Genomic DNA, 72,089 nt, shown 5'->3' with positions numbered 1-72,089 from the left:
CTCTCGTAATTAATTAAGGTCATTTTTTTTCTTATTCAAGAGTGAGTCCTCGTGCAATAATGTGTTTATTTTCATTCTAAACCTCATTATTTTATTTTATTGCAATAGTTTCTTTTTTTTTTTTGTTACTTTTTGTGCTGAATTTACAATTGAAGAGGAAATATTTTATTGATCAAGACATGATGGTAAGTTGTTGCCATTTATTTATTTTTTTATTTCTTTCATATCTTTACTTTTTGTTAATTGAATTATGCCTGGGTTAACATCCAATACAGTAATGTTTATTTTCAATATAAACCTTTATTTTATTTAAGTATTTCCATATTTTAGGTGGATTATCTAAAATAAATTAATGCAGTTAATTAAGATAATATTTTCTTGTTTAAGAGTGAATACTAATGTGTTCATTTTCCTCCTAACCCTGATTATTTTATTGTATTTTATGTTTATTTTATTGCAATTTTGTGTTGAATTCACATTTTAAGAGGGAACATTTTCTTGGTCGAGACAGATTACAGGGAGGTCCTAAAATTCAATTTGCTGCCTTCATTTTTGTTCTAATGTTTTATTTTTCTTCCCTAAAATATGTTTATGTTAACACCCAATGTTGTAATGTGTTTATTTTCATTTTAAACCTCTTTAGTTTGAATTTGATGCTGGTCTTCAAAAACAAAGCGCCATCTTATATACTCTGAGTTAATTTACTTTTGCAAGCAGATGGTGGCTTTGGTGGAACGTTCCTCAACGTCTAACTTTCATTTTCCTACCTTCCAAGACAGCTGGCCTGGCATCATAACAGAGAAAATTAAAGCTCTACCATCTTCCATCACCTCTCCAAGACGTCTTTTCTATCACCCTATCTTTATATCATCTAATCAACCCCTCTGTGGGGCAGGTGCACACAGATCTGACCCTGAGCAATCCCTCCTCACCTCATCAAACTCTCACACAACTCGGGAGCAACCGCCCCCTGGCCAGCGCAGGTGAACTGCTTAAATCAGCTTTAACACACTGATGACTAACCAGCTAAGATGAATGGTGTGGGAAAGTGAGTGAAGGTGACATTTATAGGTTCAAAGGGTCGAGTTCATGAGAAAGAACACAGCAGACGAGGGTGGACAGGAGGGGAACCCTGTGAAGAAACCCCCCACCCCATACACACACAAAGAAAACTGAGTGGACCGGTGGATGTGGGGCTGTAAAATGGGCAACTGTTGATAATCATGCTCTTGTGAGCATCTACTCTCTACTCTCCAAATTTATTGACAACCTTTTAGAATATTTACCCTTACACTTCCTCTTCCCAATGGGTGCCTGACCCATAAATCTTATTTAATAGATCATTTGTCAAACCCCAGAGCTCTTGTCTTCTTTTTCATTATGGCCCCTCCCCCCTTTCTTCTCCTCTCCTTTGAGACAGTTCTTGTGCAACGGGCTTCAGTGCTTTAATAACTACTTGACTCTTTATCCTTTCCTTTCTTAAAGTGATTGTTATAAAAGCATATGATATGATTTGGTGGGAAACAAACTGAAACCTAATGTATTATTTAGTGAAAATGTTCATTGACCGGTGATCTCCTGTGCACGTTCATTATAGGTCACGAGAGCAACAGTTCACGCAGCACCCTCGTGACATTAGGGGGTTCAGTGAAAACTCATTTGTTTATCTAAAAACAGGTCCAACACAGCGATAGCGACAACAGAACACAACATAGCTGCACACAAAACAGAGAACAGAACTTGCTAAACATGTCTGAAGAGTTTGTGGTTGAAGAATTGATGCATTTCCATGCCCAGCCTTATTTTTTAACGTTTTTGCACCGATGCCAGTTCACAGCGGACGGAGTTACCCTTGCAATGCCAAAAATAGAAAACAAGCGATCGATAGAATGTACCATCGCTCGTCACTGCTGGTTAGGACAAAAACTATGATTAACATAGGACTAAACGAATCTTCAAACTAAAAGACTTTAACCTTCTAGCAACCTCTAGTGGCCGCTAGGGAGAATGTCCCAAGTATTAGAGAGCCTGCATCTAAGGAGTGGCTCCTGACGTTCCATAACATATAAAACAAAACCATAAAAGTTCATAAGAAGCGGAGATTCAGGATGCGAAGCCGCAGGAGGTGGAGGCTCTGGAAATGGATCTACAGGAGGCAAAGGCTCAGGGGGCGGAGCCAAAGGATGTGGAGGCTCCAGAGATATTGCCACAGGAGGCAAATTTTCATGGGGCGGAGCCGCAGGAGGCAGAGGCTCCAGAGATGGAGCCAAAGGAGGCAAGGGTTTGGGTGGAGGAGCTGCAGGAGGCAGAAGCTCAGGGGTGAAGACTCAGAGGGCAGAGCTGTAGGAGGTGGAGACTCAGGGGGTGGGGCTGCAGGAGGCGGAGTCTCAGGGGGTAGAGCCACAGGAGGTGGAGTCGCTGGACAGAGATCAGCAGACTGGATGATGGACAGGGATCATACTGGAAGTGGGTGGCCACTGGACACTGAACAGACTTGTAGCTTGTGTCTGACAGGTGCTGATCACTGGAATGAGCAACAGGCTGGTCAACGGCTGCTGGGTACTTGACAGGATTGTCGACGGTCACAGTGGACGAACAGGCTCAAAAGTCACCGGGGCGGGACAGACTCTTTGACTGCCTCAGGCAACTGGACAGGCTCAATGAGTTCAGGGAACTGGATAGGCTTGTGGACAGCCTCAGAGAGCTGAACAGGCTCAGGGAACTGGACAGAATCAGGGAACCAGACAGGCTCTGGAAACTGGACAGACTTGGGGAACTGGCCAGGCTCAGGAAACTGGACAGACTCAGGGAACTGGGAAGACTCATTGAACTTGCCAGACTCGGGGGAATTGGACAGACTTTGGGAACTGGACAGACTCGGGGATCTAGACAGACTCGGGGAATGGGACAGGCCCGGGGAACTGGACAGACTCATAGAACTGGACAGGCTCAGGGAACTGGACAGACTCAGGGAACTGGACAAACTCGTCAACAGACTCAGGGAACTGGATAGGCTCAGGGAACCGGACAGATTTAGGGAACTCAACAGATTCGTCGACAGCTTCAGGGAACTAGACAGGCTCGTTGATAGCCACAGGGAACTGGACAGGCTCGTTGTCTGCCTTGGGGAACTGGACAGGCTCGTAGACAGCCTCAGGGAACTGGACAGGCTCGTAGACAGCCTCAGGGAACAGGACAGGCTCGTAGACAGCCTCAGGGAACAGGACAGGCTCGTAGACCACCTCAGGGATCTCGACAGGCTCGTCGACAGCCTCGGGGAACTGGAAAGGCTCGTCGAAAGCCTCTCAGAACTGGACAGGTTTGTCAACTGCCTTGGGGAACAGAACAGGCTCGTCGACTAATTTACAACAAATTTTATTATATATATATATATAAAATAAAAATCATAATATTCAGATAATTCAAATGCATTACATTATTGTCATAGAGGAGTTAAGCATTGATAAAACAATATAAAAAGTGGCTTTAGATCCAATATATTGTTTATTTGCATATTACTGAACATAAGCCAATAATTGGCCTACAGTTCACAAAAAGAAATTTTGCAATTGAATTTGTCAATCAGTCCAAGATTTATTATGAGGGCTTGTTTAAGGATGTGCCAATGTACACCTGCGTCAGACGGATGCTTTTGGATCATCTCAGTTGCATTGCGTCAGACACATAACATAGTTTAATAACTAGAAAAACATGTCTTGAGCTACTTATGTTCAGATTTGGACTCCATCAAGCTGTGTTTTGAATGCAATAATGCGTCTGCCTGAAAGGTAGGTTTGTTCTCTGTATAAACTGCTCATTTTCAATAAAGCTGAAGTTTCGCTTACTGCCCCCTGGAGAAAACAAGTGGCACTTCAAGCTGTAATTGCTCAGGAATATTCCTTATATATATGGGGACAAGATTACTTGCATTTTTTTTTTAATGCTATTTTTTTATATACTTAATCACACTGAATTAACGTGTTAAATTGACAGCCTTAGTAAGATTGATGTTTTAAAAACGCTGTAATTTTTTACCCACATATGTATTATAGAATTAAAGAAGAATTTACAGCTGATTAATCTGCAGTAAAAATAGGACCAAACATTTATGCAAACCTAAGAAGACTGTTGTTATGAGAAACATATGGAAAGAAAGACATAGATATAGATAGATAGATAGATAGATAGATAGATAGATAGATAGATAGATAGATAGATAGATAGATAGATAGATAGATAGATAGATAGATAGATAGATAGATTGATTGATTGATTGATTGATTGATTGATTGTATGTGTTCTTGGCTGAGCATTACACACAAATGAGTAATTGCAAGGGAATTCCCAGACCAGCACTTTTCCCAACGCCAATGTAAAATGGCATCTGTGTTCATCCATCTGGCATACTGGCAGGCTTACAAACGGCTTCCTAATATTGAGCCATTTTCCTCTTTGACGAAGAGTGCTGAATGTGGAAAAGTAAACTGCAGCTCATTGATATGCAGAGGCATGTGGTGCAGGCAGGGAGTGCTGTTATTATTGGGGTACAGCAAGAGGAGGGCTGGTGTGTTCTTCCACATCGCAGCGCCTCTGCGCATGTCTGTATCGCACACAAACACATAGACACAAACACACACACTCATCACAGCTGCAGGCATGTCTCTCAGCCCACTGGGTAACCCCTAGCTGGCCAAGGAGCTGTCAGAAGCCCTCACCTATACCATCAGCCTAACTCAAGCCGAAATGGCCCAAACAGCCATTGATGAGTTTGGCCGAGTTGGGGGTTGCACACCGATGCAGTTTCAGAGGTTTGGGGTTTCCTCGGAATTTCAGGCTTCAGGCATCCTTTATAAGGAATGTCAACTCTGCCAGTTTCTGATACTTTGCTGTGGTGGAAACATTCTTGAGTCCTTCAAGAAGACCAAATTATGACACGTGTCTTGATGAAAGAAAACTGGGGGAGAGTGCGCATTATCCATATGTATATTCATATTTCGTGGAATACTCAGTGGTGGGTGTTCCTCGGTGGTTAGAGATAATAAGTTGTCTGGAAAACCTTACAGACTGGACTACATTTCCCAGAATGCACCAGTACATAAAACTCTGGATTTGAGTGTTCTATTCCAGTGTTGGATGTGGCATATGGACTGTTACATTTCTGGTATTGGAACACATAATTAAACTATAGCAGGGTAAAGTTATATAGCGGTAAATGAGAGACCACAGCAAATATTATGTTTGTGTTCCCATTTGCTCCAACAGCAAAAGAAGAAAAATTACACTAGTCACTAGTCGACTAGTTTTTTAGGTAATTGATGTAACAGAGTATTGTTGTACATTTACATTACATCATTAAAAAATTTAAATATGAAAAAGTTTGCTAGATTTACACTGCTATAAGGCAACGCAAATCATCACAGTCTGTGAAAAGGGTCCATTACAACTTAATTTTGCTGCATTTAAACCATAAAGACGTCTTATTGCACGATACTTGGAAGAGGATGCTAGTTTTTTCCTTGGCAGGTTTTCGATTGTCAACCAGATGTTTCTGGGCAACCAAAATTATAGAGGATAAAGGCTTAGTCAAATAATAGTTGCAGTCACATTTTCCTTTGTATGGCAAAATTCCATGGGTGAAATACAGTCATCTCAATGGGAATCTAAGAGATCAAAAACTTTGCCTGCATGGTCGTCCAGAGGTTTTTTTACATGATGTTCAAGTTTGCGGATCTTTTAGGTGTCAAGGGCTTGCTGATCAAGTTTGCTGGACTTCGACATGCAAATTCGCAGAGTTGACCAATGGGAAATTGTCAAGTGGAATAGACAATAAATGGTTTGCACTTATATAGACCTTTTTTTTTTAACCTTAGAGGTTACCAAAGCGCTAGCCTCCCATTGGGAGCAACTTGGGGTTCAGTGTCTTGCCCAAGGACACTTTGGCATGTGGAGTCATGTGGGCTGGGAATCGAACCACCAACCCTGCAATTGGCAGCCAACCGCTCTACCACCTGAGCCACAGCCGCCCCTGTGGTATATATTCAGGCAACCATAGCATTCATTAACCAGCCAAATTAAAAGGACACTGCATGTACATTTTCACAGTCAATTCGGGATGGACTCAATCATTAATCTTACAATTGAATGATACGCTTTAGTTTTAAACATTGCCTACTAACATCTACTCATGTACTCAACATAACATGTACTCAAATAATACATGATTTGTATTACACATAGATAACTAATTTTGGCATTATATTCATGCTGTATAGCCAGAGGGGAACTCTGGGGATCCCCCAGCTGAGCCTGGATCTGCATAGGTTTTTATCTCCATTTACTAACATTTTTAAAGCATGATTTTAAATCACGTTTTTTATTTAAACTGCTCAATTATGACTTTAAGACATTACAGACATTACACACTGCATACAAAATATTTCCTTATTGAGGATTTTTGTCTTATTTTCCAGTGACAATATCTAAACATCCTAAAACAAGAAAAGATTACTTGAGAAGCAAAAATGACATACGATATTAAGTCTTGTTTTTGGGGAAATCTAACACAATTTGGTGGGGTTAATTGTTAATTGGGATCATTGTTTGTGATGATGTTGTTCAAGGTGACCAATGTTATGTTGGATGTTTTCTCTTGAGTTTTAATCTGTGCTCTCTTGTGTAGTTGGAGCTTGCTCGTGTGTCTGTTGGTGGCCTGTCTGTAGAGGTGGGGCTACCTTCTCGTTTGCTGCCGCCTTCGCCTGAACGGAAGCCCTTTTCCTTTGGAGCAGGATTCCTTGTTTCTGCCTGATTGTCGAGGAAATCCATTTGCCTGGGCATGACTCTGGAAAATAACATTTTCTATTGATTAATAAACTCTTTGAACTATTAACTCTGCTCTTGGGTTCTGTCTCTCACCCCCTCCTGATAAGACAAGCCCACCTTAATGCTATTGTATATTGAGTTGTCTGCAATTATGTGGTTCTGGATTTCTCGTAGTCTAATGGTATTTTTTGCCTCCACCATGTTCACAACAGTGGTCACCTGTTCTGGTGTGAATAGCCGGTGCCATCCACAATGGCCTGGACATCTCTCAGTTCTGCAGAAGATCCACTAATATGATATGATTGGTTACAGTAAGCTAAAGTAATCTATTTTGTTTCCATATGAATTGACATTACTGTAACACTGGCCAACAATCACTTAGTAACAGGCCTACTGATATGTCGGACTGCTGTATACTATAGTATACATACATAAAGGGCATAGTGTAGATGGTAGGTAACTTATTCTCATTTTTGAATGTACGGATGATCGATGCAACCATGTAGTGGCTTAGGTTGGGCTGAAATCTCTGCCCAGCTTCCCTCATACTCGATCCATGGTTGAGCACATGGTCAACCAATGTGGCCCTGATCTCATCTGAGACACCTTCCTCATCCTGCTCTGCAAGCAAGTGTTTACAGTTGAATAAGCACAGCGCACATTAATGAGACAGAAGTATGATTAGAAATAATGTTTCAAATCGACATCCTCTCGAGGGAACACTTTTACCTTCTAACAGACGTCCAACAGGCACGTTACTGGTACCCATGCTTTAAAACTGAGAATGTTGTAAAAAAAAAAGGGCCGGGGAGCAGTTTAACCAAAATCAGAGTTGATGTTCTTAAATGCAATTTCAATGTCATTTCACGGCTGAACTAAAGCGATCGTGACAACACGATCACACGAGACCCAGACCCACTGCATCCAAATAAGGTCAATTTCCTTCAGGGCGTGCGCTCACGAGAAACAAGACAAGGGTGAATCCAGCTTCTTAATCACCGGCTTTTACTATAAATCTCAACTTTCACTTTCTCTTTCATAATGTGAAAGTAATTGAAAGTAAAAGTGGAGTATTTAGAAAAAGGACTTAAATATTGGTCTGTTTCTCACCCGCACCTATCATATCGCTTCTGAAGACATGGATTTAACCACTGGAGTCTTATGGATTACTTATATGCTGCTTTTATGAGCTTTTTGGAGCTTGAACAGTCTGGTCACTATTCACTTGAATTGAATGGACTTACAGAGCTGAAATATTCCGCTCAAAAGTTTGTGTTCTGCAAACGAAAGAAAGTAATGAAAGATGGCATGAGGGGTGAGTAAATGATGAGAGAATTGTCATTTTTGGTTGAACTATCCCTTTAAACGGTTATCTTTTTAAAAGTTGTGTGTTATTTAATATAGATTTGCACAAATTTAACATTGTTCAGATTTTGGAAGCTGGTGGACAACTTGACTTCTGTCGAGGATCCAGAGAAAAGAAGAATTCGTCACGGGTTGTATTTCCCAACTTGGGAAATAAGGTTGAAGCAAAAGTGAGTTTTGAGTGAAAATCCAGAAGCAAAAGAAGAAAAATGATGGTGGAGTGACAATCGATGTGTCTTAACTAAAACACTGATATCTTCTTCCAGTCGTCCTAGAAGACAAATTTGTGTCTCTCCTCATCATTTTCCACATTGATTTATTGCTCTTTTCAAACAGCTCTGTCAATCTCCTTACACTTTAACACTACGGTCCATTAGTGTGACAGATACTCAATTCAAGACTGAATTGTCATTAAATTAAAAATCATATCTAAGTAGATTTTTGCAAACCTCAATGCTTGGGGTTGTGTGTGGTTGCCAGGGCATTGCTTTATGGTTGCTTAGGGGTTATTTTATTCTAATGACTTCCAATACCTCAACTGATAGAGCACATCTCTTGGGTTTGATCAACTGTAAACCTTAAATGCAATACAGCTTGGTGTCAAATGTTAAGTTTAAGTTTAGTGACCCCCTATAAAAATCCTCAAATACTTTATAATTTGCCATAATAACTGACAAACTGGCTCAGAAGTGAATGTGTCCAGGTGCATTCTGTAAAAACAAAGTGCAAAAGCCTCTCATTTTCAAAGTGATGTCCAATGCATATCCAATATTTTGATTGACTACTCCTTGAAACCCAATTAAGATATGTTTCCCTCCCTGAACGCACTATGAGGCTTATTATTTTAACCCCGAATGCGCTGTATGATGTCTATACCATATCTGCCTGCCAAAATTCGCTTGGTATGCTATGCTTCCTGCTGTAGCATGAAAAAAAGAAAAAAAAACTGCATTCCTTTGGGTTTCCAGAATCTGGCCTGCTTGAAGTAGCAGACGACTGGTCGAGTTGGGATGGGAACAGGCCAGTACAAACACAGAGATGCCTGGCCAATTAGACATGCTAAAAGAATTTGATTCACTGCCCTGTGAACTCTGATCCGTTCAATTAAAGCTCTCCTCATCTGCACGGCCCAGTTCAACTTGATTGCACCTTAGTTGCTTAACATTTCAGTCGCAATAATGGGACGAGTAGATTCTGTTACCATTCTGCAAGAAGTTGAAAACTTGACGTTAACATCTTACCTTTAAAGGGATAGCTCATCCAAAGATTTCATTATTTAGTCACCCTCATGTTGTTTTGGACCCTGTTTTAATTTTGGACCTACATTATATTAGGTGGCTTTAGTTACTATATACATTTGCTACAATGTACTTATTATGTAAATATGTGTTGTTGCATTGTGCTTACTTTTAAAGTACCTGCATTTAAATACATTTGTAGATACACTATTAACCTTAGCCCTAACCCGAACCCTAACCCGTACATTACCTAACCCTAATCCTACTCCACCCTAACCCTAACCTAACCCTACTCTAACCCTAACCCTTACCTTACCTTACCTAACCATAACCCTACTCTAACCCTAACCTAACCTAACCCTTACCTTACCTTACATAACCTAACCCTACTCTAACCCTAACCTAACCCTACTCTAACCCTAACCCTAACCTAACCCTACTCTAACCCTAACCCTTACCTTACCTTACATAACCTAACCCTACTCTAACCCTAACCCTAACCTAACCCTACTCTAACCCTAACCCTAACCTAACCCTACTCTAACCCTAACCCTTACCTTACCTTACCTAACCTAACCTAACCCTAACACTACTCTAACCCTAACCCTAACCTAACTCTTACCTTACCTAACCTAACCCTACTCTAACCCTAACCCTAACATAACCCTAACCCTACTCTAACCCTAACCCTTACCTTACCTTACCTTACCTAACCATAACCCTACTCTAACCCTAACCTAACCCTTACCTTACCTTACATAACCTAACCCTACTCTAACCCTAACCCTAACCTAACCCTACTCTAACCCTAACCCTAACCTAACCCTACTCTAACCCTAACCCTTACCTTACCTTACCTTACATAACCTAACCCTACTCTAACCCTAACCCTACTCTAACCCTAACCCTAACCTAACTCTTACCTTACCTAACCTAACCCTACTCTAACCCTAACCCTAACATAACCCTAACACTAATCTAACCCTTATCAAACCCTAACCTAACCCTAATCTAACCCTTACCTAACCCTAACCTAACCCTTACCTAACCCTAACCTAACCCTAACCCCACCCTAACCCTAACCCTACCTAACCCTAACCTAACCCTAATCCTACTCTAACCCTAACCCTAATATAACCCTTACCTAAACCTAAACTAACCCTAACCCTAATGTAACCCTAACATAACCCTACCCTAACCCTAACCTAGCCCTTACCTAACCTAACCTACCTAACCTAACCCTAATCTGACCCTACCATAACCCTACCCTAAACCTAACCTAACACTTACCTAACCTAACCTAACCCTAATCTAACCCTAATCTAACCCTAAAATAACCCTACCCTAACCCTAATCTAACCTAACCCTTACCTAACCAAACCCTAACCCTACTCTAACCCTAACCCTAACATAACCCTAATCTAACCCTACCATAACCCTACCCTAACCCTAACCTAACACTTACCTTACCTTACCTAACCTAACCCTAACCCTACCCTAACCCTAACCAAACCCTAATTCTTAATCTACCCGTACCCCAACCTCAGTAGCAGAAAGTTTGAGAATTTTGCAGAACAACATGTAGTTAAACAAAAAATACATTGTATTTTATGTATTTTAAAGGTGCTGTAAGTGATTTTAGCCATTCTGGAATTTCCACAAACTGAGTCATTGGATTAGCCACGCCCCCTCTTTCCGAAACACAACACTCCAAATACACCAAATGAGCTTTGTTTGAGACAACAGCAGCAAAACAGCGCCCTCATCTGACAACAATTATAAACAACATGGCATAAATATGCCATCAAGCCTCAATAATTCACTTCAACTGCAATACTATGAGAACACGCACAATGATTGACAGGCAGAAAACGTCATTGTCCGGCGGCCCACAGACACATTTTTGTTTGCTGTTTATAGAGTCTAGAGCTGTCAGAGAGACTGGTGAGATATCTCAGGACACTTATTTCATTCATATCTTTCAGGGAGTAGGAAAATATTTGGCATACCTTTCCATGAAAAAATCACTTGCATCTTTTTTAATGTTAGTACATAGTAGTTAAAGACATCTAATGGAAAGTGTGACTCTATTTACTTTCTTCTTTTGCATACAACAAAAGCTGATAATTAAGCACCATAAAAGTAGTCCAAACAACTCATGCTGTATTCCAAATCTGAAGTCTGGGCTTGAGGTTATTATTCACTGATAATCTTCCCCTCTGCCCTCGTGATTTCAGACTTGCCATGTCATGATTGTTGGAGAACCAATGGTGTGCGCTGCACGCAAGCGTGAATGGGATTTAAGGAAGATTATCAATGAATAATGGCTTAAATTTGGTTTGTTCGTCACATAAAGCTAGCGTATGACTTCAGAAGACTTGGAATACATCACCATCCACTTTCGTTGTATGTAAAAGAACTGCTGGACATTTTGCCGAACATCTCTTTTTGTGCTCCATGGAAGAATCAAATCGAAGAAGATGAGTACATTTTTGGTTGAACTACACTCTATAGTGCTATTACCAGGGGTGGACTGCGAAGAGAAATCGGCCCGGGATTTTACATAGAAACTGGCCCAAAAGTTGTTGAGCAGGGTGTTGCCCCCTTCGGCATATTGCGGCACATTTTGTGGCCCGTTCTGCATAACGTGGTGGCTTATTTCAGCTTATTCGCGGCACATTCGGCCCGTCGGCCCCAAAGTGCATCAGCCCACCGGGAGAATGCCCGGTATATCAGATTACCAATCCAGCCCTGCCTATTACTGAGTATTCTTGTCTTATTTTCTGATAGAAATATCTAAACATCCTTAAAACGAGAAAATAATACTTGAGAAGCAGAACAACTTGAATGGGTCTTGCATTCAGAGAAATCTAGCCAAAGAAATTGCCAATGGGATAAGAAAAATAAACTTGTTTTCCTTTTAAATCAAATACTTTTTTCTTGTAATAAGCATAAAGGTCACTAAATTTGGCTTAGATTTCTCTGCAAAGAAGACAAAATATCTGATGCCAGTTAATCTGTCTCGTTTAAACAATTGTGGAAAAAAAATTGCGTAACATCTTCAAGCTTTTCCACATGAGATGGAGATTGTTGCCGTCTGTGCCACAACTTTTATGGATGGAGACAACAGTTTTTAAGTCAATCACAATTTGAAAGGTTAATGTAGTGACAATTCAATTCAGATAAATGCTCTGCTTTTCCAAACGTGCTCAGAGGCGAATCTAAGAGAGTGAATCTGTTTATCAAAAGTAGAGAGAGCTCGAAAACAATTATGGATCCAATGATCTGCACTAGTGTGTTGAAAGACACTTTAAGTATTTCAAAGAGTGTGCTAACTGTTTAGAGCTCCCCTTGATCTAATGAAAATCCATATTGCAAAACATTTAGCCATGAGAGAGGCATACCTAATCCAATAAGAAACATAACGCAATTTCTGAATTACTGGCAGAGCAAATAGATCATGGAAATGAACTATATGTTTTTATGTGATGATGTCAAACAAAAATACAAATTTACTCGAGACTACAACCATCATTATTAAACCTTTTATTTAGATATACAACATATTAGCTATAACACCGACTGAACTGTTTTCATGGCGTTAGGCCAGGCAGTTCAATAAATGATATAGTCGCAGTGCTCCTTTACATACCGCTGCACAAACTAATGGTCACGCAGATGTGCACGTCAATGTTAAACCAATCAGCCATTCCTGAAGGCACAGGAAATAGACTTTATTAGCACTCACCTCCTCTCCTAAGACAACTTTTAGCGCTCACCTACAGAATTAGACTAAGTGGCCTGTCACTGACCATTTTGATTCATATTCATTGTCAACAGTGTCAGAATTACAATGAAATAGCTGAAAATCCAACAGCAGCATGAGACAAGCCTTACCGAAGACCAAAGTGACCTCTAAGAATCAGTGGAGACATGTTATGTATATGTTTTTTGCTAAAAAAACATATACATAACAACATAGTGTTTCCCGTGGTATCATGGACAAAAACATGGTAATGTCATGGTAACTTTTGAGTGTTGGCTTGCAGATTTTGTCCTTATTATACATGTATAACATAGGAATATATTAATGAGGTCAACATGTTTTATATACAGAATATATACAGCTCTGGAACAAATTAAGAGGCCACTCCAAATGTTTCTGAAATCAGCATCTGTGCATGTATGGCAGTCATTTTTATAAATGATTTAGGTAAGGATGTTCAAGCAAAAGTACACTTTTATGCTGATGACACTGTCATTTATACACATGCTCCTTCCATAGCACAGGCTGTGCAAGAGCTTCAGACTGCATTTCTGTCATTACAAACTGCTTTGCTTAATTTAAAATTGATTTTAAACCCTCAGAAAACAAATTTCATGGTCTTTTCAAAAGCTCGCCTACAGTTGCTTGATGATCTTAGCATTTTTACGTCTGATGGTAAATCCATTGAAAGGGTACCCACGTACAAGTACTTGGGTATATGGATAGACGACAAACTTTTATTTAATGTACATATTGCTAATCTAGTTAGGAAGCTCAAAGTGAAGATTGGCTTTTATTTTAGAAATAAATCTAGTTTTACTTTTAATGCCAAAAAAAAAACTTGTGGAAGCTACTTTTATGTCTGTGATTGATTATGGTGACATATTATATATGCATGCAGCCTCCTCCATCTTACGGAGCCTTGATTCAGTATATCATGTGTCTCTACGCTTTATTACAAATGCAAAGTCTCTCACTCACCATTGCATTCTTTATGATATGGTGGGTTGGACAGCACTGACTACCCGTAGAAAACAACACTGGTATATTTTTATATATAAAGCCATGCTAGGTAAACTTCCAGCTTACCTCTGTTCTCTCCTCTGTCTCAGTTCTGCTAGTTATCAGCTACGTTCGTCCAAGTGGTTACTTTTTAATGTTCCCAGGGTTTTGACAGATCTGGGAAAAACTGCATTTTCATACTATGCACCCATGGCATGGAATAATTTGCAAAAAGATCTTAAACTAGAAACGTGTATATCAATTGATAAATTTAAGAGCATCATAAAGATTGTGGTAAAGGAGACATGTGCTTGTTTTTCTTGAGAGGCCATTGTGTTTGAATGATTTCTTATTTTTTGTTTTACATGATTGTATGTATGTATGTATGTATGTATGTTTGTATGTATGTTTAACATTTTTTTTTTTTTTTTACTATGTTGTGTTTATGTATGGCTGCTACCTTGGCCAGGTCTCTCTTGTAAAAGAGATTTTCATCTCAATGAGACTTCCTGGTAAAATAAAGGTAAAATAAAAAAATTAAAAATTTCATTCCAGTGTCTGTTGAATTCCTGCTTGCATTTTTTGTGCCAGGAGTGGCATAAAGTCACCCAACATCAATGTGAAAGACTGGCAGAGAGCATCCCAAGATGCATGAATGCTGTGATTGAAAATCTCTGTCATTCCACCAAATATTGATTTCTGAACTCTTCCTAAGCTAAAACATTAGTATTGTGTTGTTTACAAATGAATATGAACTTGTTTTCTTTGCATTATTCGAGGTATGAAAACACGCCATCTTTTTTGTTATTTTGACCAGTTGTCATTTTCTGCAAATAAATGCTCTAAATGATAAATATTTTTATTTGGAATTTGGAAGAAATTTTGTAAATATATAAATCTAAATCTGAATATATGCTTGTAATTCTGAATATATAAATTTGAATCAGAATATATACTTGTAAATCCCGAATATATATGTGTAAATCTGAATATATAAATATAAATCAGAATAAATAGCTGTAATTATGAATATATATGAATCTGAATATATTTAAATATAAATCTTAATATATAGTTGTAATTCCAAATATATTAATATAAATCTGAATATATATTTGTAATTCAGAATATATAAAAATAAATATGAATATATAGTTGTAATACCAAATATATAAATATGAATCTGAATATTTTTGTAATTACGAATAAATAAATATAAATCTGAATATATATTTGTAAATCTGAATATATAAATATAAATCTGAATATATAGTTGTAATTCTGAATATATAAATATAAATCTGAATATATAAATATAAATCAGAATATATAGTTGTAATTCTGAATATATAAATGTAAATACTGAATATATAAATATAAATCAGAATATATAGTTGTAATATTGAATATATAAATATAAATCAGAATATATAGTTGTAATTCTGAATATATAAATCAGAATATATAAATGTAAATACTGAATATATAAATATAAATCAGAATATATAGTTGTAATTCTGAATATATAAATATAAAAATGAATATATAGTTGTAATATTGAATATATAAATATAAATCAGAATATATAGTTGTAATTCTGAATATATAAATATAAAGAATATGAATATATAGTTGTAATATTGAATATATAAATATAAATCAGAATATATAGTTGTAATTCTGAATATATAAATCAGAATATATAGTTGCAATACTGAATATATAAATCAGAATATATAAATGTAAATACTGAATATATAAATATAAATCAGAATATATAGTTGTAATTCTGAATATATAAATCAGAATATATAGTTGTAATTCTGAATATATAAATCAGAATATATAGTTGTAATACTGAATATATAAATCAGAATATATAGTTGTAATACTGAATATATAAATCAGAATATATAGTTGTAATTCTGAATATATAAATCAGAATATATAGTTGTAATTCTGAATATATAAATCAGAATATATAGTTGTAATACTGAATATATAAATCAGAATATATAGTTGTAATACTGAATATATAAATCAGAATATATAGTTGTAATACTGAATATATAAATCAGAATATATAGTTGTAATTCTGAATATATAAATCAGAATATATAGTTGTAATACTGAATATATAAATCAGAATATATAAATGTAAATACTGAATATATAAATATAAATCAGAATATATAGTTGTAATTCTGAATATATAAATCAGAATATATAGTTGTAATTCTGAATATATAAATCAGAATATATAGTTGTAATACTGAATATATAAATCAGAATATATAGTTGTAATACTGAATATATAAATCAGAATATATAGTTGTAATACTGAATATATAAATCAGAATATATAGTTGTAATTCTGAATAAATAAGTGTAAATACTGAATATTAAACTTTCATTATTCCTTTTTCTGGTTACTTTACGGATGGATAACTGACTTTTTCCTCTCCTTTTCTTCAATTTAGCTTTTTCTAAATTGTTACTTAAGAAATGTTTTTGAATATATGACTTGTCACCAATTTTCCATTCTTTTATTTTTGCGTCTTGCAAGTTGCGCTATTGCCACGGGTGGGGTATTTATATATTCAGAATTACAACTATATATTCAGATTTATATTGATATATTCAGAATTATAAGTATATATTCAGACTTATATTGATATATTCATAATTATATATTCTGATTTATATTGATATATTCAGAATTATAGGTATATATTCTGATTTATATTGATATATTCAGAATTATATATTCAGATTTATATTGATATATTCAGAATTATAAGTATATATTCTGATTTATATTGATATATTCATAATTATATATTCTGATTTATATTGATATATTCAGAATTATAGGTATATATTCTGATTTATATTGATATATTCAGAATTATATATTCAGATTTATATTGATATATTCAGAATTATATATTCAGATTTATATTGATATATTCAGAATTATAAGTATATATTCTGATTTATATTGATATATTCAGAATTATAAATATATATTCTGATTTATATTGACATATTCAGAATTATATATTCAGATTTATATTGATATATTCAGAATTATAAGTATATATTCAGATTTATATTGATATATTCAGAATTATAAGTATATATTCAGATTTATATTGATATATTCAGAATTATTAGTATATATTCAGGATTTACAACTATATACTTTGCAGTATTTTGAAATAAACATGTGATTTTTATATTAGTGAAAACTATGCATAAATGTGTACAAATAAAATAAAAAATGTACTTTAACATATTGATGGTAATACTATGGGTTTTACATGGCAAGTCAAAAAAATGTTTGCTAAACAACTGTAATATATGAAAATAAATAGCTTCCATTTAGAAATGTACATATTTATAACATTTTGAACTTTACTAAATTTCCATTGATGCACAAAATATTAGTTTTAAGGCTTAAAAATCTTTAAAATAAAGGTTTAAAATACTACCAAATCAAACAATCCATGTAATTTTCCCTTGTGCATGTGAATGGGCATTGCTGAAGTGCAGCTTTATGGGCAATTCTTTGGGGAATCAAGTTTTTCCATTAAGTAGAAACAATTATATAAATGTTCATTTGAAACATCTTGCTATTAGTTGTTAAATCATATTCATTTGACATAATGAATTAGTAAATAAACTTGAATGAATTGATCCATTTGTGTTATATCTAACAAAGGTTTTCTAGTTGTGCTGACATAGAATGACCATAAGTTCAATTAACTTAAAAAGGGTGATGCAAAAATGGTACATATATATTTTAAGTAAATCCAACACATTATTTTTGTCAGTGAAGGATACCATGGTTTTTACTATGGTATATGTATAGAAAACAAAACAAAACGTGGTATACGTTTTGATTTGATTTGATTTGATTTTTTATTACCATGTCACATGCCACAAAAACATGAATAACACCACATTAATTAAATAAATACATGATTCATTCGTTAAACATTTATATTTTAGCTCCACGTGAATTAAATTAAATATGTCCTAATTTTTCAGTTTCGTCATACTAAAACAGAGTATGTACTGCCCTATGCTGGTTTGTGCTTAAAACAACATGCAAGAAAATTAATGTCCTGAAAGCTCCACAGGTGGCGCTGTTTACAAAATGACGTCATAGTCACACAGCTGACGCTCTTTACTGAAACTCTTCGGTTGTTTACATCTGGAACAGGCTTTCACTGTTAGCGTCAGTCATATTTGTTTTTCTCAGCAATACAAGCGTTTAAATCTGATTTTCAATATGGGATGTGATGGCGGAACAATTCCTAAAAGACACGAATTAGTGAAAGGACCGAAAAAGGTGGAAAAGGTAATCAAACATTCAGTGAATACACGTTTATCTGTCGGTTGTGCTCCGGAAGTTAGCTCGTAGCTTGTTAGCACGAGATTAGCGCGAGGATTTTCATTGAACGTCTGTATTTGCAACATGATCACACGTAAAGTCGGCTGACATGCAGCATTCTTATCAGACATGTTTGCAGTGGTTTTAATGTATTTATATTTTCACCTGGCGTGATTGGCAGCGCGTTGCGTCGTCTGCGTGGGAGACTATGGTAAAGCCATACAGTAACCACATGTGAATAATCAATGACGAGCATGATTCAGAGGTTTCACTTTTCCCCTCAAACATTTGGGTTTGGCTGATATAATCTACACATATATAACTTTCTCTTCATTGTATAACGTCTTGAAAAGCTGAAAAGAACTTGCTTCACTATTAGCTTTTGCTGACCTCTACTGGACATAAATGTCCTACAACACTTACCGCTTTGGCCACTGGGGGCATTGTTTCGAAAATTCGGTCAACGTGTACCGATTTTGCCAAAAGAAATGTCGGAATAGACTACTATAGTTTTGCATTAGTGAATGGACAGTAATATTATGTTATTCTTTGGAGTACCTTAAGGTGCAATGTTACTACCATGATTATTTTTCAGTACAGTTCCATGGTAATGCCATAGTACATTTTGGTAAGGGTTTAGGCTACAAACAGGGCTGGACTGGTAATCTTTCATGCCGGGCATTTTCCCAGTGGGCTGACGCAATTTGGGCCGCGTTATGCATAATGGACAACAAAACGGCGCCACGATATGCAGAAAAGTCTTAATTTTTAGTCTTAATCCTTGTGTCAAATGTCCTTTATAGTTTTTATCATATTTAGTCAAGTTTTAGTTGACAAAGTCAGGGCTTTTTAATGTAATTTTAGTCAATGAAAACTGTTGACATTTTTAGCCATAAGAGTATTATTGATAAGCATTTGTCAATCTAGTCTATCCAAAACCAATATATATATATATATATATATATATATATATATATATATATATATATATATATTAGACACACACACACACATTTTTTTGTTGTTGTCATTTTAGTGTTATATTTCACATGATAGATCTTATCATGATGATCTCATGATGATGATGTTGTGAGCTGCAGACAGCAGGTGTGAGACGAGCGTGTCCATGTTAGAGTGCGCATCAGCCGGCGGAACTTTAAATCTCTCCCGGTCTCGACTCCCGCTCAGATTGTGTCTCTTCCGCGACTGGTTGAAGCGGCTCTAGCCGCACAGACAAATGCCAGTTTTGGGTTTGTGCTTATTTATACAGCCCGCTTCCTTATTATTTGAAGTTTAATAAAGCATGCATTAAATACAGTATATAGCGGCACAGTCTTTCCTTTTTAGACGCACTAACAGGCCAGTTTTGTTCAAGTGGAACACCAGGTACAGCTCTGCTTTATTTCATGACGACACTGCTTATGTATTTGCTTATTTTGCATTTTTGTATTATAATACTCTGCGATCTACATCACCTTAATCTGTTTGGAGTGCTTCTGGACTGTTATCTCATGTTGTGTTAAATGAAATCAGACGACTATTTGACAACAAAAAATGTTGTCTACAATTTTTTATTGTTGACGTTGTCGATGATGTCGACTAATCGCTTCAGCCCTACTACCAAATATTCATTCATTTTCAGGATTTTAACCCTTTAAGTGCCATTTTTTATGTCACTTTTGTTTTTTACACACACACACAGACACACACAAATTTGTCAATACACCCATACAAAACACACTCTGACTTCCATACCAACACACCCACACAATTGTGGCTGCATCATTTATTCAATTGGCCTGTAGTGCTCCATAATACAGCAAACAGAAAATAGGGGAAAACATGTATTTGCTCCATAGGCTAAACACAAGAGAAATGGCGCCATCTGGTGGAATATATACAAATTTAAATTTATAGCCAGGGTTCCGGAATGAAAGCACAATATCTTACAATTCGTGATTTTATGCTTTAATGGCACTGGGATCAGATAATGCAGTTTTAATGGGTTTCAATAGGGACATTTTTGTCCTGAAGTTTCCGAGTGTATCTATTTTGTGTACACAGTGTTTTATAGATGTATTTTAGTATTTTAGATGAAATATCAAAAATTCACCCCAAAATACACACCTTTGGCCAAATTCATGCCGTTAGCATTAACATAGCCAAAATGATCGAAAAAACAATAATGAAAAAAGACAAAAATGTCCCGAAGGTCGCACAAGGGTTAAATCCAAAATGATTCAGAAATGTGTAATATATAAGTGTAATGTTATTATAATTATGGAATGTTAGTTTTCTTTCCTAAAACTTTGGCCAGATTTGATTTGTGTTGATTTAATATTCTTCCATATTTTCCGTGTCACCCGATGTTAATGTAGAGAAATGCAATTTGCATTAATAACTGGTATAAGTTTATTTAATATAACTTTTGTTTTACAGGTTGATAAAAATGCAGAACTCGCTGCTAAATGGAAATATTGCGCTTTGAGTCAAGAGAAGTTAAAGCGTCCTGTTGTGGCCTGTGAGCTGGGCAGGTGAGTTATTAATGTTTCCGTTTGTTTAGTAAGAGTGATATGTGGCCGACTCAAACGGTTGCACACATTGTTTAAAGGAATATTCTGGGTTCAGTACAAGTTCAGCTCAATTGACTGCATTTATGGCACAGTATTGATTACCTCAATTAATTGTGGCTTGTCTGGGTTAAACAATCCGACGTGAACAATATGCGTGTCAAATCACTTAATAACCTTTTCTGTGTAACATTATATCCAGTTCGTAAATAGACAACATTGTTGTCATGACAACGTCATGCCGTAAACCTGTAATCTAATTTAAACCAATTTAAACAACTTTACAGTGCAAAGAGTAGATTTTGTAGCAGAAGAATTAATGTAAGTGTTTTTATACAATTATAAGCTTCACATTTCTGCCATTAAACCCTCCAAAAAACCCTCTCATTCACTTCCATTGTAAGTGCCTCACTGTAAGCTTGATCTTTGTTTTTTATTTAAAAAAAAAAGGAGCGAGTCAAAATGTAACTATTGAGGTAATCAGTATTATGCCTTAAATGCCGTTGATTGACCTTAACTTGTACTGAACCCAGAATATTCCTTTATAATTTTACCAGGATGCTGTTCAAAAGTTTACCTCCTATATATTTACTATAGTTTTTGTTTAGTAACCATAGTCTAATATGGATCAGTAGTAAGACCATAGTGACCACTAGACATCAACCGATAGTGGGTTTTGCAGATACGGGAAAACAGGCCGATTAATCGCCCGATAGTTTTTAAAATGTATATTGTTAATGAAAACCTGCCACTCAATGTAAAATAGTGCTAAACTAGAGTAAGTTACTTTCAAAACCTGCCACTCAATGTAAAATAGTGCTAAACTAGAGTAAGTTACTTTCAAAACCTGCCACTCAATGTAAAATAGTGCTAAACTAGAGTAAGTTACTTTCAAAACCTGCCACTCCATGTAAAATAGTGCTAAACTAGAGTAAGTTACTTTCAAAACCTGCCACTCAATGTAAAATAGTGCTAAACTAGAGTAAGTTACTTTCAAAACCAGCCACTCAATGTAAAATAGTGCTAAACTAGAGTAAGTTACTTTCAAAACCTGCCACTCAATGTAAAATAGTGCTAAACTAGAGTAAGTTACTTTCAAAACCTGCCACTCAATGTAAAATAGTGCTAAACTAGAGTAAGTTACTTTCAAAACCTGCCACTCAATGTAAAATAGTGCTAAACTAGAGTAAGTTACTTTCAAAACCTGCCACTCAATGTAAAATAGTGCTAAACTAGAGTAAGTTACTTTCAAAACCTGCCACTCAATGTAAAATAGTGCTAAACTAGAGTAAGTTACTTTCAAAACCTGCCACTCAATGTAAAATAGTGCTAAACTAGAGTAAGTTACTTTCAAAACCTGCCACTCAATGTAAAATAGTGCTAAACTAGAGTAAGTTACTTTCAAAACCTGCCACTCAATGTAAAATAGTGCTAAACTAGAGTAAGTTACTTTCAAAACCTGCCACTCAATGTAAAATAGTGCTAAACTAGAGTAAGTTACTTTCAAAACCTGCCACTCAATGTAAAAATAGTGCTAAACTAGAGTAAGTTACTTTCAAAACCTGCCACTCAATGTAAAATAGTGCTAAACTAGAGTAAGTTACTTTCAAAACCTGCCACTCAATGTAAAATAGTGCTAAACTAGAGTAAGTTACTTTCAAAACCTGCCACTCAATGTAAAATAGTGCTAAACTAGAGTAAGTTACTTTCAAACCTGCCACTCAATGTAAAATAGTGCTAAACTAGAGTAAGTTACTTTCAAACCTGCCACTCAATGTAAAATAGTGCTAAACTAGAGTAAGTTACTTTCAAAACCTGCCACTCAATGTAAAATAGTGCTAAACTAGAGTAAGTTACTTTCAAAACCTGCCACTCAATGTAAAATAGTGCTAAACTAGAGTAAGTTACTTTCAAAACCTGCCACTCAATGTAAAATAGTGCTAGAGTAAGTTACTTTCAAAACCTGCCACTCAATGTAAAATAGTGCTAAACTAGAGTAAGTTACTTTCAAAACCTGCCACTCAATGTAAAATAGTGCTAAACTAGAGTAAGTTACTTTCAAAACCTGCCACTCAATGTAAAATAGTGCTAAACTAGAGTAAGTTACTTTCAAAACCTGCCACTCAATGTAAAATAGTGCTAAACTAGAGTAAGTTATTTTCAAAACCTGCCACTCAATGTAAAATAGTGCTAAACTAGAGTAAGTTATTTTCAAAACCTGCCACTCAATGTAAAATAGTGCTAAACTAGAGTAAGTTACTTTCAAAACCTGCCACTCAATGTAAAATAGTGCTAAACTAGAGTAAGTTACTTTCAAAACCTGCCACTCAATGTAAAATAGTGCTAAACTAGAGTAAGTTACTTTCAAAACCTGCCACTCAATGTAAAATAGTGCTAAACTAGAGTAAGTTACTTTCAAAACCTGCCACTCAATGTAAAATAGTGCTAGAGTAAGTTACTTTCAAAACCTGCCACTCAATGTAAAATAGTGCTAAACTAGAGTAAGTTACTTTCAAAACCTGCCACTCAATGTAAAATAGTGCTAAACTAGAGTAAGTTACTTTCAATGGCAATATTTTATACATTTGTCCCAGCCTGGTACTTTCTTTAAAGCCTTTGAAATAAATGAGAATATGAATTAAAATATTACAGGTCAAATGTGTTTATTGGTCAGCAGTAACATAAAACAATGCCTTACAAAGCCAAATATCAACTGTATGCTTCATCACTACTGATGATATTCATAATTATTCTTAATAAAAGACTGAAGTTTATTTTTTCAGGACAGAGAAAAGTTTGGGAAACTTTCTTGGAACTTATCCTCTACACCTTGTCTGCAATGCAATTCTCTAGTGCAGCAATTATTTATAAACAAATGAATTATCAAACCACATTTGGTTGTCTTAAATGAATTGTACCGTGACAATAATAATAACGTGTCTTATATACATACCTTGGCTTTTCTGTCAATGTTTTTGAACTGTCCATCTCTCTGCACAGCCTTTGTTTTGACACAACAAACTCCACACTGAGTCAGTGATTGTTTTTTATTTAACCTCTAGAGGGCGCCTTTATATTGTTGAACCAAGGAATTCAACCTGTAGAACCCTCCAGCGGCAGCCACGGATGAATTCATTATAAAAAAAATAAAAAAAACATTAACTTTTGGAGACTTCAGTGTTGATTTTCCCCGATAGCCATTATTTAAAAATCGCTACTATCGGTTCCGATTAATCGGTAAATATCAATATATCGGTCGAGCTCTAGTGACCACAAGTAAAACCATGGATGGCTCTTTATTAGTTTCATTTTGAAAGATTTTTTAATAATCATCTAGAGTTTTGAATAGGTGCCAATAAGTGTGTTATATTCTGACCTCTGTTTGGGACATTTTGACTTGTATTAAATTCATTCCACCCATAATCAGTGCACAAAAGAGTGCACGTTGATGATTATGCTTGCATTAATGTAACTATGGTTTCAAAAACAAACTATGGTACGTCATTAGCCTAAATGACTACAATTGCCATAGTTGTATTACAACAGAAGTGGATTCCCCAAATAGATAATTTAGTAAAAATCTACCACACAACATTACTAGATTTCAGTTTTTTTCAGTCACCTGCATTAAAAGTACCTTTTCTTCTACCAGGCTGTATAATAAAGATGCGATCATTGAGTACCTGTTGGATAAATCAGCAGAGAGGCCAAACACTGAGGTTGTGGCTCACATCCGTGGAATCAAGGTCAGTACGTGTTCAACTGAAGAAAATCAGCCCTGAGAGCTTTAGGTCATGCGTAAAAGTGTGGCAAAAAAGGCCTGTTATTGGACAGTATATACCTGATACATTATGCCTGAACTGTGTTTGTGTGTCCATCTTTTTTGTAGGATTTGAAGGAGCTGATCCTCACTGATAACCCATCATGGCAGGGTGAGAGCAGAAACATTAAAGGAGACTGTTATGAAGACATGAACTGTGCCATGTTCATCTGTCCTGTCGTCGGTCTGGAGATGAATGGCAAACACAAGTAAGGCCGCATTCTCAGATCATGGTCAGATCATGGTCAGATCATGCATTGCTATTGATCACAGTTAAAATATGAATCCTTTCTGACTGGAGACACCCAAACGCTCATGTGAGACCATGGCGGTCCAGTCAAAGGTTTGGACAAATCTGCTCATACCCTATAATTACTGTTATTTTAGAACAAGTCTCTTGTTGCTCACTCCAACGCAGCCATTAAAAAATAAATACATCTTAAGTTAAAATGTTAGTTTTGTAAAGAAATGTATACGCAGACGTCGTCTAAAAGCATTTAGCATAACAAAGTTTTTAACATCATGAGAAACATAAATTCAATCAAATGTGTTCAAGCATGTGGCCAGAAGTGGATATAATGCCAGAACTATTTATTGTAAATATATTGCAAATGTATCTCAAAAACTCAATGAAATAATAATAATTATACCGATCAGCCACAACATTAAAACCACCTGCCTTGTAATGTGTACGTCCCATCGTGTGGCAGCGTTGCAGTGCATAACATCATGCAGATACTGGTCAGGAGTTTCAGCTAATGTTCATGTCAACCATCAGAATGGGGAAAATATGGTCTCAGTGATTTGGAGTGTGGAATGATTGTTGGTGCCAGATGGGCTGGTTTGAGTATTTCTGTATCTAGAAGTTACTCAGAATGGTGCCAAACCAAAAAAAACTCCAGTTAGCTCCAGTTCTGTAGATGGAAATGTCTTCTTGATGGGAGAGGTCAACAGAGAATGGCCAGACTGGTTTGAACTGACAAAGTCTACGGTAACTCAGATAACCACTCTGTACAATTGTGGTGAGAATATCATCTCTGAATGCTGTTTTGGTGGCACGAGGGGGACCTACACAATATTAGGCAGATGGTTTTAATGTTGTGGCTGATCGGGTGTATATGTTTGTATAGTCATGTTCCCTTCAGGTTATTATGATGGTTATTATAACTTCTTGCACTGTGTTTGTGTCAGGTTTTGTTACCTGCAGACGTGTGGATGTGTTTTCTCAGAGCGAGCGCTCAAAGAGGTCAAGACTGAGATCTGCCACAAGGTGAGTGGAAAGCTAAAAGCATGTTTTCTGTTTTGAATGTTTGTATTACCTCCACTGGGCCGGCTATCGCTCCATCTCTTTTTATGTATCAGCTGAATGATAATACTGTTCATTAAACCCAGATAAAAGGCCAGTGACGTAACCATAAAATGCTTCATTTGTTTACTTCATGCAAAATATGCAGATGTTTAATCTTCTTTAAATGTCTTGGTCATTGTTCATATAAGATCTGGATTTTCTAGACCAAAGTTTGCTTTTGAGGCAAGTGTAAATATTAAGTGTGAATAGTTTCCTTTGTGATGCAGTAGTGCCTAATTTGATGGTCAAAATAAGATGTTTTAATTAATTTAGATTTCACTTTGGAAGCAATAATGTACAGCTACAGTATGTTGAGAATACTGTCCTGGCTAAATGTCATTGTCAGGCATGGTAAGGTGCCATGACACAGGGGTGTAGATACCAGGGAGGGGGGTAACCCCCCAATAATCAATACAAGCAAGTACAACCCCCCATTAATAATACCATGATCAATGGAAACATGCAAATGCTTCATGCTGCAACCCCCCCAATGTTCAAGCCAAATCTACGCCCCTGGCCTGACATGTAAAAAGCCTTCGGGTTCTGTAAAATTTAATGCGATCTTTCCCTAAAAGAGCTATACGCTATGCGCAACAAATAGAACAGAACGTAGGTACAGTATGCCGAGATGTTTTTAAAAGTTTACGTTTTAATCCTCTTCAACTCTGCAGACCCGCATGCGGGTTCAAAAGTGGGCGTTGTCTTAAAAAAAGTCTACGTTAGAGATTTTCAATTCTCTGAATCGAATTGTTTGAAAGCTAAGAATCTGAACTTATCATATATATCTCTAATTTCTGCACTTATGTTACATAAAATAAAAAAATAAGGCCTGAAAACATTTGCATCACAAATCAGTGCCACCTAGAGGTCATGTAGCAGAAATATTAATTTTAATATTAAAGTCAAATAGCACTTAAATAGACAAATCATATATCAAATGAAAGCTATAATTCACAGGAATGCGACTGTACAGTTTGTTGTTTCCCTAATACCACAGTATGAAAGCATTTCTGTAAGACATCAAATACAAACGTCTCTTTTATGTGCCGATCACTGCTGCTGTAAGCCCCAAATAGCTAAAAACTGTATATCTTTAAACTTTTAACTTTAAGCCTGGACAATAGCTTATCATCAAATGATACAATAAGAGCTATAATCAGCCAGCGACTATAGTTGTGTACTTCTGTGTACTTATAAAAGGCAGTTTGGTAATGATCACCCTGCCCTAAATGTGTATATATTGTACTGTGTGTACTGAGCATGGCTGAGCTTGGATTGGGTGGGACCATGGCTAATGAGTGTTTAGTTTGCTCTCAGTAGTGACTGATTCATTCTGCAGTCCCCTGCCTCATTCTAATTCGTTTCAGGCTTGGAAAGCTAATGTTTATCCATCACATTTGTCATAATTAATCCAGGCATTATGGACGAAATGGGGAAATTGCATGCTCTCTTCTCCAAGCCAGTAAAAACTAGTTTACATGGTAAGCCAAGTTGTGCTTGGACCAAACGTAGGGCAAAATTTGAATATATTATGTAACCCCTAAAGGGATGGATATCTCTAAAGCAAATGTTTAACTATTAATGGTGCTGTTAATCATAACCTGTGGTTATGTATTGTGTTACACACCTTGAATGCCCATCTGCATCATGCCTGTTTTTTGACACGAGAAATAGACGACCTGGTCTTATGGGCAAATAAGAGGCTGGAACCTTTTCTTTTGTAGTATCAGTCGCACCAAGACCACATTTTTATATGTGCACTAGCACTTGTGCAAGGCTGCAAGCACAGGTTTATCAGATATAGGGCTGAAACGATTAGTTGAGGTTGTTGACAATTTTTCATTGTTGATTAGTCATTTGATCTAATTTCTCAGTTCACGCCTGACTGAGGAGAGGAAGAATTACACAGCTCACATTCCAGATGCACTTTAAATTTTCCAAACAGCTTCAGGTGATGCAGATCGCAAAGTATGAGGAAATTATATTGCAAGAATATAAAGTGAGTAAATACAGAAGCACTCTCATTGTGGAATAAGTGAAGCTGGAACAAAACTTGCATGTCTAGTGTCTTTTACACCGGCAGCCATATCACCCTGCAGCTCTTGCCTGGTTGCCCACTAAAGCTAAGCAGGGTTGAGCCTGGCCAGTACCTGGATGGGAGACCTCCTGGGGAAAACCAAGGTTGCTGCTGGAAGTGGTATTAGGGAGGCCAGCAGGGGCTGCTCACCCTACGGTCTGTGTGGGTCCTAATGCCACGGGGACACTATTCTGTAAAAAAGGCACCATCCTTCGGATGAGATGTTAAACTGAGGTCCTGACTCTCTGTGGTCATTAAAATCCCAGGACACTTCTCGTAAAGTGTAGGGGTATAACACCAGTGTCCTGGCCAAATTCCCCCCCCATTGGCCCCTATTTATCATGGCCTTGTATTAATCTCCATCCCTGAATTGGCTACATCACTCTACCATCTCCTCCCCACCAATAGCTGGTGTGTGGTGGCACTATAGCTGCCGTCACATCATCATCCCTATGCTATATAAAGCGCTTTGAGTGCCTAGAAAAGCGCTCTATAAATGTAAGGAATTATTATTATTATTTTAAGGAAACACCCGGCGTTACATCTTATTGCAGTTACATTTAATGCGTTATAGCTTTAAAGTTCAAATAATACAGAAACAGATCATGTAAATAACTACAAACTCCGAAACTTGCATTTCTCTGCGGTCAGCGCCTCTTCAATGAGTTGCACGAAGTGTCCCGATCTAAGCGGGAGAGATTGAAACTGCACCGGCTTATGTACACTCTGTCACAGGAACGCTCGTCCCTCGAGCGCGCACGCTTGCTGCAGCTAGATTATAACGTGATTGCTCGCTACTTATTGAATCATAATATACGTCACTGTGCATTTCTTATCGTGAAGAATATTGCCAATATATGCAGCTAATACAAGAGAGTTTGTTTTTGTGAGTTAAAGATGGATTGAAGTGAACAGAAGGTGAGAGAGGAAGTCTTCGCCCCGTTATACACGGCAACAAAATACGTTTTTGATTAGTTTTTGTTTTGGCTTGTTTTCCAATATATATATCTAAAACTCCTTTAAAACAACGTACATTTACTATACTGCAGAAGAAAATAATGTTATCTGAGAATATTGAATATAATATAAAAAATGCTACAATATCTAAGATATTTAGACTTGCTTTTAGAGAACAAATCATGATTATAAGTATGTTTTGTCTTTACTGCACTCGCAGGAGTATAACCATGTGAAAATATACACTTATAGACAAAATACACTTATATTTAAGATACAGTACTGTGCAAAAGTCTTAGGCACATAAGATGTTTCACAAAAGCATTTGTCTTATGATGGTTATTTATATCTTCAGCTTTAGTGTGTCAATAGGAAATATACATTTTAGACTTTCAAACATTACTTTGGCAAATGGAATAGGAGAACAGGGAGCCCTGCTACAGATGTTATGGCCCCCACAGAGACCCCCACTGATTATTGAGTCAGTCTGAGATTACATAAAGAGACAGAAGCAATTGAGACAGCCGAAATTGATAGAAGAACTGTGGAGAATTCTCCAAGACGCTTGGAACATCCTATCTGCCAACAACCAAGAATAACTGTGTCCAGGTGTAAGTAGAAGAATTGGTGCTGTTTTAAAGGCAAAGGTGGTCACATCGAATATTGATTTAGCTTTTTATGTTTACTGGACTTTGTGTGACATTTAAGTGATAAATTAAAACTATTTATGTCATTATTTTTGAAGACATCCTCACAATGCAACATTTTTTCACAAGTGCCTAAAACATTTGCACAGTACTGTACATTCTCATAAAGCAAGTCTAAATATCATATATGTTGCTTCTCAAGTAACGAATCTTGTTTTAAGGATTTTTAGACCATTTTAAATGGAAAACAAGTCAAAAACACTTTTTTGTTTTGCAGGGAATTGCTTTAATGAATTAAACTTAATAAAAAGTATTTTTTCCCAGTCGAATAATCGCTATATTAATCGATTATCAAAATAAACTTTAGTTACAGCCCTAATCAGATATATATGTTATTAGTGCTTGGCAAGTCCGCATCACGATGCTAGGGTGTCTTAAGTGTCTATAAGGTTAGATCTGGACTACTTTGTGGTAATTAAATTTGTTGTTCTATTAGTGCTTTCTGCTTTTATCAATTTGCTCCTTTCAAAGAGAAGCTTTTCTGTTACCAAAGAGAAACATTTGTTAAGACCACAATGCAAATGAAACAAGTGCTTGATGTAAAATGTGTATAATGGGGCTTTATTGAGTGAACATCTATTGACAGCAATGGACAGTGAAGTATAAAGACTCAACTGGACAAAATGAACTGGACTGAAATCAAAGTTTGACCATATTAACCTCTCCAGAACAGATATCCGTGTGCACATAGTTTTGCATGAAAATGTACCTTTTGAGAAAATTGGACACAGTGAATTTGGCTCCCTAGGAGAGGGCAATATAAGTGAAATTTTTCTATTATTATATTTTAATAATTTTGGTTAATAACGATCTATATATATCACAATATACACAATTTTAAAGAGAATTGAGGAATAAAAAGCCACTGAAAAATAAAGAAAGCTCCTTTTGACTTAACTTATTTAGCAAATGATACATAATCATTACAAATATTCGTTTTCTACTTTTGCATTCAAATGAGGCTTAGGAAGCAATTACACTGATATTGCACGTATGTAACATATATAATAAAAAAAATGAAAGTCTTGAAAAAGAACCATCAACATAAATAAATCTTAACTGGTTTCAACTACAGTTTATCCGCTTAAAGGGATAGTTCACACAAAAATGAAAATTCTCTTATTATTAATTTACCCTGATGCCATCCCATGCATTTACATTTACATTTACGCATTTGGCAGATGCTTTTATCCAAAGCGACTTACAGTGCACTTATTACAGGGACAATCCCCCCGGAGCAACCTGGAGTTAAGTGCCTTGCTCAAGGACACAATGGTGGTGGCTGTGGGGATCGAACCAGCAACCTTCTGATTACCAGTTATGTGCATTAGCCCACTACGCCACCACCACACCATTGTATGACTGTCTTTCTTCAGCAGAACACAAATGAAGATTTATAGAAGGAGATAGACCTCTGTCAGGTCCTTATAATGGATGTACATGGGTATCCAAAAATCACATTTAAGCAGCATAAAATAAATCCACACGACTCCAGTCGATCAATGAATCCTTCGAATGCAAATCGATATGTTTATGTAAAAAGCAAATCGATAATTAAAGCGTTATTCACTTTTAAAATGCACTTCCTGCCAGCAGCTGACGCGAAGCTTGACGTAAGCACATCGGCAAGTTCACGCAAGAATTTAAGAAGCGCCGCTTATTTACATCAGAAATAAAAAAACAAAAATACAAAAAAAAGCGAGAGTTAGTTCATTTCAAACTGCATCAGAGCCCTGGATGGAAGTGCTGATTTAAAGTTAAAAACGTTTTAATAATCGACTCATTGGTCGACTGGAGTTGCCTGGATTAATTTATGCTGCATAAATGTGATTTTTGGACTGGCAAAGTCCTGGCACCCGTGTACGTCCATTATAAGGACCTGACAGAGCTCTATCGTCTTCTAAAAAATCTTAATTTGTGTTCAGCAGAGGAAAGAGATACACATCTGAGATGGCATCAGGGTCAGTGAATAATGAGAGGAGTTTCATTTTTGGGTAATGAATGCTTTAGTAACTGCATTAAAACTATAGTTGTCAATAAATAGTCTAAATAATTATTAATACAACTATGAACAATACAAAACTTTAAATAAATTACTCAACACTCAAGTCAATTAATGTTCTCACAATGTTACAACGTCAAGAGCTGTATGTTTGTGTGTGCATTGTGGATGTTGTGGATGTCCTTGCAAATTTGCATTGTACCTTGCAAGAAATCTTCCACAGAGGACATTGTTATTTATTACATTTGTCACTACAGCATCCATGAAGTCTTGGTTTCGGCATGACGGGAACTGAGGCTAATGGAGATAATGGTCCATTTTGTGATGTCTGGTATCTCATTTAGCACTCCTGGAAACGGTTCTTGGCTGTGTGAATTTTGCCTTAGTTCCCTTTCTTTATGACTTTCAATACGGTGATATTTTTGACATTCAGCCGCCAGCTGTTGAAATGAGAGTGCTGTTGTCATTTTCCAATGTTGCGAGATGCCATGATGGCTGAATGGGAACCGTGGCTTGTTGGAGAAGTTTATTCCTGTGCCACAATTCCAGGCAATCCAGAGCTTCAGGAAAGCTTGCAGACTCGAATTTATTAGCAAACATGCTGCCTTTGCTGATGACCCACGGTAAATCCCCAATCCCGAAGATGCAGACATCCCTGACATATCGTCCTGCGAGTAGAAACACAGCATTCTTGATGTCATTAGATGCAAGGTTCAAATCTTGAAACTTTCTATTGTGAATACTCTAGATAGATTGTGCCATTGTATAATCTCATTTGAAATATTGAACAATTTGTTCAATGGGATATTACACAGTATTTGTTTGGAACGGTAATGTTATGATTGCACAAAGAAAAAATCATATCGTTTATGTCTTGTTTTAGGCTACTGAAAAAAATAGCGAAATATCTTTAAATCAAGAAAAAACATTTACTTAAGAGGCAAACATCGAACACAATTTTGAGGTTTATGCCTAAAACATAAACCTCACTCATTTATTTTTTCTCTCAAAACATTCATATGTAATTTTGAAGTCGACTAGTCAAAAAAGAAACCAACCTTCCAAAACAATATATGCGACCCATTTCAAATACTTAATCAATTCCACTGAAAAGAGGCATTTATATGCGACATGCTAGCCTTGCATTATGATCATTGTACATTAAAGGGGTCATGACATGGGTTTTTTTATTGTATTATTATGTTCCCTTAGGTGCAATTATAGTATTAATATATTTTTTTTTAAGAAAAACTTTTAAAATCTAGTGATTTATGACCTTTTCCCACCCTGTTTCTCATCCTCTGATTCAAACAGTCTGTTTTGGAGGCGTTTTCCATTTAAGACTTCAGTGTTAACGCCCACTGTTATGATTGGCTAACGTCAGTGCCTATGTATCAATTATTGACGCCCCAGCCAGAACAATATGCAAGTAAACTAAGTAAAAACACTGTGATTATTCATAATGAATGAAATTGCGCTTTAAAAAGTAGTTTAAAGTTTAAAATAGATTACTTACAGTTTGCGTCGTCGTTGTTCCCAGAATAGTCGGCACGGACTTATCTTTGAGCAACAGTTTTCTGGCAAAGCCAGCATCATATTGAGATTTGTTCTCAAAACAGTCATCCTTAAAATGTACAGAACAAGCGGCTTAAGTTAACACTGCCGTGACTGGGACGTCCGCAAAAAATAAACTGCATCCATTTTTCCCTGACGTCTGGATCTTTCGGCAGCTTATTCAGAGGTTTTGTTTGACCACAGCCAGGAACAGCACATCTGTGTGGCATCGTAATTTTCCTGTGCACAAGTAGTCTCTGTCAGAGCTCAGCTGTCCATCGACTGAACACTTGTGAGCGCGCGGCGATCTGAAATGAGCGTAGTTGTCTTTGCGCTTAAAGCGTAGTTATCTTGTGCTGGAGGCGGTCATATGCAAGCGCTGGTGCGTCACTTCTAACCGTCACGTCACTTCTAACCATGAATCCAGAACGAGCTGTATTTTGAGCTTGATTAAATAAATGATTCGTTTAGAATGGGGAGGACGTCTTAAAATATTAAACTTGCAGGACGTTTTAATGATACAAAGACCTCTTATATACCAAAAGATCAAGGCAAATTTGGTTTCTCATGTCATGACCCCTTTAAACATAGAACATGATGCATTCGCTGTTATCAACTTTAGCAAATATTTAAAAGGCATATTTATTGAAAACAGTTGAAAGAATAGTGCAGGACCAATAGAGCAACCCAGCGTGTTCTAATCAATTTAAAAGTTACTTAACCTATTAAAACAGTCAGGACATTGTTGAAAATAATAAACAGGTAGGCTAAGCTAAATCTACAAGAGACAAAAAAATTTGCTGAAAAGTTGCACGTATTTCACAACGTGCAGTTGTGCATTAACTATTGATCTAATATGACAGCTGTTCAGTAAAGATCATTAACCAATAAAAAGGATAGGAAGATAAGAAAAGAAAAACTAAGATAAGTAAAACAGGCCTGTGATGTATCTTACAATAAACCTAATGTATTCTAAACATGAAGTGCACACAGAATAAAAGATAGTTTAACCCGTTAAGCAGTTGGCACCTCGCTGAACATAAACAGCTAATTTCTAGGCTACATACTCATATGCATTAAATGTTTTGATGAGCAAAATGAACACATCAATATGGTCCAGTGCAAGCAGGACTTGAGGATGCTTAGATATTTTGGCAATACTTTAAGATTACGTTCTATTTTTCGATATTGTTCATGAACTGAATTTGCCTGAAATGAATGCAATATTTTAATCAAGATTTGGTAGCCATCTGATTTTGTACCTTTACAGCCTTTGTGTGTTGTTCCTTCTTGGTCCTTCCATTTGATTGCACGAATATTGCCTTCCCATCCACCATTGACGTGATTGTCGGGTGCTTCTAAGGAGACATGGAGGACCATGTGATTCTGAGCAGTTTCCTGTGAGCAACATTCATACTACAGCGTCTTACGTAATCTGAATTCACTGTCGGGAACTAACAGTGAGTCAAATAACAGCACATCAAAGAACCAATCATTCTTTTGATTATGCAACAGTTAGTTCTGTTTCTCGAATTTGATTGGCCAAGTGAACGTAATTGCAAGCAGTGCAGCAGGTCTGAGGTGAAAGGGGACGAGAATGATTGCTGTCCCGACAGCGAAACGACCGGGGTGGACCCCAACCACAAACATGATTTATAATTACATTTCAATTGTCACCATGAATGCGGCTACAAACTGAAAATTCATTTTAAAATACTATTTGAAATTCCTTAAGAAAATAGTCCTTAATAATCCTCCACAGTTGCTAGTGTGATATTGAGTAACTATCGATGTGCTTAGTTGGTGTGGTTGCAGCTTACCCTCTAAGTGATTTAGTGTAACCCAGTAATGTTCATCGGGGCTGAAGGTATCTTTAGACCACTTGAGCAAGTCTTGGGCAACTGGGCTGCTGAGGGCATATTCCACAAACTCTCTTGTCAAGGAGTAATAAGCAGTCCCAAAGTAGATAGTCAAGTTGTGTGGAGAAGGTCCCTTCTTTTCACCCTTGCCCTTTTGTGCAACATGGGAGTCTTTCACCTCCACATACTGAAACTCAGTCCTATGCTGCATAATTGGTGGCTGCTTGACTCCAGGCGTCATATTCCGGTCTTTCCATTCAGATACTTGCATGTACCGAACCAACTCCAGGTTGCTTTGGATGGGGAAGTCCTGGCCACACAAGTTTATAACTCTTCTCCATTTCTTTGGAGATCTTATCAGGTCCTTCATGCAGTTGATGTCAGCCTTAAGACGGGAGAAGCCAGCGTAGGTCACCCTTTCGCTGACTGATGCCAAGAAGACATTTGGGAAGCACCTCACCAGGTTCCGGACACTTGTCTTGTATTCTTCTGCTGCTTTTGCGTCTATGTGAATGCAATAGACGTTCTGAGGCGCATAGATTGCTCTCAGGAGCCTCACAAATGTTTCTAGCTCCTTGTGTATGGTGATGATGAAGGCCAAAGGGAAGTCTTTTTCCTCTTTGCTCAGTGGTGACATAATGAAGTGAAGTTCTGACCTCAATCGAGCGCAGCTGACTTTAGTTTTACTGACCTCGCTGATGTTTGTACATTTATTTCGCTGCCACTTAAGCCCGGGAGGTGATGATGGAAGAATTGGACAGTTGTCAGGCAGGGGTTGGCAGCTTAAGACATTTGGAGGGACAATAGCTTGAGGTGCATTGGATACTTTGGCTTTCAGGTAGATGGCTGAACAGATTAGGATGCAGACTCCAAGGCAAAGGAGAAAACTGCATTTGGTGTTCTCAAGCTGGACCATAATAGTCCAGCATTGGAAAAGCAACTAGAGATCTTCTGAAACAGAGCACAAAAACAAAATAATTAAATAAGCTTGATGCAGGTGCACTCAGCAATATTTACGTTTATGTTCACTGCCTCCTAGTGGTGAAGATTAAGCATCAACCAAAAACCAAAGTTCTCATTTAATTGGGGTTTTCGAGATAAAGCGAGTAATATTTAACTGGTTACACCATCTCAACTTGGTGGTGCTCATGAAGTATTTTCCTCCAATGTTTCCACATGCCGTTACGTCTCGCGCACATTCAAGTGCTGAGCCTTTCAAAGGAAACTCTTTGGCCGCAAACCCATATGGGCACGTTTGCATGTGCACACTACGACTGCTCTAAGATACTTTTCAATGCAGCTTCACACAGACAGAAAGTGCGTAATGTGCTAATGACGACATTTGCGTTATGTACAGTGTGCACAAGAGATAGTGGCACATGGAAAACCGAAGTATACTTCATTTTCGTCTTCATCTCAAGTGAGAATGCATCATGTTTAACATACTTCTCAAAACTATGTCTTTAAATTGTTTAACTTGGGTAAAACTTTTTGGGTAGCTTTCCACTAGCTTCTCACAATAAGTTGCTGCAAGCCTCGCCCTTTTTCCTCCAAACATAACGATGGTCATTATGGCTATTTTTGTTTCATCAGACCAGAAGACATTTCTCCAAAAATAAGATCTTTGTCCCCATGTGCACTTGCAAACTGTAGTCTGGCTTTTTTATGGTGGTTTTGGAGCAGTGGCTTTTTCCTTGCGGAGGCAGCCTTTCAGGTTATGTTGATATAGAACTCGTTTTACTGTGGATATAGATACTTGTCTACCTGATTCCTCCAGCATCTTCACCAGGTCCTTTGCTGTTGTTCTGGGACTGATTTTCACTTTTCGAACCAAACTACGTTCATCTCTAGAGACAGAATGCATCTCCTACCTGAGCGGTATGATGGCTGCGTGGTCCCATGGTGTATACACTTGTGTACTATTGTTTGTACAGATGAACGTGTTACCTTAAGGCATTTGGAAATTGCTCCAAAGGATGAACCAGACTTGTAGAATCTGAGAAATACCCCCTCAGGTACACCTCCAATTGACAGAAGATACATTAGGCTTGACGTAATTGTCTGGAATTTTCCTAGCTGTTAGTGTATGTAAAAATTGTGATATAGTCAATTAAATGTGAAACAATCTGTCTGTAAACAATTGTTGGAAAAATTACCTGTGTCATACACAAAGTAGATGTCCTAAACGACTTGACAAAACTATAGTTTGCTAATATGAAATCTGTGGAGTGGTTAAAAAGTTAGTTTTAATGAACCTAAGTGTATTTGAACTTCAGACTTCAACTGTAAATATTAAAACATTGAAATGACTGTCACAAATGCAATACATAGACAATACGTCAGGACAGGTCCTTGTAAGCTAATAATGATTTAAAAGCATTTAATTGTTTGTTTTTAAATGTTTATGTCAGTACTTCAGCCATGGATACATTATTTGACGTAAAGGTGTATCAAATCATGTCTGGGTGGTTCCCACTATCTCAGCTGCCTGTTTTGTGAGATCAAAGACAGAAATAATCCTATTACGAACTACATGGATAAACATCTGTTCTATTTTTAAATGGGGTGTCTGGATTACTCAAAAGCCTGTTACATCTCTCCTGTGGGCTGAGCCATCATAATGATGTGCCTCCATAGTCATAGCCTTTGGAAAGTGATGACACTTGCTTTCATAACCCTATTAGGTGACAAATGTCTTTTTCCCTCTAGTCACAACTTATGGTTCTTCATAATAGCACCCTAGAGAGCTCTGCGCACCATGGGGTCTGGTATAGGTCCCTGTCAATGGTCATGGGACACAAAGGAGCTTTGAATATCACTTTTGTCTTGGCAATAAAAGCTGTTTAATGAACTCTCAGGGGCTCGTATAGCACACTGGCATTGCCACCTTAAAGAAGGGAAAGCACACAGTTATATCAGCATCATGTATTGTGCACTGCGTGTGACTTTGTTGGTTAGACTTTAGATATTGCTTTTCAAACTGTACCTTGACCCTTTTTTAGGGCTTTTGGCTCAAGCCATCCAGGGCATGGTAATGAATGAAAGGGTTATTTTACACTATAATGAAAGTCATTATTTCCTCAACCTAATGTTATCACAAACCTGTTTGACTTTCTTTCCTCTGTGGAAAAGAAAAATCCTGGCTGCTCCATTCCATACAGTGAAGGTAAATGAGGACTAGGGCTGTCAAAATTAAGCATTTATCATAAAAGTAATCCATACGACTTGCGGTGTATTAAAAGTCTCTTTTAAGGCCATATGATAGCTTTATGAGCGAAACACACCAAAAAGTTGAAATTGCTCTCATTTGCGTTTTAATGAGAGAACTATGATGTTTGATTTGTAAACGGATCATTTCAGTGAATCGATTGATCCGGTTCACATGCTCAGTGATTTGTTCACATTGAGGATTCGTTCACATTAGTTCTCGAGTTCAACTCACTGACTCAATTATCAAGTCGGAGCAATTAACAGCTCACTGTAGGGCTGATTTTCAGTCAATAGTGAATTAAATTAGTTTGTGTTGTTCTTATGACTTTAGAAGACTGAATATTTTTTACATTTACATTTTTTTTTATGCATTTGGCAGACTTTTTTATCCAAAGCGACTTACAGTGCACTTATTACAGGGACAATACCCCCGCAGCAACCTGGAGTTAAGTGTCTTGCTCAAGGACACAATGGTGGTGGCTGTGGGGATCGAACCAGCAACCTTCTGCTTACATTACTGTGCTTTAGCCCACTACACCACCACCACTCCTATATATAGTGCATTCAGAAAGTATTCAGAGACAGACTTTTTTCAGTCTTTTCTTTTTAATAAATGTAATGCCACATTTACATAAGTATTCAGACCCTTTAATCGGCACCTTTACAGAAGCACCTTTGGCAGCGAATACAATTCACATGTACTGAACCTGTAATATTTCTTTAAGGATGAAGTGCAGATTGTATTGGAGGATTCCAGGATTGCTTATCTATTGATTGGTTTAGGAAGGGTTTAATCGTCTTCAATTTCAACACTTTAATGCACCTACAAACAAGCACTGAAACAGCTTCATTGTTTTTTATCTTGATTTGTATTTGTAGATGATCGTAAAGTAATTGTCATTATATGCACTTAGATAAGACATTATCTGCCAAGAGAATAGAAATCAACCTTCATTGTTGTTCTAGAGAAAGAGTTTTATTGGTAATACTCTCTCTCGCAGTGGAATATGATATGTACAATTTTCGACCTGACTTTCTTTCAGTTCATTAAAGCACCTCGTGACATAAAAATAAACATGGATGGATAACTCTGACCTGCTCATGTTATTGTGTATTTAAGTAGTTACTGAGAAGAAGTAATTAACTACATGTACTTTTTGTGTAATAATTTATTGAAGCTATTTGTACTTGGATATTGTTTTTACTTCTGTATTGTTAGTGTTAGTATTAATATAGTCATTATAAATAGTGCTTCCGTTTACAATTTAAGGGTTGTTTCACATATAGTTTTAAGTGAATTAAACCCAGTTCAAGTGAACAAAAAACGGAACCAGAGTGCTTTTGATGTTCATAATGGAAGTGACTTAAAAGAGGACCCAGTTTCTTTTTTGTACCTCTTTAATTAATGTTGTCTCAGAAACCTTGTGGTTCACACCTCCGCTTCTTAAGAAGCTAGGGCTGTCATGATTATGGCTGACAATCATTTTTCATAAATAATTGCGATTTATTATGTTAAGCAATTGTCATTCTTCTTAAGGTGTAGGTATGCTTATAACAACTTAAGTAGTAATTTATTGATATTTAACTTGAAATCATATTATAATATGGTGCTGTCTCCGATAAAACCTTCAAGCACTTCTGTCGCATGAAGGAAAACATTTGAAATTCTATGTGCATTTGAAAATATGCTTCTTTATCTATCATCCCGAGAGTAATGGAGTGGTGGTGGTGTAGTGGACTAAAGCACATAACTGGTAATCAGAAGGTTGCTGGTTCGATCCCCACAGCCACCACCATCGTGTCCTTGAGAAAGACACTTAACTCCAGGTTGCTCTGGGGGGATTGTCCCTGTAATAAGTGCACTGTAAGTCGCTTTGGATAAAAGCGTCTGCCAAATGCATAAATGTAATGTAATGGAGCAAGCAAGCATCCCCCCCTTCTGTGTTATTTACATTGTGCGTATGAGCCAAGTTCATTTGCCACTGCACAAATAATATTAAAGTGAAACTATAGAAATCCTCACTTGCATTTTAGTCGGAGTTTAGCGCGAACCTCCGTGTACGCCCATCAGAGCAATTTAAAGCGGTTTATCTTAACATGCAGCTTTGCTCTGAATGCGACCGGTCCGTACATTTTAGGTGGTCAAATAATACAAGAACGGAATATGAGGCACAAAAACATAAGTCAATCATGGTATATCTATATTTGCTGAAAATTCCCATATGTGGTCTGAGTTCGGTTCTCTTTAGGGTCCTTTTGAGACCACTTGGGTAGTTCACATGTGCTTGTTATACTACTCTGAGCGCGCTTGAAGTGCTCAAACGAAACAGTGTGAAAACGACCCATGTATAACTGTACAATGGCTATAGTGTTAAAACGTGATGTGAAAGACTCTTAAAGTATTTCAAATGGATTGCGTTTTAGATTTATACTTAAAATCGACTACCTGATGTTTTCTTTCAATGAAACCATTAAACCACTTAAACAAACTTTCTTACAACACTCCTTTCGATTTGGCCTACGCACAATTTCTCAAGTGCATTTAGATGCAACCCCATAAATCAAGGAGTTAAAATGTGCTTACCTTTTAGCTCAAGCCTTATCCACTCCTGCAAATAGGAAATGAGATTAAACATGCACAAACGTTCTCACGAATGCTCACTTCATCCTGACCGCACACAGTCTACTACACGCTGTCGAGAACTGAAAACTGCTGATGTGCATTAGAGTCAGTGAATATGTGCTACTGGGATAGAGACAGATCAATGGTGCTGGGTGTGTGCCGCTTGTTGCTGCTGTGATGTTGTGCGCGTGCTGTCCTCCCTAAGCTGTTGGGATCGGCTGCTCGGTTACGCTCCCCATGAGAGAGTGGGAGGAACCAGAGGAGGGGATGAAGGGGTTGGTCCAACCAGAACCATAATTTGCAGCTCTTTTCCTCTTTAACACTTCATGTTTCCTTTAGTCATGAGGGGCATATTGTAAGGAAGCATTGTCATTTGTTTTCCCCCATTATCGTCTTAAATCAAACATCTAACCTGTTATTTAACCAGTTTTTGGAGTAGAACTGGTTATATGGATATGTGTGGTCAGTTGTTAATTATTTCTTATTAACTTCTAATGAATGGTTCACTCGAGGAGAGAAGAAAACAAAACAATTTATTCTCCCTCAGGTTGTTTTCAAACTCTGTTGAATTTTCTGTCCCTGGGTTAATGACGTTACCCTGATTATTTTTGTGGCTAGGTCTATTAAGTTATTCAAAAATACATTAAAAATGCAATTCACATGAAACAATTACTCAAATGCACCTCTATTAAGATGAACATGTTTTCAGTTTCTTAGTTCAAGGTCATTTTGAGATTGTTTTGGCGAGCTTAATGTCAAAGTGGTGTAAATGTCCGGATATAGTAAAACATAGAAATAGTGAAAGTCTAATTTTTTATTGGCATAAGTAGTTTGGAATCAGAAATGACCCCTTTGAACTTTGCTTCTTTAAAAGCATGGGTTCCTTCATCTCAGTGGCATGAAGTTTGGTGACTTTTCTACATTTGCTATCTATACACAATAACAAAATTGGGCTATATTGTGTTGGTGTGACAAAAATACTCGCACTCACCTTGTTCGGGGTCAAATTTGACCCCGCATAGGAAATGAACGTATGAGACGATAAAACTGAGGATTTTGTTTTTTTTTAATTTGTCAAATTTAAATCAAAAAATCAGCCAGAATGCAGAACACATACATAAATGAAAGGGTGATACTATAACACATCCACAGTGCGGAACACAATCACACAATCACACATAGGAATGAAAAGGTGAGACTATAAAAGAGAGCATTTTTTATCAAATTTGTTAAATAAAATCAGCTACAATGCAAAACACACAGAAATGAAGGGGTGAGACAATAATTCTCAGCACAAACAAAGCATGCTCACACACATGCACGCACACCAACACGCGCGCACACACACGCACACACACACAAAGCATGCTCACACACATGCACGCACACCAACACGCACATACACGCACACACACACAAAGCATGCTCACACACATGCACGCACACCAACACGCACACACACACAAAGCATGCTCACACACATGCACGCACACCAACACGCACACACACACAAAGCATGCTCACACACATGCACGCACACCAACACGCACACACACAAAAAGCATGCTAACACACATGCACGCACACCAACACAAACTACAATAAATGCCAAACTTTGACAAAAACAGTATTTTTTTTAATGCCTTTGGTAATGTCTTAATATCTATCCAAATGCATAACTCTGCTGTAATCTACTGGTTAAAGTTGTCATTTCAGGTCATTTTAATAAAAAAAAAGAAATGAATTTAATAACGAAAGAAACATGCATTAGGGGCAGCAATTTGCCCCTATTGTATGACACATTTTTCATATTCTCTCCATAAATAGAACGGAGAAATGTAGATCTTCACTGAAGTGAAAATGAAAATGAATGGTGTAGTTTAGAAATGAATAACTAAATAAGGTAAGAAAAAAAAAACATTGCACAACTTTAGAGTTTTTAAATGACTGTAGTTAGTGTTATTCCATTTGTTTGAAAATAAAAAATTACATGATTATGGTACAAAATGCCACGTTTATTGTTTGGGGTCAAATCTTTTGGGCAAACCAAAAACGCAACCGATAATGCCCATGCCGACAAGACGTACCAATCGCATCCACCGACAGCACTAGAACTGCCACAAGACCCAAACAGTTCATAAAGTATATAAATTATAAGTGCTCATTTATAATGTTTTTGGAATTGGATTTTATAAGGGAGGGGAGAGGGAAGGAGGACAAATTGTTCTGTAATAATATAAATATCAATACTACCACCAATACCACCCCAATAACAATTATAAGCAAAATTGACATGTATAGAAAATAAATTAAAGTATTGCATATAGAACATTATAATATATATATATAAATAACATCAATCTATAAATAATTGTAGAACAGTATATTAAATAATTAAGCCCTTGTTAATTTCTGACCCTGGATGGAACTTGAGATGTAACCGTTGTTTAAGGATCTCTCTTTACCATGCAGCTGGTACTTAATTTCTTGCAAATATGCTGCATTATGAGGGAGCACCAAGATATGAAAGGCGTTCACCGTCATGTGCTTGCAATGATAACAGCTTGATTATGAACAGGAACTATATCGTTTTATTGCATCATTCAATTACGGACATGTGGTTTAACGCCATATGCATGTTGAATTAACAGGTTTAGAAAGGCTCTAGCTCTTGTTTCTTTCGCTATTATATCTACATAGCATGCATTAAGCTCCCCTGTGGAAGGCTTCCGCGTGTCAAGTGGTATACGACTAAGTATGTTAAAGCTTTGAAATGTTAATACACTTTTAAAGGTGCGCTCAGTTACTTTTGTCTTTGTGTCATCTTGGACTTACAGTGACACCTAGTGGCTTGGATGCAGCATCATTTAAAATCAATAGTTTTCAGTTTCAGATGTCATTGTAGAAATTTAGTATTCACAGTCAGACATGATTACTTTAATCAATGAGCGAAAGTGTCCAATAACAGGATGGTTAATGAGATTATACGAGTAGTATTCGGCTGGTCATGTGCGGACTCTCTCCGTGTAGTAGAAGTAAACCCTACTTACATTTATTTTTCTGTGTGTGTGTGTGTGTGTGTGTGGTCAAATCTCAGATATTTTTACATTTTAATAAATAAAAAAGACAAACGTTTTCATGTCACATGGATTAACCCTAGAAAAAATTCTTGATATTTGTATTTGAACTAAAAAATGGTATTTAGAAAAAAAAATTTTTTTATAAATTGTTAGGTTGTGGACACGTGTATTATAGGTGCAAGAAAGGTATTTTATTACCTTTTTAAGTTGATTGTTACGCCACTTGAAATTTTTGGGGCCCTAAGTCAGTGGGCATGGCCATAAAGTTTTGGTATTTTCGAGGAAACATGCTAAATTGCTGTGACTTGTAAATCACCAAAAATAAATGAAATAAATTAGATCATAAATACAATTTCAAATATAATCATAATGATAATAATTGAAAAATAAGCCGACTCATATTTTGTTTTTCTCAAAATGGCTATGACAGTGATTGTCAGCGACTTCTTCATTTAATGTTCCACTATATTTTAAGAGTTTGGACATGAATTTTTGCACCACCTGCAGGTGGAATCTCCAATCAGCAAATGCAGAATCTGAATTTGGACTTTGAACTGAGATAAGAGATGGTATCGAAACGTCTTGGCGCAACAAACAAATTCTCAAGAAACAGCCAATTTTATTTTCACCACTTAATTTACATAAAATACACCCACAATTGTGTGCCTACACCCGCAGTAGTGCAAACCTACCACCCATGCTCACTTGCACTTTGCGCTGGCATGAAAATTGAACTTAGAATTAGTGCTCAAGAAAATTTGATAAGACGTTGCGCACAGTTGTAGCACATAAAGCTGTGCTTTGCCTAATCGCGAAAAAGTGCCCTTAAAGTCTTTAAATCATGTTTTTCAAACATTTATAAAGCCAACATGTTCACAAATATTACATTTCTATAGACTTGACGCATGTTTTGAACTAAATTTGAGAAAAAGTGTGTGTGTATGTATGTATGTATATATATATATATATATATATATATATATATATATACACACATTTTTTATATATACACATATATATATATAAATAATGTTGCAAATTTCTAAATATCAAGTTATGTGTTAAAGAATGTTGCTTTTAAAATAAACGATTTGCAGTTTTGCATTACTGACAATGAAAGTATTTTTCCATACTTTTTATTGAATGTAACATTTAGTTACTTTTTAGTTTTCAGTGCCATCAGTTAGGGCTGGGTGATATAGCTAAAACAGATATATCTCTATATTTTTCAGCTTTTAGAAAAGGGTGATTTAAAAATAATAATAATTCAATCAGAGGAATGACTAAACAGTCACAATAACCAAGTAGATTAAAAAAACGTACGAATGAAAACACAGTAAAAATGTAGTGAAAAATAGTCTGCATGTTTTCCACCCTGTTGTTTATTAATTGAAGACGATGAAGAATGATAATTCATAATTTTAATATATATGCACCAATATAACGACAATATTTTTAAGGGATGCTCTGACGTATCGGCTGCTTATATTTATCGGGCAATTATTGGCATATCGGTAATATGCATGAAAACACTGAAATGAAAAACATCTGGTTTATTTATGATGAGTAACACACTTTGTAAAAACTCCACAATGTAACATTAAATTTGTTTTCTTTCTCACGTTAATGTGGATAAAACGCCATAAACAGACGTGAACGGTGTAAAAGCAGCACTTACATACAGACTACTTTATGAGAGAAACCAGCAGACTTTGACTTCTGAGATATCGGAGATTATATGTATTGGAATTTATTTATTGTTTGAACATTAAATAAGATTTTGTACCTCTTTATGAATTTTAAAGCATTCCTAATTAAAACAGTGATCTGATGAAACAATAAGGCTACTAATGAAATAATTTCAATAATGAAACGCACATGCAGAATAAATCAGATTTTTTGGATGCAGTCACTCAAATCCATTTAGGTTTTTGTAGTCAAAACAGGACAAAAACACATTAAATCTGATTTACAAGCCTCATCCAAACCATAAAATCAGATTTTTCTGAATGCATCTCAGTCTGAATGGTCGGATCGGATTTCATGTGTTTTTTTTTTCGTCAATTGCAGTGCACGGCAGTTGTTAAACGTCAGGTTTTGCGACAAGAAAACATCCTGCGCTCCAAACGGCATAATTAATGCCTTCACAGGGCACTTCGGATTTAATACAATAATGATGACCACACAGTAGGATTGTTACAAACTGATTTTTCAATAATAATTACTTTATAATTTAATAATTAGTTCAGCCTGTTTTATTATACATTTCTGTCCTACAGAACTCTCACAGTGGAAGGTATACAGGGCATAGAGCTCATCACTTCTGAATGAAACGTACCCATGTAATTTATATGTTACAGGGCACGCAAAGCATTTCAAACCTCTTATTACAATGCATACATTGGCTTAACTTACCCAAAGAGATGCGCTAAGGTGCAGTAACCCATACCAGTTGCGAGAAACCACAACGCGATAAAGTATTGAATGTCATGCTAATACGGGATGCTTGAGCATTTTGAGCGTTGCATCACAGGACGTGGGTTCATCGTCTCACCGTCCGACCGTTTTATGCTTTAATACGGGACACAAAGACTTCAATAAGGATGTTTCGCTCTCTGCTAAAATACAGGACGTCCCAGCTAAAATGGGTAGCAACAACACTAGCAGCAACTAGCATTGCATATGCCACCCCTCCCATTTTTAAGCCGTCTGTGAAGAATGTTCATATTTGGATTCTGCCCTCATGGAAAGCATAATCAATGGTAAAGCATCCATCACTAAACTCTCATGCATGGTGAATATATGCAAGTTTGCTGCGTTACCATGACAACTAATGTGGTGGACAAGAAGCAAAAGCGATTAGTCTGAACAGAAAAGATCTGATCTGGCCACATATAACTTGCAGAATCTAATTTTTCCTGCAGTGTGAACAAAGGCTAAGGTACGTGGCAAAATATCGGTATCGGCATATAGATATTTTTGTTAATATCGGTATCAGCAAAAACTATTCACATCGATGCATACCCACTATTAATATATATATTTAGCTGAAATATTTTAAGATATCAAAAAGCAATGCAAAGATTTCCATGTACTTTTCTGAGGGATGATGAACAAATCATTAAATCAGAGTTTCAAGGTGATTCACATAAATGTCTAATTTACTGCCGCTATTAAAACATAGCTGTCTAAACTTGCCATTTTTTCCCATCCTCCAATACGCATGCCTCGTCTAAACCACGGTAAAGATGTCGCTCCACTTGCTAGATATTATATTGTTGAATGTAAGAGTTGTGTCACGTGCACTACGTAGACCTACGTCAGTAATTTATGAAGAAAATTGTATTTCTCAATAAGTAGAAATGTTCTTATTTTAAAAAGTAGCTCTGGTAACATGTTACCGCCAACGCCGTATATCAGTTTTCCATTTGCCTACTCTCAAAATGCTTAATGTTCTCATCCGGCTCAAGTTCTTGACAGTCTTGTGGTTTTTATAGTGTGGTGATCCTTTCCAAGAAGATGACATTGTGGTGCTAAATGGATCTAAAGATGATGTGGAGAAGCTGCAGAAAACAATGGAGGAGCGCCGGCTGAAGGCAAAAACAGCAAAGGTAAAAAGCCGCCTTGCTGAAAAAGAATGGTTGAGATGGTTGAGATGTGATAAAAACCACAAGTGAAAGAAATCATTTGACCTTATTTCTGAGAAGGCAGGATGTTAATGTACAGACTGCTTGAATCACTTTCTGTTTCATATTATGTGAAGAAAAACTTTCAGCCCATTTAAATATCACAAATATATGTCATTTCTCCCCACAGAAGTCAAAGAAGAGCAAAGATTTAAAGGTCACCTCCAAGCCGCAGGATTCAGCAGGTACTTTACCTAGTGATCTGTTGTAATAAGATTTGTTTATGTTATTAATCAAAGTAAGTATAATCGTGATTTTCTATAAATGTGTGAACGCACGATGGAATAACATTCTGGGAGGAACATGTTGACTGATTAGCACCTGCTCAACCACTCTACAACCGCTGTGTGTGTTTCTCAGAAGCAAGGGGAACCCCCCGTACCGTTTTATATGTTTAATCTCCTGCTAAAATGGTTAACCTAGTTATTTTCTCTGATCTGAAACTTTGAGTAAAAGTTCTATCTCTTTTAATAGAAGGAAACATTGAGACCAAAAACATCTCTGAGACTCAATCTACATTGCTGAATGGAGAGAGCAGCGGTGCAAACGACAGTGAATCAGGTATTCCAGCATGCAGCAGATCTTGCAAACCTTTTTTTATATTGAACCACTGTGTACCGGTAAATGGTTGGCATTGGTTAACCCTGCAAAGCCCGGCATAAGTTAACCCTGCAAAGCCCGGCATATGTAAGAATAGTAAGAAAATTCAAATTTTTTGACTAACTCTATTAGTACCTGTAACGTAGTTCAATGGAAAGGAGGAGGCGAGAACCGGCTTGTCAGTATAAATAATATTTTATTGGCAAACTTAAAAGACAAAACACACACATGACGGACATGTCCGTAAACGATCTCTCTCTCCCGCACCATCCTCCGCAGTCGACCTGTATCCCTCTCGGAGACTTGATGAGCCTAATAAGGGACCGGGTAAGTAGACTCACGACCCGGCCCCGCCCTCCACCCTGCCACAGTACCATTAGACAAACTATAAAACTGTATCGGGGAAAAAAAAATTATTATAAAAAAAAATATATATATATATATATGTATCATATTTGCTACATTAGGCTTTAAAGGTCATTATCCTCTTGAGGCCCAGCAAATAATTTTTGTTTATAGGACATTTGTAATGTAAGTTTTTCTTAGCCCATACATGCTACAGTGGTAAATCTTGGGGTATTATCAGAGGACTCCCTGGGCTTTTCAGAGATACCAAATGTTTGAGAGTTTGGCCATGACAACTTCCTCTCCTTGCTCTATAAATATAAACTGAAATGTATCACAGTTCAATTCAGCACATCAAATACAATATGAATAAAAATAACTGTTTTTATCACATGTATTTTATGCACCAAACACTATATTTACTTTTCAAAAAGGGAAACTGTAAAACTTTTTTCACTGGGTCTCAGGAACTTCTTGTAAGATGACATCATAATATCATAATAGCTTTTAATGTCAAATAAAGAGATCTTTATAATGGCAGAGCAGGCTGCATGTATCAAAATACACATATTAGTAAACTTTAAATATATCTTATAAAATGTATATGTCAGAATTTTCCGAGCACTGATTTATTTATTTTATTTATTAATTTTTTTGTGGTGGGTATGAATTTAATGTAATTATGATTGAGGGATATTCCTCAAAAGCCTGTTGTATCATATTTAATAATGGATTTCAAAGGGGCTTTTTCAATAAAATGATATTCAAAATTTTAACCAAGCACAAGTTGCTTATATTCAGTAAATACACATTTTACAATATCAGTAACAATATAATCATTACTATCACTTTAACTTTATTAAAATAAGCTGTCATTTATCCCACTGTAAGACTCACATTTGTGCAAGTCCGTGGCCATTTTAAATAGATCGATATAAACATTGAAACCACTTTTTCCCACAAATAACCACTAGATGGCGCCATAAACACGTGGAACAGAGAGTGAAACAAGAACCATATTTGATACACTCGACCTTATAGGGTTAATGATGGCAGGTAGGGGTGGGTGGTAAGACCAAAGTCATATGTCATGGTATGAGTCATTTTATGGTAATATGGTAACTGTATACATTTTACATTTACATTTATGCATTTGGCAGACGCTTTTATCCAAAGTGACTTACAGTGCACTTATTACAGGGACAATCCCCCCGGAGCAACCTGGAGTTAAGTGCCTTACTAAAGGACACAATGGTGGTGGCTTTAAAGCTGCAAATGATGCCCGAGTGAAATTTGACTCTCAAATGCAAAATATGTAACTTTTTTTATTTTATGGTTATATTTTAAGCAATTTTTATTAAATAAATCTGAAAAAAAATATATATATATATATATATTATATTATATATATATATATATATATATATATATATATATATATATATATATATATATATATATATATATATATATATATATATATATATATATATATATATATATATATATATATATAAATATATAATGTGTATTTTGATAGTCTTGACAAAGTCACAAAGTTTGGTTGCTGTACTAAAAACTATGTGGTATTTAAAATGACCCGAACGCAATAGGAGGGTTAATAACCCTTTAAGCTCTGAATGTGTTTTTAAAGATTTCTAGTTTCAGTGTCATACCCAAAATGGCTTAGAAGAAACAAAAACTAAACTAAAAAAAAACTAAAGTGGGTCAAGTGTTTAAATTATTTAGGTCATTTTTGGGTTATATTATTATATTTTTAAACATGTAATAATTCGATTTTTATAATGGATTTTCATATTAAAAGTCTGTGTCTAGGACAAGTCTAAAACAGTAAAAATATATTCATAATAGGCATTTTGAAAAGGCCTTGTGAAAAGTCAGTTTTAATGTGACCTTCATATAACAAAAATAGTAATAATAATAATAATTGATTCTGACCAAAATAAATTTTTCTGATGTAATAAAAATGGTTTCCTTTATATGAGTGATACAAAACTTGGTGACTTTTCCTCCACTTGCCATCACGCACACAAAAAAATTTATGTGGTGGTGGTGTAGTGGGCTAAAGCACATAACTGGTAATCAGAAGGTCGCTGGTTCAATCCCCATGGCCACCACCATTTTGTCCTTTAGCAAGGCACTTAACTCCAGGTTGCTCCTGGGGGATTGTCCCTGTAATAAGTGCACTGTAAGTCGCTTTGGATAAAAGCGTCTGCCAAATGCATAAATGTAAATGTATATGTTTACTGTTCAGGGTCAAAGTTGACAGACTATAAGAAATGAATGGGAAAGGCTAAAAAATTTAACCAAACTAAAGAACTGCATCTTTCTGACTCTTAAAAAAAAAAAAAAGCCAAACTTTGACAAATAATACTTTGATAATGTCTAAATATATTTCCAAATGCATAACTTGTGATAACATTTAGAATGACTAAACAGTAGGTGGCTGCCGCCATCTACTGGCTATTATTGTCATTACATGATTTTCAAGTCATGTTATTTTTCTTTTTTCACCAGATGGCAGCAATCTACCTCAATACAAGATCAATTCTCAGATTTTCTTCATGTTTCAATTAGGTTTATACTGTAGTGAAGTTAATCAATTTGATAATTAATGTGCTTATTTGCATATGCAAATGAATGTTGAAATTGAGATATGTATATGTACATAAGATCTAAAAAAAAAAAAAAATCCCAAAAGAAGTGCATGATTTTATTTAGTATAGTTTTTACTTAAGAGAAAAAAATTAATGTTATCATTTAATAACAAAAAAGTTACACCTGTAAAGTTTCGGGTCACAAATGACCGTGAACAATAATACATCCAAATATGAATTTAAAATAAATCATCCAATATGTGCCCTGTTCTCTATTATCTGCTCAGCTCCTGGTCCCTCAACCTCCGGTGAGTGCTCGAAGATTGTAAAGACCCCCGCGGGACCCTTGACCGGCAGCAAGCGATCTATCCAAGACATGCGGGACAAATCTGATACCTACAAATCGCTGTTTACCTCTCACAGCTCTGCCAAACGCACCAAAGACCAGATCTCCAACTGGGTCACTCACACGCCCTACCACTTTTAAATGCATCCTACCCAGAAGAGTGCGCTCTCTAGTGGGCAGGCTTTGGATGAGCAGTAAATGACACCAAACTATCTAGTGGATTGATGCATTGCTTTCTGCTTATTTTTATTTTGCAGCCCATTTATAATTTGATCTTACTCTGATATCTTTTGTTGACAGTGTGCAAACTTATATTCCAGTTAGGGACGTCTTATCTATAAGAGAGCTTTCCATGCATGCTGAACAATAGTCCTGAAGTGTTTTATATTGCTCTACGGCTGTTATGAAACCTATGTTATTATTTTTTTATAATGTTTTTGATATTCTGACTTTTACTACTGATGCTCATCAGCAGTAAAAGTGCTTTGCAACAATATCTTGTTTCAATACATGTTTTGTTGTGAGCTTAATTCAGATTTAGGCATGAAGTGTTTCAGTAACTGAATTGCATTTAAAACAAAAAAAAAATGTAAATGCGTGTTTTTGTTACTTAGGAGCAATAATGCATTTTTATGAAGTACTGATGTTACTTTTGAAAGTTCACGAATAATGCACTATTTATTGTACTTTTAAATATGCATTATTTGTGAACAGAATAAAGGTTCAGTTTGGAAGAATTCATGACCTATTTCTGTACATTTGTATTAAAGGGGTTCATGTAATTCTTCATGTCTCCACAAGGTGGCAGTAGAGCTCTACAGTCAAGTGCTCCAGAGATTCATAATTAAATCTTTGGTAGTTATTTATTTTCTTTATCATTCATATTATCATTAATGTACTACAGTCAAGTTACAGAATAAAATCTAGACTCTGAATTATCAGCTGTGTTTCTTCATTTCTGTGTTTGTTACAGCAAATTGAATCTACAAAGATCCTGTATTACTCATTGTGTTTTAAGGAACTTAAATTGTTTAAGGAAGTAGTACATGTACACTGAAAAAAGGAAAGCAGCTCTATTGAAAATACTAAGCTAGTACAGTTGAATGCAACGTCATACATTTATGTTTGAGCAAATGTGTTTGTAGCTCGCTAGCAGCAGGTTGCAATGATCATTAGAGTTATGTGAACAAATCAACTTTGTTAGGTTAACTCAATTCTTTTGAGTTAACTAGTTAAGTACTACATTTTAATTTCACATCAAAAGAACTCATTTCTTTGTGCATTTTTTCAGTGTGCATATTTCATTATTTTATTTCCTCATAAGATTTAAGTTGCCTTATTATTTGTAATTTCAGGGTTTCCAGGGTCAGCCAGGGGAGTTTTAAAATAGTTGTGATTTGTATATATTGTTGACCATTTACCAGTTCAGTTTATAGCTTTTGAATAGGCTACAACGGGGCTAAAGTCTCCTTTGATATTCATTTCTCCCAAAACACTAAATTGCATCAAAATCAGGGCATCTGTGTATCTCAGCGAGTGTTGACGCTATCACACCTGGAGTCGCGAGTTCGATTCCAGGGTGTGCTGAGTGACTCCAGCCTGGTCTCCTAAGCAACCAAATTGGCCCGGTTGCTATGGAGGGTAGAGTCACATGGGGTAACCTCCTCGTGGTCGCTATAATGCGGTTCTCGCACCTAGCGTGAGCCTCCACACGCGCTCGGTCTACATGGAAACGCGCTCAACAAGCCACATGATAAGATACGAGGATTGACGGTCTTCGATGCGGAGGCAACTGAGATTCCTCCTCCGCCACCCGGATTGAGGCGAGTCGGATTTGTGGGCTCACATCGACTGATCCAATCATAATGGAGATTCGTTGGAAATCGTGCACCCACTTCTGAAGTGCGTGTTTAAAAAAAAAAAGCATCTTGCTGTTTCAACATTGTTTGCATTATGACAAATTTTGCCCTATAACTATTGCCCCTATAATGACATGATGTTACTATAACCCAGGGCCGTAGTGGGGTGAAACGTGGTAATGATTCTAGGGGACCGCATGTCCGAGGGGAACCCACAACAAATTTTAAACTTTATTTTTTTAATAGGAAAGGGGCCCTGACCTATATACAGTCAGAGGGCCCAGAATACCTTGCTACGGCCCTGCTATTATACCTTCTAGGGGCCTAATACCCCAAATGTGGGGCAAAAGGGTCCCTCACCACCTTTTTAAAAAAACTGAATTTTAGTAAAATCTAATCTTATGTTGCTCCATCAATATTAATAAAAATCTATTTTTTTACATTTTGCAACCAGGAAAAAAAAACATATTTTTCTAAAGCCCCGCTATCTTTCTTAGTGCAAGCTGCATACAATATTTTGAATCCTTATTTCCAATATAAGTGGAATTGTATTGGTCAAAGGTGTGGGAACCCAGATTGTCTTGTCTTGAATTTTAATTACAGTTTTGGAATTTTCTTTCATTAAAGCGTCATTGTGCAATAGCGTGTTGCTCCACAAAGCTGATGTGGTGATTAATCACTTTAATCGATCGGAATGCTGTTTCGCACCGCTGGAATGCTGCTCCCCCCGCTCAGGTGTTACAACATGCCACGCATGCGCACTGCCAGCCGTCCGCGTCCAGGTGCACTGAGTGATGCGCAGCGCCTGTGATCTGAGCATTCGCTGTTTCGCGGTGGGGACTGAACAGCTACCAAAGCAGATGTCGTTACTGGAGAGGATAGATTGGCGGGTAAGTTTTTCAATTCAGTCATTTATTTCTTTTTTTTTCTTTGTTGGTCTCTGCAGATACATTTGTGTGAAAAAAGCACTAGCCAATATAATAACACATACTACGTCACATCACCATTATATATATATATATATTTACAATTTCTCTATACACATTGGCCAATATCTGTGCAAAGATGGTTGGAAAACTTCCATTTACGTTTTATTCATTCTGCATTTTATGTTTACGTTTTACCATTGTTATATTTCCTAAAATGCTGTGAGAATTCCGTTAATTAATCGCTATTAGAGCACCAATAGACTTGTATTATTTATTTGTTTATGTATCATTATGATTATGCAGAAAGTCTAGAAACAGTACAACAACAATCCTATAATAGTAATAAACATATTATGAATTATAATAATAAAATAGTAATAAAATTAGCCTAATAACTGCGACGTTTCTCTATTGTCGGGTGTGGAAAGCGTAATTACCCGCCTGCTTTCTCTGTGTTATTATTATTATTAGTGAAGACAAAAATCAAATGTATAGAATTTCTAATTACATAGACGGTCTTGAATTTAGTAACTTTGTATTGCATTTATTTATTTAATATGTTTTGCATAAATTATTACGGCTTACAAATGAGTCACACACAAAACAAGCGGTTTTAGTCATTTAGTTAATAACTAATAAAATGTTCCTTTTAATTATAGCCTATTGTTGCTTTGGAAACGCCATCGAATTGTGCTATTAAGTAAATATGTAATTGTACACAGTGCTGTGCATGCATTACATCTAATTTGCTTTTCGCAATTAGGGCCTGCAGTATTGCTCTATGTCGGCCTTTATGGTCATGTAATGTCAACTTAACCTTTTTTAGGCGATTTATTTAGACATTTATTTTTTTACTCTGTGCATGTTTCATCATTTCGTTTATTTTATTTCAGACTATGATATTTGATATTATAACAGGTGAATTAAAACGTGGCAAATGAGAGTTAAAGCATGATTTAAAGCAATTCGTTAAACGTTGATCGATCGAATTCAGCACCGACTAAATGAAAAGAGCACGTGAACAGACAGACTGTTACTGTGTTTAAGACATTCGTGCATTTCTTTATGTCATCAGTGGATGTTTCTCTACGCAAAATGTCGCTCGCGTTTATAATAGTGGATGGAAAAGCGAATCCCACCCGCTTCTGTGGTCTAAAGAGAACACAGGCGTTTAAGCTCCATGTACTTACACACAGTTATGATACAACAAAAGCGGCATCCTTTATCGCAGTCAAGCGCGAGCTGAGACTGTAAATAACCGCAGGCGCTTTTGCCCCGGGATTACATTTAATTCACCTGCATTAAAGGAAATAACAGACAGGTGAGTCTGGCCCGAGGACGTTGGTTTATTTTCTATTTTCTACTTTTCTGTCTATCCATCTTCGTTTATTTTCGATAGATCTAGCTTTTATAAATGTTGCTTTATTTTATTATTCAAATTAATTATGATCTATTTTCAGTTTTTCTTGCTTTCTATGCAATACATTTGGCTTTATAAATTTCGCTTTACTTTATAATTCATTATATCATTGTTTTAACTATTAGCCTATTTTATTATTATTATTCTATACTTTTAATTTAAAAGAATTGAACTCTTGTGCGTCGATTTAAAAAAACAAGTCACTCGGAGGTTCTAGAGGACAAAACTGTCCGCTTCAGAAAAACTGGCATAATAATATAATTTATTAATATTATTTGCAAACTATCAATTAGTTAATTTTTAGTGCTTGATCATTACTACCAAACATTCATTCATTTTCAGGACTTTAAACCTTTATATGCCAATTTGTCCTATATAATGTTGTTTTTTATGAAGAAAAACAAATGTAATTATTTTCAATATACTAAATGATAAGGGGACCTGTTGTGTGTGTGTGTGGGGGGATCACAGACTGGGATATATCAATGATTGGCAACAACATTGTTTTTCATGCATTATTCTTTTTTGTGCAGTGTCAGATAAAAAAAAAAAAACAAATAAACAAAAATAACTCACACTCAGGACCTTAGGACAAAAATGTCCTCGTCAAAAAACTGCCATAAAATTATTATTATTTTCCACTTTCACTGACTTCAGTCCTGATCATAACTACCAAATATTAATTTATTTTCAGGATTTTAACCCTTTAAAATCCAGTTTGTTTACATAACGCCACTGTTGTTTTTACACACACACACACACACACACACACACACACACACACACACACACACACACACACACACACACACATCTATAATACAGCAAACAGAAAATAGGGGAAAAGTATGTATTTGCTCCATAGGTTAAACATGAGAGAAATGGTGCTATCTGTTGGAAAATATTTTAAAATACATTTTGAAGCCAGGGTTCAAGAATGAAAGCAAAATATCTTACAATTCATGATTTTATGCTTTAATGGCACTGGGATCAGATATTGCAGTTTTAATGGGTTTCAATAGGGACATTTTTGTCCTGAAGGTTCCGAGTGTAACTATTTTGTGTACACAGTGTATTATAGATGTATTTTAGGAACTGAGGTTGAAATATCAAAATTCGCCCAAAAAAACACACCTTTGGAAAAATATATGCGATTGGCAATAACACAGCCAAAATAATCGAAAAAAAAAAAAAAAATGTCCCGAAGGTCGCACAAGGGTGAAGCAAACAAGGGTTTTGTTGTTGTTTGTTTAAAAATCTTTTCCGACACAAAATCTGGAAACTTTTGATACAAAATCTTGTTTCCTAATACAAAAAAAAATTTAAAATTAAAAAATTACAGATTATATCATTAGCATAATCATTTTGGGTGAAAAGTTTCAGTGAAAAATTAACATGTATCTCAGATCTTTTGTGTGTGTGTGTGTGTGTGTGTGTGTGTGTGTGTGTGCGTGCGCGCGCCTGTTTTTAAGATTTACGCATTACAATTTGTTCACAACAATTCGTCAAACCGTATAGTGTATTTATAACAAAATAAAATGTATAAAACTTTAAATATGTAGGGTTTTTATTTTATTTTGTTCAATATTATTCCGTTCAATTTTTGGAATTCTGTTATAGCAATAAAGTAATTAAATATTATTTAATTATTTAATTATTTAATAATTTTATATATATATATATATATATAATTATTTAAGTGTAGTCACCAAGAATTCTTAAATATGAAATTTATTCTATCATAATTATTATTCCATTTGATGTAATAATAGGGTGATATCAGCTAAATTGGGCCACTTTTTGGTAAATCGTTTGGGACAATAATTCAATACCATATATGCATTTTCCATGTGTTTTTATGATTAACAATGACTGTTTTTGATCATTTTGTGTTGAAATTATATAACAAAATATTATTGTTTAGGCCCTATAATTCTTGAAACATCAGCTGTGCCAACTGTTTTTGCATAAGCAGTTTCAGGTAAAATGGGCCAGCTGTTCAGGTAAAATGGGCCAGTCAAACTGCAAAGGGAAATGGTAATTTATTATCAATTTTAATAAACAATAGCTTATAACATAACATTTAAACTGCATTAAACAAACATTTTTATGTGCCATTAAAAAAACATTTTGGGTGCAAACCCACATATTCAAATGTGCAATTAAAAAAGTAAAATTTGGAACAGTATAGATAAGTGAACTGATGTCAGTGGTGTGTGTGTGTGTGTGTGTGTGTGTGTGTGTGTGTGTGTGTGTGTGTGTGTGTGAGAGAGAGTGTACAACATATTTAGAACGGAATGTGCAAATTACAAAAGTTCATATTCAAAATTCATAACTGATGTGTGTGTGTGAAGAATTTTTTTTCAAACACAGTCTTTGCAAAGTCTTCTACTCAATTTTATATATTATTATTAATAATAACAGTTACATGTCCACATCATTATTCAATGTTTGGAGATTTTATAGCCAAGAGCAACTTTTTTGTGTGTGTAACTTTTCGTCCCATGTCTCGGTACCCTCTGAACAGACGGACAGCTCTGCGATTGGTCCGTTGTTCTGACTGTGACCAATCAGCTGCCGTTATTTATACATCTAGTCGCTCTTACCTCGACATCACAGTAGGTCTCCGCCCACTGCTGGCTCGGGCAAATATAGAAGTGAGACTTGTGCAGAGTTTGAGCCAGTGAAGGACTGAGCAACACTTCTGTCCGTCAGAGGGAGTCGAGTATCGGCACTTCTGAAACGGAGCGGGGCCCCTCGAATTAGTTCTGTTGAGAGTTGCAGGAGGTCGGTTCATTTTCTGTCCGTCTTCAAGACAGAGTTGATGTTTGACGTCTATGCATCACGTCTCGGATTAAATTCTCGTCTGGATAATTTTCCAAAACAAATAGAACATTCTAGACAACAAGAAACCACCTCAGCAGCTCCACGCGTCCACGAATTGCGCTTGTGAGAGGCAAAATGTTGTGGAAATTAGCAGATAACGTGAAATATGAAGATGACTGTGAGGTAAGAGGGAAACCCACTTAAAACACCTTTCATGTCCAAAACAATTGTTTTGATTGTGTCGTCATTTATCGAGTGCATATTGTTTAAAATATCAGTACTAGAAAATCAGAACTGACATGTGCAATTTCTGTTTCGAAAAACTATGCAAAACCAGTTCTGGGAAAGAGTTTCTTTCAAGCGTTTCTATTTATTATTATTATTATTATTATTATTATTATTATTATTATTTAATTAGATAACATTTTTAAATCCAGATTGCACTAGACTCTTCGTGATAACCAAGAAGCATTTCGTTTAAAAAATAAATATATATTTTTAAGATGTATAAAAGCTACTTAATTAGTTAATAATCACTAATTATATGTTGCTAAATAAAATAACTATATTAGTAAAATTATCATTATGATGATAGGCCTAATAATAAAAGTGCAAGGCATGATAACATTTAATTCGGGACTCATTTGCATTAATTGGCGTATTTAAAAATGATTCATTCCAATAAATCTTATTAGTCTTCCTTCGGCACGAGACTATTCCATTAAAGCAACACGAGTGATTGTTTTCGAGTATCAGTTTTCAATATGAATGAAAATGAGAGAAACTCTCATATCGACTCTGTGGACTCTATTTACCTGTATAGAAATGGGCCGTCGCGCACATTGTCATTCATTCTTTGTCTGTGGTGACAGTAACTATCGAAGTAACTTTGCCAGACAATAGGACGAGACACCGCCACATTAATGCACACTTTCTCTCAAGTGCCATTAAACCATTAAAGAGGAGCTTTTCTATTGAAATGGTGGTGCTTTATTTCAAAACATCTGCATTTCACGTGCATTAAAAAAGAGAAGAAATTACACTGTAAAAGTTGTTTTCAGGTAAGCTAAAATGTGGTAACTAGTTTGATTCAAATTCAAAATGTTATTTATATCTGAATGAACCAAATACACATTATGTTTAGGCCTCATTTTTGGAGAGTAACTATTAAGGTAACAATTTTATCATGTACAAAATTAGTGTTATTTATTACAAGGCCCTTGAGCCTGTATATAATGTTGCATGCTAAACGTTATGCAGGTTATATAGGCTAACGATATAGTTTAATATGCAAAGACTACAATTCAGTCTTTAATGTACATGGACAATCCCAGTTATTTCAGGAATTCCATTTTCAGGAATTTGTCAATTGTGATTGACAAATTGCCCATATCCGTGGCAATTGGCCAGGGATAAAAACGTTTGACTAAGAATATTATGCAAAACTAAACAAAAACGTTCTTGCATTAAAACTTGAAATGGAAGATTATGTTTTGTACTTTTTACCAAAGTCATGCTTTCCCTTTGAAGCACTTCAAATGTATGCATTTGCATGTATGTTATTGGCAGTCTGTATTTCGCTTTTATCCGAAGCGACTTTATAGTGCATTAAAAGGATGTAAAATTAAAATGTTTCAATAAACTAATTTAAACAGACTTTTTCGTATGGGTACATTTTGGGTCTTTTAATGTGATCTGCTCTCTATTTCAGCAGGAAAGGCATGATGTTAGCAGTAATGGGAACTCCCGGCTGCCACACATTCCCGCCGTGAGCCAGCACCTTTACAGCCCGCCACCGTCACTCTCACATACCGCCAGCTCAGACTTCCAACCACCGTACTTCCCTCCCCCATACCAACCCCTTCCATACGCTCAATCCAGCGACCCATATTCTCACCTGGGCGACCCGTTTAATATCAACTCAATACACCAATCTGCAGCATCTAACCAGCAGCAGTCATGGCCCGGACGGCAAGGACAAGAGGCCATTGGGTCCCATGGCCGCAGTGGACTCGGCAGCCCAATTCTGGGCTTGGAAGGGGGCTCGTCCGTGATGCGCCGGGATGGCTTCAGGAGACCAGAGCTACTCCCTCCGCATATCCACGGCATCGATTCTTTAAGTGATAACATTGTAATGCACGAGTTAGGCCACGGATTGGATGATGTTCAGGTGAGTTGATGTGATGTGTTTATAAGGTAATTGCATATTTATTTCTTTGGGAATAAGTGGATAGTAAAACATTTGAAATTTGATTCTTGCAGCACGAAGGTGATCAAAGCATCGCAATTCATGATCATACAGTCATCAAAAAAGGTTGGTTGCCTTTTTATTTTCTACCATTTGTTTGATTTCACAAAATATAATGTCTATATCTCTCAAAAGCTCACAAGATATTTTAAAGTCAATCATAAATAGTTATATGGGTCGATAAGAAATAAAAAATTATAATTATGCAGTGCACTTTTGGCAAATGCTCAAATGAATAGGTCAGTTTAGTTATAATATTTTCATTGACTTTATTTATCAAAAAGATTTTAGGTTTAAGATCATACCAGTGTATAAAAGGAAGTATATATCTTGGGTCTTGTAATTGCTCACCATATCTTTAAAGTTTTTTAACCGCCTTTTTTTGCTTTCACTAGTTGTTCACATGTTTTCAACTAATAAATGGTGCATTCATAATAATAAAAAAAATAATTATAGAAATGTTGTTTAAAATAGATTTAGATGGAGTTTTGTATGTCACACCACAGGTCAACTACTGTGCCTCACTATATTTTTGTGAAGTGCATTTTGATTCTTTAAGGTGACTCATAAAAAGTTAAAAATCATTCGACAGCATTTGTGGCATAATGTTGATTACTTCAAAATTTTGATTTGTCCCTCCTTTTGTTTAAAAAAAGCACAAATCTGGGTTGCATTGAGGCACTTACAATGGAAGTGAATGGGGCCAATCCATAAACGTTTTCCAAGTATAGCCACAAGATGTAAAAAATGTGCATGTTTACATGATTTATTGTGTGGAGTTATATCCAATTTTAAAACCTCGTTGCAATGCCGCAACCCTGTAATCCTGGTGAACAACTATTTAAACAACTTTACAGCTCAAATAACGCACAAGTTTGAACAGAAGGATACATTTAAATGCTATTATAAATTATAAGCTTCACATTTCTGACTTCAAACCCTCCAAAAATTGGCCCCATTCACTTCCACTGTAAGTGCCTCAACTGTATGTAACCTTGATTTTTGCTTTTTTTTAAAGAAAAGGAGCGACGATTTGAAATGAATGTTTGTGGTAATCAATATTATGCCACAAATGCTGTCGATTGAGCTCAACTTGTATTGAACCCAGAATATTTCCTCAAATTTATTCAATGCACTTATTGCAAATACTCAAGTATAGGTAGTTTAAATTATATGCATATGCATGGTTTTATCATTTGTCTGACCCTGACCCAGGTCTGATTCTTAAAACAGGTTAAGGAGTAAAAACAGGCACCTTTATCGTCAGAGGAATCTTATATGGAAATGCTAAGTCAGGCTTCAAATTTGGCTCTGTTTTTCCCCCAAAAAAACGGTTTAGAAAGGTGGAGTTGAAGTCGTACTGGTTCATACATACATCACTAATCCTTTAGGTCATGTGGTCCATTTAACTAATCTGGCATTGATACACCAAGCATTATGCCAATCTTTCAACATGAATTGAAAGCCAAAGGGAGGAATTCTCTTCAAAATGGCAGACTGTCCAAAGTTGAGGAAGTTGAGCAATCTTTAAAATGGTGTGTTTGCTCAGAGAAACGAAGCCTAGGATTGCTTTTTTTAACGCGTTGACCTTCTGAAACCACACTGAGCATTGATGTTGCACCGTTCTTCCCCAATGCACACATAGAGAGGAAGACGAAGAAACAAAAATCAACTGTCTTTGGGGTGTGGCGGCATTTAATCATGCATGGGTACTTTGTTCAGTCATATGTTGTGACATGAAATCTTCTTGAATAAGCTAAACCAGAGACAAGTTTTGTAAGCCTGTTTGTTTTGCGAACCCACTAGTTGCTGATGTGAATTTTGTATACTAGTGTTCTCAACTGGTTTTGCTTTCACATTGGACATCAAAGTGGCGATCCAACACATTATCAAAGTTATCACCCGATAGTAAACATATATGTTCTTAAATTTGCAACCAAAATGGCAATGTTCATTAGTAACGAACAATTCAGTTTTGTTCATGGTTTTCCAGGATGAGGGCATGCCAATTAAACTGTACACGTTGGGATCTGACTAATTTGGCTTCCTTCTACCATGTTACAGATACATTTGCATCAAAATACCATCAAATTGGATGCACACCTTTGATGTCAACAACAAAAGTTATGGGAAGTGTCTGCATCTATTTATTTAGCAACATTACCTATGCATAATTATATGGTCATTTGCATTTTATTATTTGCAATTAGCATTGTTTTTTCTCTAGCAGACCAACGGTCGTGACCCTCCAGTCAAGAAATACTGGTGTATACCAAAAGCATTTGAACTTAACTTAATGAGTTCTAGTTTTGTAGGTCTTTGTAATGCCCTTCAAAAAGAAACAAACTCATGAATATGTGTTAAGCATGCCTGTAAATCAGTGACATGGTAAAAAAATGAGAAGAATGTTAAAATACCAAGCTAAGGTGTGTCTTAAGTATATGCACACTGTCGCAAAGTCCAGTGCAAAATCAATCGAATGCAAAATGATTCGCAGCTTAGTTTTCCTAGGCCAAAAAAATACGTTTCAGACGATATATGTTTTTAAGGGCGCTTGGGGAGCTTTTCCATTTCTTGAAGTATAATTAGATGTGTTCCTGTGTTGTTGCATCTACAGTATGTTTTGCACACAAGCTGATTGACAGATTCTGCCGTGCTTTTTAGTCAGTTAGTAATTTTCATGTTCTTTTGAGTCACCAGTGTGCCTTGCTGAATTAATGTTTATGTCAATATTTTAGTATCCATGATTATAGCTTGGATGACTGCGCTGCAGTGTGGTGTCCCATTTTGGTTTTTATCATAATGCATATCACATGTTTGGCTCCCATTTAGTCCATAAATCTTTTTTTAAGCATCTCCAATTAATGCCATCTCAACTCCTTGCAAAGTGATAGATAGAATTCGCTCTTTTTTTAAAACAAACCAGGAATACCGATCAAATCTGTTGACCATCAAACTATGCCTCTCATTTACAGGTCCGGTGTCCCTGCCGAAGGGAAATGCGTTTGGAATTCCCTTCCAGAAGGAGTCTCTGCTGGGAATGGTGTCGAACCCAACAGAGGTGTTCTGTTCAGTACCGGGTCGTCTTTCTCTTCTGAGTTCAACCTCAAAGTACAAAGTGACGGTAGCAGAAGTCCAGAGACGCTTGTCTCCACCGGAGTGTTTAAACGCCTCCCTGCTCGGTGGGGTATTACGCAGGTGAGCAGCTATCGTACATACTGTACATGCACACTTAGACTTAGAAACACAGCTTATATTCAGGTGTAAAAAAAAGTTCGATTTTGGAGGGAATTGTTACCTGGACCTACCCTAACCTGGACATGTTTATATGAGATTAACCCATATGCATTTGGCAGTCATTGTGTTTATCTGAATCTATGCAAGATTTGTCTTGGTACCATCAAGCCCTGTTTTTGTATGATGATGAACGGTTGACTTTATGCACCATATGCCAGCATGAGATTTTTTGGAAGCTATAAAATTGGGGTGGGGGGATTTGTGATGGTGTCATCAAACACCCAAGCTAATCTCAGTCCCCTTTTTACTGGGAATATATTTTTCAGTTCACAAGTGCTGGGCACAAACACGCAGACATTTGTTAAGTAGGTCATAAAGCAAGCATCTAGTCATGCATACAACAATTGCGGAAACAGCAAGTGGGCATTTTGTCTGCGTGTGTATGCATGTTTGTTTTGTTGCATTTTAAACGCTTGAGCTGTGACATCATTGTGCTTCATGCTTCTGTGTTTTTGGTGAGTATTTATCCAAGAACTATTTACATATTGGCTTCAAAGGCATATAACACTAACAAAAGAAATACAATCCATGAGTTTAACCTACAATATTTACCCTTTTGCTAAGCTCCGCCCACCTTAGTTACTGCTGCTCACTCATACAAGCATTACAGAATTCCCATAGGAATGAAATGGATATTTGAATTAATTAATTTAATAAATTTTGATTATGACGTAAAAATGCTTTGATATGATTCTTACGTGGAATGGAATAACTTGTGACATTGCAAAAGCATTTTATCTGCCTTTTTATTTAATTATGAACTTATGGAGAAACTGATTTAAAATGCATCAGATCACAACATCAGTCATGAATTTCATTGATCTTACATAACATTCATTTTATGATAAAGAGCTAAGTCGAAGAACGGAGGACGATCACTGAGGGAAAAACTGGATAAAATTGGACTAAACTTGCCAGCGGGTCGTAGAAAGGCTGCTAACGTCACGTTACTAACAGCCCTGGTTGAAGGTAAGCACTTTTAAGTCAGTCGATTTTTACCCATGTTACATCACTGTTTCTGTAAATCCAGCCACATGTTTTAGCATGCTAAAATGCTAAATGCTAACAACACAAGCTTATTTGAATCAGCGTAACTTGTGTCCAATGTCAATTTGCTGCATACAAATAAACATGATGACATAACAATCCAGTCTAAACCAATTTCCATACTTTTTATCTAATTTAATCCATTCTCAGTGTGATAAATTACCAAATATTTTGGATTGATGTTTTGAGGTTTGAATGCAGCTAACCTGTTACATACTGGCTTTTGTTACCAGAAAATGTCAATGGAAACATGGCATTTCAATTCCAGTGGAACTTCCATAGAGGAACTATTGATAATGCTAAACAAAGCCAAGTACAGACTTAGCGATTGCATGACCATTGTATACACAGGGTCATTCCTATGTTCCCAAGGTCTTATGTTCCCCAAATGTATAGGGTCCTATGTTCCCCAGATTGATAGGGTCCTATAGGATCCTAATTCCCAGGGTCCTATGTACCCAGGGTCCTATGTTCCCCAGATATAATAGGGTTAGGGTTAGATTAGGGTTAATATTTTACATTTTAACACACGTTCTCCAAAAATGGGGCATGTTGTTGTCACACTTCAGTATGTCTTTATTATTTACTATAATAGTACAATTTGAAAAGATATATATATATATATATAAGATAATAGTTCACTGTTGCCAACATCCAACTGCTATTACAAAACTATGCAATTTTAATGGGAAGGGATTCAGAGTTAGCAGAAAATTGTTAACTAGTTGTTTGAAACCATCAAAGAGTTCAAAACCACTACTAGAGAAAACCAGCAATTGCGCAATTAGATTTTTGCCAACAAACCTTATGGATATTTATTGAGATACAGCCCTTGTGACTACTTTTTTTTTACTAGTTCCAGTCTCCTCTACTGTAGATATTTACAACAAGTGTTCATGTAAGCAATCTGTACATTTCTTGATATTTCGCATGAGTATGGTTAAGTCGGTTGAGTCACTGAGGCGTTACCGCAGAGATCACGGGTGAAGTAGCACCAGAAGCCATGTAGAATATTTTTAGCGGTCTCCCTTAATGTCACTATTCTCACCATTAATGTGCTCATGGGTTGGAAGCAGGGACATGACTAGAAGGCTGTGTTATTTACAGACCTTCAAAGCTGAATTAGAGCTTGTTATCACATGCTAGCCAAGAGGATAGGCCGACCTTAAAGACGAGGACTGTGAATAATGTGCTAGTCTATCAGTAAGAGCCTGTTGGGCCTCAACGAACGTTAGATGCCTTCAGCAACATAGGCTCATTAAGGACATGCAGTGTGACCATCCTTCTCCGCAAGAGAGAATCTATTCATCTCAGTGGCCCTTTGATTAGAGTGGAAATGATTGTCTTTGTGATGCTTCTTTGAGTCAGTTCCAAACTGATGGAGTCGACGTTGACTCATGTTGGTGGCTCAGTCATATGGTATGCAAGTTATCTGATTCACATCTGATTCTGTCTGCAGGTGAGGCCGTACACCTGGCGAGAGATTTTGGGTATGTCTGTGAGACAGAGTTTCCTGCAAAAGCCATTGCGGAATACCTCGGTCGACCACACGTGGAACGCAATGAGATCAACTCTCGTAAAACCATGCTCTTGGCAGCCAAGTGAGTAACCATCCATTTCTTCCTCCCATTTCATATAAAACCAGATGCTTGAAAAATGTGAAAGTGTACACACTAGGGTTTGCGCTACAAATCCTTTCATGCCAATGAGGGGATTGTTCTGCGAAAGGACATATAGGGAAAATGCAAGGGTGTGCAAAAGACACTATAGCTTCTTTTCTATCATTGGGCCAAATGGTTCGTGTTGAGAAACCGTGACATTCTTTACCAATCAGGGCTCTGTAACAAAGGTAAAAATGGGAAAGGAGGAGGCAGGAACCGGCTGAACGGTTAAAATAATACATAATGAAACAAAAAGCCACACAACACAAACGCACACATGGCAGTTGCGTATGGCTCTCTCGACCTGCCGCATCCTGCTGCACTTATCCCTCTCCTTGGCTGATTAGCCTGATTGGGGGCCGGGCGTGCATAGTCATGGCCCTCCTCCTTGTCACAGGCTCATTGGCAAGGTAAGATACTTCAGGCACCATTAGGGGTTTCCTCAGATGCCACACAGGTGTAACCCCTTTGGAGATCCACCAGACACCCTTTAAAGGAGCCTCAAACATCCTATTTATGTACTCAAGAAAACATATATTTCACAGTCCTTCAAGTTCTTGCAGGAACTAAAAGTACGTTTCTCAGGGAAAGGGTGGATCTCCAGAGGGTTCCACAGTTGGGGTAGCTGAGGAACCTTAAATGGTGGCCAAACTCTATGGTTTGGTGTCCCTAAGAAGTCATCCGTCTGGAGAAAAGTCCTCTAGTATCTCTGTGATAATTCCTCCATGTGATAAAACAAAACTAGCTTTTGAAATCTGCAAGTGAGTTAATTCTCTTATGCTTTAGCCTGTAACTGGCCATCTAATCTTTCAGGCAAATCTGTAAGGAGTTTACGGACTTGCTGACTCAGGATCGATCACCATTGGGAAACACTCAGCCGGCTCCCATTATCGAACCAGGGATCCAGAGCTGTCTGACTCACTTCAGTCTCATCACCCACGGCTTTGGCTCTCCAGCCATCTGTGCGGCCATGACTTCGCTGCAGAACTACCTCAACGAGGCGCTGAAACAGGTGGACAAAATGTACGTGAGTTCGACTGGAGATTCCTCACAGACGTCTTCTGATGGCATCAACAAAGTAGACAAAATGGACAAACACAGAAAGTGAGACTTGTTGAGCTAAGGATTGGACGATTCAAAGTTTCGAATACTAAAAACATTTTTGTTACGGACTTATTTACCAGATCCGATTCCTTATTATCGTACTGGTCTAGTCTGTTTCCGTTTTGCTTTTTGAACATCAAGGTTAAGCTTAAACTTGATGCCCTCTTTCCACGTCTTTCAGCACTTTCTCCTCCACAAAGACACATACACATTTCAATATTTAGCCTTCATGTGAGGCTTACGGCAAAGTTCTTTATCAAGCAATTCCTGTGGCGCCGCTGCATGAGCAATGCTTTAGATGAGCATCAGGAAGTTGTCTCTCTGAGGGGAAGCGCACAGAGGAAGTTGTTGAGTTTCCCAAAGACACCATTTCAAGAATTTGTGTGGATTTAACAATGTTTTTACCCGCTAACAATCTGGGAGGAGGAAATCTCATTCTTCAGTGTCCTCCTCCTTGGTGCTGACCTCCTATCGGACTTACCAGGGATGTGATTATGTTTGAGACATTATAAGTTGTTCCACGCTTGACTTCATTAGACTCAAGTTGTTGGCATGAGTGCGTGTTTTGTGTGCATGGATGTATGATTACCATTTGAAATGACCCTAAACCCATTTGGATCAAGTAGATCAGTGAAGCATCCAGGATTTTTGCTAAATGAGAAATGCTGTTTCAAGACAAAGGACATTTAGTTGAACGTTTCCTTCAAGTTTGGCCTAAAATCTTCCCAAACGAGACAAATTAAAGAATGCTGTTACAGTGATTAAGATAACATGGTCATATAAAATACCACGTGGTCGGGTGTGTGCTTGTGTATTTGTTTATGAGAGTACAACCCTGTTTGCGTGTCTTGTCTTTCCATGCCTTTAAGTCAGACTAGAAGTTAAATATTCCAATTGCCTTTCCCCAACTGTAAATATTTTCTAATTTATGTTGTAATTTAATGGGATTTGTAAATATTGGTAAAACTATGGTGTTTGGTTTAACTTTTAAAAAGACGTGTTAAGCTTTTATAAAGGGTTTCGTTTTTTTTATCACTTAGTGGTTAGGCTGTGGGAATGATATTCTTTATAGATATGTGTAATATTGGTTTAAAGCTGCAGGAGAAGAAATAAATAAAAACCAAACTCTCTTTATTGCATCAGCCAAGACTCCCCATTGATGACGTTTATGAGTTGTGCACTTCACTACATGCATACCCTGCCAATGAGGCATGTCAAACATGGCCAATTCATGTGTACAAAGATTGTTTTTTTTCAATAATAAATGGCAGCAGTGCTCACACGAAGTCTTGGTCATCATTACGCTTAATATCAGATGGGTTAAAATTAGAATTAGTCTTTTATCTGTAAAGTTAGAATATACACTACTAGTCCAATGTTTGGACACAGTTGACTGAATGTTTTCTCATGATCCTTGAAACCATTATTTTAGTTTACTTTAAATTAGTTTTGGAGATAAATATAAATTGTGCCTATGTAATGTCTTCACAAAGCTAAAAAAACCCCAAGCCAACTAGAGCCTATTCAATAATTCTTCCATTTGCATGATTTCATAAGAGTTATATGACTTCATTATTATGTTTTTTTTATAAAAGGTGAAGAGTATTAATAATTAACAATCAGTATGTGTATCCAAACATTAGACTTGTATTGCACATCCTACATCGTATTAAACTCAAGATTCGTCTGGCCGATACGTCTTCACCAGTAAACAGATTCACTGTATCGCATCTCCTTATCTAAACCATCTTCCCTCGTTCTCACAGCAAACACATTCATCTCCAGTGTTTGAGACAAAATCGCAGGTGTTAGCGTGTATATTGAGTGACTGACTCATGCAACTGAACTGACAGTAAAGCAAGTATGAGCGTCTCCCTCAGAACCTGTTGAACCAGATGTGTCACTTCGCAGCGCGTGCACAGTTGACTATAACTGCCTCCACTTACGCTTGTTCTTTACTGCATGGAACTGTAAGTTGAGCCACACCAACTTTGACGAGCTCGCTTTGATGGTTGAATGTAGTTGATTGTGGCAGAACTTCCTCTTGTATCTTAAAGGTGTTGATCGGTGTGAAACACAGGCGCAAATAGACACACCCACACAAACAGTCTTTGAACAGTCCCGTGATGATGAGAATACACAGAACGTCCATAAAACATTTGTCACAGAACTGTATCTCTTGAAGGACTTGCATCTTGAAGATGTTTGTTGACATTGGCTGCAACCCAACTCTGAAAAAGGCAACACAACTTAAGCTAACTTAATTAAAAACATGCAGAGGTAAAAAGCATGGACAATTATTACTGTCAGCCAGGCTAATGGATTACCAAGAGAAATGGGAATTGATTACAGCTCTTTAAGAATCTATATTTTCACATTTTCCAATAAAAATGCGAGTGGAGCTTAAATGGTAAATGGTCTGCACTTATATAGCTTCTTTTTAACCTTAACGGTATTCAAAGCACTTTACACTGTGACACATTCACCCATTCATACACCAATGGCGGCAGAGCTGCCATGCAAGGTGCTAGCCTGCCATTGGGAGCAACTTGGGGTTCAGTGTCTTGCCCTAGGACACTTCGGCATCTGGAGTCATGTGGGCCGGGATTTGAACCACCAATTTTGCAATTAGTGGCCGACCCGTTCTACCAACTGAGCCAGAGCCGCCAAGCTTAGCTTACCTGTGCAAAAACTCACCTCCACGAACAATGCTAGGTTGTTGTGAGAGGTTGTTAGGCCATTGATGTGTGGTTGCTAAGGCGTCCCAAGTTGCTAAGTAGTTTCTAGGGTGTTCTGGGTGCTTTCGTACCGGTCCAAGGCTAAAGAACCCACTTCTAAGTCTCTAAATATGGTTTGGGTCTCTCTTTGATTGTAAGTCTATGAGATTTTTTTCACCAGGCGAAAACTGTAAGTGAAAACGAGTCCTTTAAAGGAAAGGGTGGGAATTATTTTTTTTTAAATAGTTTTGCGTTCCCCTCGCAATTATTTTGGATTCCCTCATAATAGCTTTATCCATTCCTTTTACTACAGTAACCATAGTTTAACCTTGATATTTGTGGTAAAAACGAAGTAGTAATACAGGAAAACCAAAACTATAGTAATAAAAATCATAATCAATATAACAAAAAGCTTACTTTATGCAAAGGCATTTATAAATGTTTTTGTATGTATGGAAAACATGGGTTTAAAAACAAATAAACATGGTGTTACTACAGTTAAACTGTAGTAACCATGTTTTTTGCCATAATGTTTATGATTTTCTTTACCATATTTATTTAGTTATTTATTTGTATGATTACTATTGTTTTACTACGAATATCATGGTTAAAAGAGACCTATTATGCCCCTTTTTACAAGATGTAATATAAGTCTCAGGTGTCCCCAGAATATGTCTGTGAAGTTTCAACTCAAAATACCCCACGGATCATTTATTAGACCATGTTATAAATGCCTCTTTTGGGTGGAATCAAAAACACGCTGATTTCGTGTGTGTCTCTTTAAATGCAAATGAGCTGCTGCTGCTCTCCGCCCCTTTTTATGATGAGGCCTGTGCCTTTACAGATGCGTGCTTCGGATACTACAGCAACAACAAATCAGAACCAATATCACTGACAACGTAAATACCAGAGTTCAGGCATATATGTACGAATATATATATCAGGGATGGATTTTACATCTTCAGGATATAAAGCTGGAACACGAACAGT

The 72,089-nt window shown here is 36.6% G+C and overlaps 3 protein-coding genes across 7 annotated transcripts; 2 read left to right on the top strand and 1 right to left on the bottom strand.

Moving 5' to 3' along the window:
* Positions 1-18,406: 18,406 nt before the first annotated feature.
* On the top strand, positions 18,407-52,920 carry rtf2 (replication termination factor 2). The gene is made up of 9 exons (XM_052130977.1): positions 18,407-18,556; positions 21,029-21,123; positions 24,812-24,905; positions 25,049-25,188; positions 26,171-26,249; positions 47,894-48,007; positions 48,213-48,267; positions 48,557-48,643; positions 51,933-52,920. The coding sequence occupies exons 1-9, from the start codon at positions 18,488-18,490 to the stop codon at positions 52,130-52,132; spliced, it is 933 nt and encodes a 310-aa protein (XP_051986937.1). The 5' UTR covers positions 18,407-18,487; the 3' UTR covers positions 52,133-52,920.
* gcnt7 (glucosaminyl (N-acetyl) transferase family member 7) lies at positions 30,630-41,504 on the bottom strand. 2 transcript variants are annotated; one of them, XM_052130975.1, is made up of 4 exons: positions 41,278-41,504; positions 35,445-36,434; positions 34,887-34,982; positions 30,630-32,738 (listed from the first exon to the last, which is right to left on the bottom strand). In XM_052130975.1, the coding sequence occupies exons 2-4, from the start codon at positions 36,397-36,399 to the stop codon at positions 32,500-32,502; spliced, it is 1,290 nt and encodes a 429-aa protein (XP_051986935.1). In that variant the 5' UTR covers positions 36,400-36,434; positions 41,278-41,504; the 3' UTR covers positions 30,630-32,499. The 2 variants fall into 2 exon arrangements, with proteins under 2 accessions (XP_051986935.1, XP_051986936.1); XM_052130976.1 differs by having other exon boundaries at positions 34,887-34,979.
* Positions 52,921-54,678: 1,758 nt separating the features above from the next.
* tfap2c (transcription factor AP-2 gamma (activating enhancer binding protein 2 gamma)) lies at positions 54,679-69,524 on the top strand. Of its 4 annotated transcripts, none has more exons than XM_052130981.1 (7): positions 54,679-54,740; positions 60,737-61,195; positions 61,288-61,339; positions 64,249-64,471; positions 65,421-65,539; positions 67,077-67,218; positions 68,092-69,524. In XM_052130981.1, the coding sequence occupies exons 1-7, from the start codon at positions 54,711-54,713 to the stop codon at positions 68,384-68,386; spliced, it is 1,320 nt and encodes a 439-aa protein (XP_051986941.1). In that variant the 5' UTR covers positions 54,679-54,710; the 3' UTR covers positions 68,387-69,524. The 4 variants fall into 4 exon arrangements, with proteins under 4 accessions (XP_051986941.1, XP_051986943.1, XP_051986940.1 ...); XM_052130983.1 differs by having other exon boundaries at positions 54,686-54,740; positions 60,740-61,195; XM_052130980.1 differs by lacking the exon at positions 54,679-54,740 and adding an exon at positions 58,864-59,208 and having other exon boundaries at positions 60,740-61,195.
* Positions 69,525-72,089: the final 2,565 nt, after the last annotated feature.

The sequence above is a fragment of the Xyrauchen texanus genome, chromosome 7, assembly GCF_025860055.1.
Source record: "Xyrauchen texanus isolate HMW12.3.18 chromosome 7, RBS_HiC_50CHRs, whole genome shotgun sequence".
NCBI lineage: Eukaryota > Metazoa > Chordata > Actinopteri > Cypriniformes > Catostomidae > Xyrauchen > Xyrauchen texanus.
Note: the sequence above shows the minus strand (reverse complement) of the source record. Positions and strands in the feature narration are given on the sequence as shown.

Excerpts from the sequence above, each read along its gene's own strand:
- gcnt7 (XM_052130975.1), bottom strand. The coding sequence starts at position 36,399 with ATGGTCCAGCTTGAGAACACCAAATGCAGTTTTCTCCTTTGCCTTGGA. Across the intron at positions 34,983-35,444 it reads TACACTAAATCACTTAGAGG|AAGCACCCGACAATCACGTC; the intron begins GTAAGCTGCAAC and ends ATGTCTCCTTAG. Across the intron at positions 32,739-34,886 it reads AACACACAAAGGCTGTAAAG|GACGATATGTCAGGGATGTC; the intron begins GTACAAAATCAG and ends TTCTACTCGCAG.
- rtf2 (XM_052130977.1), top strand. The coding sequence starts at position 18,488 with ATGGGATGTGATGGCGGAACAATTCCTAAAAGACACGAATTAGTGAAA. Across the intron at positions 18,557-21,028 it reads GACCGAAAAAGGTGGAAAAG|GTTGATAAAAATGCAGAACT; the intron begins GTAATCAAACAT and ends TTTGTTTTACAG. Across the intron at positions 25,189-26,170 it reads GAGATGAATGGCAAACACAA|GTTTTGTTACCTGCAGACGT; the intron begins GTAAGGCCGCAT and ends TGTTTGTGTCAG.
- tfap2c (XM_052130979.1), top strand. The coding sequence starts at position 59,161 with ATGTTGTGGAAATTAGCAGATAACGTGAAATATGAAGATGACTGTGAG. Across the intron at positions 64,472-65,420 it reads CTCGGTGGGGTATTACGCAG|AGCTAAGTCGAAGAACGGAG; the intron begins GTGAGCAGCTAT and ends TTTATGATAAAG. Across the intron at positions 67,219-68,091 it reads ACCATGCTCTTGGCAGCCAA|GCAAATCTGTAAGGAGTTTA; the intron begins GTGAGTAACCAT and ends CTAATCTTTCAG.